Genomic DNA, 72089 nt, shown 5'->3' with positions numbered 1-72089 from the left:
TCAAAACAACTTTTAAGAAATCCTTTGTATTATATCTAAAATTCTGGATATTTTTGCAGAATCACAGTTGTGCTGTAACCAACAACATAAATCTAAGTCAGAAATATGAGTTCAGTGATCAAGTTCAAATGATGATTGTCATAATATAACCAACACCATCAGATCACATTTTTTCTTTGTTCATCTAGCAGTTATAACTCAGATACAACAACCAAACAAAATCTAAAGTTAATAATATAATGGTCAAGAGTCCAACTAAAGCAAACACTGATCACCATAACGGTGGCTTACAATTTGTGATTTTCTCCTTCAGTGATTCTGCTTGTTAACATCAGGTGTCTTTAATAATGATCAATCATCACTCAATTAATCACTTAATTATCTCATTAACTTAAACACTCTTGAGTGTTAATTTAACACTCATATTTTAACACTTTACACTCTACAAGTGTGGTCTCACATGTACTCCCAGGAGTGTTAATTTAACACTGGAGTTTTTGCTGTGGCTGTTTTAACTGTTTTTAATCTTCTATGAAATATGCTAATGAACTGACTATATAATGAACCAGATTTCAACCGATCACCAGTTACTGTGTTCTCATAACAATCTCACAAAATGATTAATAAAAGCATTTTACCACTGAATCTTATTAACAGTATATACTGAATGCGCTTTTACATGTAATGGCTGACAAAGTGTAGATGTGTAGACTAATCACAGACACGTGTGCCTTCTTAACTCAGACTGCCCAGACTTGTCACTACACACGACTTAATCAATGTTCGTACACATCTATTTGATTAGTTATCCCTCGTTTCGCACTCACATCTCGAGTATATATCTCTTTAGGCCTTTATTCCTCCTTTTTGCTCACGTTAAAAGTTACTAGTATTTCTCTTGAGTTGTTAACACTTTCGTCCGCCATTTTACGTACGACACTCTTAATCACAGTCAAATTAAACTTTTCTTAACGTCTCAGGCACGAACTACAGCTCTATAAAAATACAATACTGTTGGGCATTACTAGTGTAAAGATTATTGTCAGCTTACCTGTACAAAAGACATGAAAAACACAGGTCAAACAAGGAGCACTTTTCTTTGCATGTACACCGCACTTCATCACACGCATAGATATCATATAAAGGCTAGATGTCTTGTGCGCGCTGCTGGCCAATGGAGGTCGACGTCCGCACGTGGCGGCCATCTTTCCACAGTGTGCTCGCTCACTCGTAACATGGTGCATGTACTTTTAAATAACCATAACTTGCTAAATTTTCTACAGATTTTCAAACGGTTTGGTTTGTTATAAACGTCAGAGGTGTAGCTATGACACTACATACATATGAATAATTATAATATACATGTTCAAACATTCGGAATTATAGCCACGTTAATAACGTTTGTAAGAAACCAAACCGTTTGTAAATCCGTCAAGATTTCAGCGAGATAAGAGGATTTGTGTGCGTGCTGATCACTCACCTTAATTCACAGCTTCTCTATGTTAAGATGGCCGCCGGTGATGCCGGAAGTGACTCCGCCTTAAGACATCTAGCCATAGATATCATATATAAAGGCTAGATATCTCGTGCGCGCTGCTGGTCAATGGAGGTCGACGTCCGCACGTGGCGGCCATCTTGCCACAGTGTTCTCGCTCACTTGTTTAATTGTGCATGTACTTTTAAATAACCATAACTTGCTCAATTTTCTACCGATTTTCAAATGGTTTGGTTTGTTATAAACGTCAGAGATGTAGTTATGACACTGCATACATATACTGCATACATAAGAATAATTATAACATACATGTTCAAGCATTCAGAATTATAGCCACGTTAATAACGTTTGTAAGAAACCAAACCGTTTGTAAATCCGTCAAGATTTCAGCGAGATAAGAGGATTTGTGTGGTAATCTTTTACGGAACAGCCTTACGGACCGGCTCTATAGTTGCATTACCAATTTGACACACTACTTCACTCCCAGGTCAAAAGCAAGATGTGTGTGGCAGAAACAGACATATTTTACCTTTATCTGTAGTCTAGTTTAAGTCATATCAACCATTTATTTAATGGTGTCTAACTGAAAAATAGTTTTTAGCCTTGCCTTTAAAATAGCTTTTAGTCTTTCTTAAAATGCTGTAAAAGTTTTGGTGTTAATTCACAGCTTCACTGAGACAAGATGGCCGAACGGTGATGCCAGAAGTTACTGCGCCATAAGACTTCTAGCGTTTATATGATATCTATGCATCTAGCCTTTATATGATATCTATGATCACACGTACTGAATGCTACTTCTATACTCTTAGTCAGCTACTGATGCATAGTGTAACACTTGAGTTCCCCCTGCTGACGAACCTGAGTTTAACCAAAATGAACACAGTGCAATCCAGTAATACAAATTAATATAACAATAATGTCTTTACCAAGTTCAAAATTTAAAGGGGGTGCAATTTTTTTGTCCCTTTTGACATCCTCAGTGCTACATACATACACAGGATGGAAATGAACAGAGCCTATTACAGCAGATTAAATGATGATCATCACATTTACTCACATAGAACATCGATTAAATCAAGGATTTATTTACTTGACACACGACTGGATTCGTCATCATCAGGGCTCACTTTTCTTAAAGGGATTTAATCTCTTTCTTATAAGTTCAATTACCACCCGGCTATATTTATATGATACAACATATATATTTTTTCTATTTTCTATTTGTTTTATCTATAATATTTTGCAAGATGGAGATTTTAAGCAGATTAAATAACAGGCGTAACTTCCTGGAGTGAAAACTGTTATGTCCTACAGTTAGAACCCTTCCTAAACCCTCAGAGAAGTTCTCTAAATTAACCCTCTTTAAAACATCCTCTACAGCCCTGAAAGCTATTAAATGGCTATTCAAGCAATGCTTTGAAGACACTTAAGTTCATCTACTGTGTGAGATTATCATTTTATGTCCATTTGTGAGGACTGTGATATTTTGTGTAAAGGAGAGGTCACATCAGCAAATTTTTGATGCAAACATTGTTTATTGTAGTGATGTATGAAGCACAGCTCACAGAGAAGGCACTTTCAAATCAAGCAGCTTTGTGTTATTTTGGACAATTGGTAATGCCACTTAACTTCTCTAAAACATTTTAGTTTGGATGTTTTCTCAGAGTGACTCATTGCTGGATCTACTGGAGCTGTTGAATTTGGTGTGTGTGATCGTGGGGCTGGTGTTCTTCAGTTTGGCCCTGTTGACCTTTGCCCTTTGTCAGTGGAGTCCTGCAGTGAATAATGTGGCTCGAATCAACCTCTGCATCAGTCTGCTGTTGGCTCACCTTCTGTTCCTGCTCACACAACAGTTCCTGAGCCTCATACGCCCTCATCAGGTGAGAATGATGAAGGAGCCCTACAGCTCAGCACAGTCTCACTGAGAATCATCATAACCGTCTCTCATGATCTCCAGGTGTTGTGTACCGTGATATCAGGTGTGCTGCACTTCCTCTTTCTCTCCGGCTTTGTGTGGATGTTCATTGAAGCTGTGCTGCTCTTCATCCGTGTGAAGAACCTATCACAGATCAGCTCCAAAAAGAGGGAGGTGCTTAGCAGTGAATTCCTGTGTGTGATTGGCAGAGGCGGACAGAGTACACAGCTACATTACTTGAGTAAAAGTACAGATACCCCTTGCTAAATTTTACTCAAGTACAAGTAAAAGTACTACAGTCAGATGTCTACTTAAGTAAAAGTACTAAAGTACTTGTTTTTAAAAGTACTTGAGTATCAAGAGTACAAGAGTACATTTTCTAAATATTGCATTACTACTGCCACAGTGCTTACATTGGTAAACACAGCAAACACTTGAAGCGAAAACTATCATTAACTTGTACAGAAAATTGAAATAGTCTGGCGAGGTGGGGCCACGGCTTGGCACATTCCCGGGATGCGATATTTTTTTCCCCAGGATGGTAGGGGAAGACTCATGAATATTCATTAGGGAAGTCATCCCTGATTGGTCTGATGACCTACCCCTAACCCCACCCCTAAACCTACCCGTCACTAGGGGTCTTATGACCTCCATAACCCCGCCCCTAAACCTACCCGTCACTGGGGTTAAGACCAATCAGGGATGACTTCCCTAATGAATATTCATGAGTCTTCCCCTACCATCCTGGGAAAAAAAATATCGCTCCCGGGATGGACCTGCTGCGTCTTCATCTATTGTTTCGTCCATGGTTTCGTCTCTTATCTAAATCTGACCATGGAGTTGACTTTGGCGGAAAGCTGAAGGTGATTGCTGATAGGCTGTCCTAATCAGTGGCGCCTGCACAATCCAATCACATTTGAGAGGGTTTCCGAGATGTTTCTTTTTTCCTTTTTTAGAAGTAACGGGTACTCACAGTTATGGATAGAAATGTAGTGGAGTAAAGAGTACAATATTTGCCTCTCAAATGTACTTGAGTAAAGTCATGAGTACTCCCCAAAAATGATACTCGAGTAAAGTACAGATCCCTCAAAATTGTACTTAAGTACTGTACTCAACTAAATGTACTCAGTTACTGTCCGGCTCTGGTGATTGGATATACGATTGCTCTGGTTGTGGTGGCCGTGTCTGTTGGGCTGTTTCCTGATGGATACGGAAGTGAACAGTGAGTTTTTTTTTTTTTTTTTTAAATAACCCAGAAGATAAAAATGCATTAGTAATTTTTTACACTTTAATATCTGTATTTCAACAGTCAACACCTGAAATAGTTTATTTAGATTTATTAATTCACTTCTTATATTATGTTTCCTCTAAACAGCTGCTGGATTCAAAGGGATAAAGGTTTTATCTGGAGTTTTCTTGGTCCTGTTTGGGTCATACTAGCAGTGAGTTCTAGTTACAGACATATTTCTCATGGGCTGTTGTTGAAGTCAAGAAAAATAATGTGATAATTTCTTATTTTTCTGCAGTTGAACATGATTCTCTTCATCAGCATCGCCACCAGTCTGTGTTTAACTCTCACCAAACTGAATGCGGAAGTTTCTCAGATGAAACAAACCAAGTAATGTGCACTGTTTGTTGCTCTGCCACTATAGAATAGAAAAACATACACAACAAAGACACATTAAATCTTTCTCTCTCTTTCTCTGCAGGATTATGGTATTTAAAACACTGGCTCAGTTTGTGGTTCTTGGTTGCTCCTGGATTCTGGGATTCGTCATTAATGGCAGGAAGGAGCTGGAGATCCTCTTCCTGATCTTGAACTCCCAGCAGGGAACCTTTATCTTCCTGGTCTATTGTGTCCTCAATAATGAGGTCAGACGTCACTCAATTTACCACCATATTCCATTCAAAACTGAACATGAACTATTACAGTTGTTTTCTTATTATAGGCAGAATGTCAGAGTCTGTTGTTTAATCTGTTACTATTCTTCCATTTCCTTCCTGTGACGGAACGTTCAATTGATCCAAAACTTTTCAAACTCCAACTGTCAGAAATTCAAACTTTTAGGCCCAGCTTTCTCAAGCTTTTTTTATTTTGTCCTCAGTAACAAGTTCAGCAATTTTATGATCCCGCTCCATAGGAAAGATTTGCACTCTCTCCAGAGACAGAAAGAAAAGTAAAATATCAGTATTTACTTTTGAAAGAGCAACTATTGTCTCATAAAACATTTTCTTTCCTTTTTATTATAAAGAAATTCCATTGTGGTTGATGAGTTTCAGAGGTTAAATGGATGTCATGAAGTCACTCAGCTCCTCTCGTCTCATTCTTGTCCAGGTCAGACAGCAGTTCAGGAAGTTCTTCAGACGTCTTTGCTGTGGACTCAAACCCAACAACATCAAAAGTGTCCAGAAAAAATGCTGAGGACTACAGCATCCATATTCAAGTGATGAATGCAACTGAATCAATGCTTTCAGATATTAACGCCAGTCTCCGATCTGCCAGTAAATTAGCAATTAGCCTAACGTTATACAGGTCTGATTTTTTAGCTGTCATTAATTTTGATGTAATTCTTTTCACTTTTTTTACTATTAGTTTCGTGGTGGAGGGTTTGTTGCCTCATTCTTTTAGACCTGTGTGTGATTAATTTTACTGGAGACCCTTAAAGTGATTTGTGTTTCCTTTAGTTCACTGTAGTCCTTTAGATAACTTTAAGGATATTTAGTATGACAAAGACAGTTAATAATTGTAATTTTTTGCTTATTGATATTAATCAGTAAAAAATGTTTCCCTTTTAATATTTTTTTTCCAGCTTCATTGGTTTTCTAGTAAATATTAAGAAACTTTAGAAGAATTATTCTTTTACAACAGATCATGTATCTTCATATGCAGAGGTGGAAGTAACGAATTACAACTACTCACGTTACTGTAATTAAGTCGTTTTTTTGGGTACTTGTACTTTTTTGAGTATATTTTTAAAGCTGTAATTTTACTTGTACTCAATATTAAACTAAGTAATCTACTTCGCTACTTGTAAAATCACATTTCGTTACTGAGTACAATTTGAATTGATATTCAAATCTTTGACTGGCATTTCGGTAGCCAATAAAAATATTCGATCGTAAACGGACCAATAAAACCCCTGATATTCGGACTGAATTAAAGCCGCCGCAGTCGCAGCAGGTTTTGAAGAGCTGATCATAAGTGAAGAAGACGAGGAGCTCAGAGTGATTAATGGCTGGACTGAAAGTTTGGAGAAACAACAATCTACATAGTAGTATTGTCAAAATATCTATATTTTGATACATATCAATACTGAAATATCTGTCAATACTCATTTTGGCCAATACACCGATACGATACCAGCTGCGCGTTCTCATTCTCTCATCTCAACGACAGCGAGTTTGACACACCCGCCTCCTCTCAGTGCGGGATTGCAGGTAGGCCTATTACGCATAATTTTATTAATACCTGCAAGTTTCTATGGCATATTTTAATGGTAAATATCACAAGTGCAATATTATAACGCGAGGGCACATTCATGTTATTGCAGAAAACTGGACGCGAGCTCTCAAATATACGAGTGAACTGGACTCGGATATTGAGTGTGCGCTCTCGGACTGTGTCATATCATGTGCAATCGCGAATCTCTCCAAGTGGTTCTCACTGCAGACTCAAATGACGTCCAGCTCCAATCTCTCCATGCTCTTGAATTAAACGTTGTCAAAAGTTATGAAAAATCTGGTCTTTTTTGCAAATTAAATTCAGCTTGAAATCAAGCTTCCTTGTGCTGTGTGTGAGCTATTGCAACAGTTAACGTTACCCTATTGTAAAGACAAATAGCCTACACTGAGTGAGTAAATATTTAAGTTAGATTAGTGTAATGGTTATAGGTCAATGTTTAAATATGTAAACAAAAGCCTAAATTAAAATCTCACCATATAAAGTGGACGTGTCTCTTCAGAAGACTTGAATTAAACTTTTCCATTAAAATAGGCTACTGTTACAATGAGTGTTGTGCTTTTCGATGCTTGAAAATAATGATTGCCTTGACAAAATGGATGGACAAAAATGTAGATATTAAAATATTTAGTTTGTGGTAGTTTTCCCGATGGTATTAAAAATTATAGGCTAGGCCTACTGAATACTGACATATTTCAAGGTGTCATATTGAAGTTAGAAATTCCAGTATCATGACCACTAATGTCCTTCGACAATAAGGTAAAAACGTGTTAAAAGTAGCTATTTTCTACATAAATCTATGATTTGGTTAAATATTTATTGGTAATACATTAACTATCGCCAGTTAAAAAGTAACTAGTAACTAGTACTCTGAGTAGTTTTTGAGAAGAGTAATTTGTACTTTTACTTAAAGTAACAACATGTAACTTTTCAACCTTCATAATATATTTCCAAGACCCTTGTGATGGTACATCGACTTACAATAGGTTGAATGAGACGTCTGCCATAGCCTGACGGGGTCTGTATCGCTTTTACTGGCACTATGTAACTTCGGGGTGCGGGTAGTAACCAGCGCTCAAAAAGAACTACAAAATTCGACTGCTTTACGGCATACGTCACTTTGCCCACCACTTCCTCAAATGTGGCCAACCAGCGCGTTTGTTTTCGTACGTCTGTTTTCGTCATGGCTGAAGCAGCAGCGAAACGTAAGAAGTCCAAGGTTTTGTCGGAGTAGAGTCGGAAGAGGAAAAGGGAGAGTGATAAATTGAAAGGCAGGACGAGGATCAATATTGGTCGAGCGTTTGCTCGCTGGCGTTAGCTTATGGAGGAGGAGAGTTACCAGACCGATGCTGACTTGGCCGTCATGCTGTTGAACTAGTAAGTAACTGTAAATTGCTTGCATACTATCTTTAGTTTTTCTAATCTGTTGTCTGCCTGGCTACGTTACGGAAACTATCTGGTCCTCCATTTATTTATCTTCATGAATCAGTTAGTAGATGAGCGAATTATCAATCTGGTAGCTAGTAAACACTAACATGGTAGTTTTAGATGGTTAGGATGCTATCGCTATCATTCTCGTTCAGATTTGAGCATTGCAATCGACATGCAAATCGCAAATGTTTGAGTTAAAATGTTTAGTCTACTAAACATGTATAAATTATGAAAGGGGGAAGATTAATAATATTATCATTGCCCATATGAAAAAAACCTGCATGCTTCATATACAGTAACCGTAAATCGTTTTACGACAGCGGTAATGGACAATTCCGCTTCCAACCTGTAGGGCGACTACAGAGGAAAAGTTCCATGTTGTTGCTTTAAGTACTTTTTTGACACCAGTACTTTTACTTGTAATTGAGTATTATTTCAGCAATGTAACGGTACTTGTACTTGAGTACAAATTTTCAGTACTCTTTCCACCTCTGTTCATATGCTCTACTGGTGTAAGGCCGCGTGTCCACCAAAGCGTTTTTTCACATGGCTGGCGAATTTTTTCAATTGTTTTCAACAGGAGCGCAGCGTTATTTAAAAAGCCATGAGCATAACGAGGTGCTAAACGTTTTTTTCACGCTGAAGCGCTGAGCGTTCAGTGGTTTTTTACAGGTCGCCGAGAGTTGAAGAATGTTCAACTTTGGGTAAAACGCAGCGCTCATCACTGTCACTTTTTACCCAACCGTCCAATCACAGGGGAGGAGAGGCGGGACTAAAACCACACCGACCAACCGCCACATTCTGCTTGTACAACGTCAACAGATGACGACAACAAGCATAATAACGTAACAAAATAATTTAAAACAAGAGCCAGAGAAAATATGTTAAATTGTACCGAAATTTTAATATAGAATCAACACCGAAACACAATATGTGTGAAATGAGATACTAGTAACACTTTCGCTGATATTCTGTATCATATAAGTGTCTCAACTGAAAAAAATGCTGTGCTGCTAAAACACTCTGAAGCGCCCACAGCTAGGCGTTTTCAGCAAGGCGTTTTTGATGGACACATGTTCTAAGGGTTATGCTCTGTTTTGTTTCATTTTCATGGATTTTAGTCTATTTCTCGTCAATTACACATTTCCTTTGTTCTAGTTTCTCGTCAGTCATTAGTTGTCTTGGACATATATTAACAAGCACACCTGTATGTTGTTTTGGATATTGGATTGATATTGTGATGTACCTGTTTCAAATAAGTTATTTTGCTTGCTTTTGGGTTAATGTTATATAAAGATGCTTGAATGCTATTTGCCTGGAAAGTACCTGCAAAACATAGAATGATCTTACAATTGAACTTTCTTTCTTAAGCTGATTTAAAGTTTTATTTTTTGCATTAACTGCTTTTTATTGTAACTAATAAAATAAGTATTTTTTATTGTTTCAATCGCCTCCTGTGAGACTTTACTTATAACTACAAACTATAAGTAGTTTATACAAACACAAACAAGAACAACCACAACCCACATAGCAACACTGTGTTGGCCCAGATCCAGCCCACATCTGGCACACGTTTAAAGCCACAAGCAAGCCATAGCAATGCCAAGAGCAAAGAAACCATAACTGGACCTTATCTGAGCCACAAAACCTGTGTATATTAAATATGGAGTCATCTCAGCCTTAATAAGCCTATTAACAAGCAGAAACACTGAAGGAAAGAAGAGAACAGAAAAAGAGACGAGCAGAAACACAAGAACTACAACTGACTTCAGCCACAGTCTTAGATTAAGGCAGCAAAGCAGCTTTACAGTGATAATAGGAAATTAAAGTAATAGAGATTGTTTTGGCTTTACAGCAGCTCTAGAATAAAGTTATTGTCCAGCTAAAGTTAGTTTTGATTGATTCACTTCCATTGCAAAGATCATTAGTTATTAACTTAGGGGCCGCTAACACGACACCGTTCTAACATGAAACCCTTAACACACTCCGGCCACTCATTTGCACAAAACAGTGCCTGAGGCTCGAGAACGCAAACCTTGAAATAGGATCCAAGACACAAGCTATTGTAGAAAAATTGTATATATAAAAAAAAAAAGTAATCCTTGCGCAAACTTCAAAAGCGCAAACCTGTGAGAACGCTGACGGCGTGCACATGCGTATTACGTGTTTAGTCTATAGGGATGCGCATTGGAATATATATGTGCTCAGGCATGTAGTCCTTCTTTACAAACCAACCCTCAACAAACTACTTGTCTGGCCTTAAAAATGTATAATACAGAATTTTTTAGTGTTTCTGCATAGCCACGTGAAGCGATAAAAAGTTTCCCGCCAGTCATTAGTTGTCATGGACATTCAATAATGAGCACACCTGTCTGTATTTAGTTCATCACATGACTGAATCCGAAATCGCCCCCTAAACCCTCATTGACTATTCCCAACATTAGTCCACCAATACTGCTCACTTGAGGGAGTGAATGAAAACGAGTGAGCCAATTCGGACAGGCGTTGATCGTACATCGGTTGTACACTCGTTATTGTGGTGCAATGTGGGATCGAATAAGTGCACTCAATAACGTCCACTATGGTTTCAGACACCACTACAAATGGCTGTTCCCTCAAATAGCACTCTTTATATAGGGGGCGATTTCGGATTCAGCCCATGTGTTTTTAAGTTCCTCATTTTCTTTCATTCCTTGTCCGGTATTGTTTGTGCTTGCACACAGATAAGTTTGTGTTTCATTACTTTGTTTAATAAACTGTTTTTATTGGAATTACTTTGTTCACCTTCTTCATCCCTTGGATTCAGCGTTACAACTGGCCACTTCAGTGATTATGTTCATGATTATGATGATGATGATGATATTATCATATAATTAGAGTTTTAATCATAGACATGTTACATGTTAATTTATCCACAAGATATTATTCACATTGACCAAATTTTTCCAGAGTTTTCAGGTATTAAGATATCCATGTTTATAAACTGCTTTACATAGTTTGACAAGCATAGTTATAGAGTAGGGATGGGCAAACTCGGTCCTGGAGGGCCACTGTCCTGCAGAGTTTAACAAGCATTTGTCAGTACCACATACTATTCCTATTTCATTTTACTTTTTTTTTTTTTTTAAGGCAATCAGTTTGCATGCTTTTTTAAATTATGTCTAACTAATTAGATTTTACAGTGTATGGAAAACTTTTTAATGCAGTTCAGGCGTTCTGCATCTTCCTCCTGCAGTCTTCCAGTGGCGTTTCAGGCCAGATCGGGTCTTTTTCTGCCACAGGGTTTTTTTAACTTTTTTTTTTTTTACTACAAATACTGTCCTTTCACCTACTGAAAAACTACTGATCAATCAAAATACAAGTTTCTTTTTTCTCAAAATATATGCTCTATATATATATATATAAAAAAAAAAGTTTTCTGCCATAAATTTTTAAGTACAATCAACTTGGATGCTTAAGTATGTCATCTTAAATTACATTAAGCTGACTGAGTTGAATCTTGTATAACCAATAAAAAAATTGCTTAACTTATTTTAATGAATTAAAGCACTGTAAAAACATATGTTGTCATAACTTATTGATCAATTCTCATAAGCTACATCAGCAACAAATAAAATGAAGTTATTAAATATTAGCTCAAACGACGTCACGCATTCTTCTAATCCTTGGTGGATTTGCATCTTTGATGCAAGATATAAAGTTGATCTGTGTTTATCTTGTCACAGCAGAATGGAAATAAAGAGATAAGGTGTTTCATAAAACCAGAGGTGGGTAATCCAGGGGCCAAAGAGTAAAAGTCTTACCATATGTTTATTCCACCCATAAACTCAGTCAGCTGATTTCACTAATTAGTTCTCTCTCCTGTCTGAATTAGCAAATCCAGGTGATTGGAACAAAATACTGAGGAGGACTTTTACTTTCTGAACCTGGACTTTACACCTCTGCATAGCAATGCCACATGTCAGCCAAGAGCAAAGAAATAAACCAGAACTGGACCTTATCGTATAGCCACAAAATCTGTGTATATTAAATATGGAGTAATTTCAGCCACAGCCTCAGATGAAATCAACTGAAGAGAAAAGAAGACATTAAATCTGTGAAGATCTCAGCAGAGGAGGATTAAACAACTCCACAAACAGCATTACCAGCTTCACTTATTACTAACCAGACTGACTTTATTTCTGTCAGACGTCTACAGAAGTTTTTATTGAGAATTAACAGAGGTTTAACTCTAATGGCAGAAGAGTTACATAAATACACATAAATGGCAAGAGTCAAACTGTCCGACTAAAGCAAACACTGATCACAACAATGGTGACCAAACATTTTAAAACATTTTATTTGCAGTTGATTTCAGGCTGTGTTGCTTTAAGTCAGTTATAGTTGTGTTTCATTTTCTGAGAGTGCAAACATTGACTCAATGCCATCACCATTGATTTATGGATGATTATTATTATTTTTTTAAATGTCAACATTAATTGCTGGAGCAAAAGAGATGTTGATTCAATACAGTTAACATTGACACATTAACACTGGCACTACCAGGACAAAATATAAACAGAGGTGACAGAGCCTTTTCTCAAGCAGGCCCTAAATGGCTCAATCTATTCGATCTGCCTAATCCTTACCCATGTTCAAAGCTATGTTAAAACAACATCTTTTAAATTCAAATGGAGAGCTTCTTTAAATGGGTTATTGTCTATGTGTGTTTATGTGATGTGGATATGTTTATTGTTGCTATCTTCTTGTGTTTTTTAGCTTGTGATTGTGAAGCACTTTGGGCAACGTGCGTTGTATTAAACTATGCTATATAAACAAACAAACAAACATTAACATTGTTTTGATGGTTGCTGTCTATCTGGGACCCTAATCAAACACACCTGAACCAGCTAATCAATGTCTTCAGGATTACTAGAAAGCTACAGACAGGAGAGTTGATCAGGGTTGGAGCTAAACTCTGCAGGACAGTGGCCCTCCAGGACAGAGTTTGCCCATCCCTGAGTTAAAGCAATGTAAAAATGTATGTTGTCATAACTTATTGATCAATTCTCATAAGCTACATCAGCAACAAATAAAATGAAGTTATTAAATATTAGCTCAAACGACGTCACACATTCCTCTAATCCTTGGTGGATTTGCATCTTTGATGCAAGGTGTAAAGTAGATCTGTGTTTATCTTGTCACAGCAGAATGGAAATAAAGAGATAAGGTGTTTCTCGGATCAGAGGTGAATATAAACTGGGTTCAAAGGTTTCATGCACCAAAATGGACATTAATGTAGTGTGAAAGTAATACATACAACATACAACTATTCACTTTGAATAAGTGAAATTCAGACTCAAATCATAAACAGTTCAAATAATATCCCAACTAGGATCATAGGCGAAGAGTTAGACTCTGGGCCTTTACAAACCCTTCCTAGTATTTGCTGCAAATAATATTATTACAATATAGAAACAACAGGTTCATATGAAACTATTCACACTGGGCACAGATATTTGACATTTGACTTCTTTTTATGAAGAGCAGCTTTTGGAGAAATCTTTTAAAAGTCTAGGTCAAAGTAAATGTCCCAAGTTGTTAGACGTGACCTTTGTATTGATGTTGGTTTAAGAAGTATAAAAGCATCTTGGCATGTGTTCTGTCTTTGTGTATGTATTTGAATATAAATTTGAATGTGAGCAGGAGGAGATAACAGAATGTGTTTCTCAGGAAGATTAGCAGATCATTGTCATTTACACTTCTGACTCACAAATATTCACATGTCTTCACCCAAAGATCATTTAAAGATAAACTCATATCAGGTAAGACACTCTTGAAATAATTTATATATCAGATGAGGATAAAATGCTTAAGTGTTACTATAATCTCACAGTTGAGTCTATGCGGTTTGTGATATGTGTTTCAAGTTATTTAGGGGAAATCCTCAGCTTCAGATCATAATCTCTGATATTCATGATGATGATGAACCGTCAGCCTTTTCAAAACAACTATTCTGCATCATATACACTGAACTGTGATTTGTGTTATTTTGAGTAATTTGGTTAATATTCGTAATTTAAAAGGACTGTTTAATGTTGCAAGGATTGCAGAGAGACATGAAGTCAAAATCAAATTGATGGACAGTGGATATAACAGACATCAGTGTTCAAGTGAAAACTAAATCACTTTTTAGCACTTTAGCACAGTTTTCAGCCTGTGTTCAATATCTCTAACCGTAACACAGCTATCATGAACAGCTCTCACCATCACAGTCTTTAGTTTTGCTACACTGTTAACCCTTGCTGTAAAATTCTGACAATATAATACCATTTTCCATTAAAACAGTAATATACCGTAGAAAATAAAAATAGCCTACAAGAATATACTGTAAATTAACAGTGCTCAAAGTCGACACTCAGAGGCTGTTTTCCCAATCACACCCTATACCCTCATTCACTATTCCCTACATTAGTTCACTAATATAGTCCACTTGAATGAAAAGAAGTGAGTGAATTGAGAAACTGATGAACACCTGATAAGCAGAATCACTGAAGGACAGAGAAACAAGAACAGAAAAAAGAGAAACACAAAAACTACAACTGACTTCCAGCCACACTGAGTGTGAAACCAGTTTACAAACCAGTTTACGATTATTTCTTTCATACATGTACAAAAGTTCTTGTTGAGAATTAACAGAGATTTAGTTATTAATAAAATTTGTTGTCACCATGATGGAGATCAGTATTTGCTTTAGTTGGTCTCTTGTCCCTGGACTTCTTACCATTCATCTCTCTCTGACTGCTGTAACAGTGAGTTTATAAAACACATTTGTTATGGCAAGAAAAAGTCAAGAGGAAAATGATCAGGTGTTTTTATTTTTTTGTGATGATGTCACAATCATTCTGGACATGCCTGATTTTCAGATTTTTTCTGTATATAGTCATTGAAATTATAGTTATCTCATATTTAGCATATATCTGTGAATCTACAAAATGAAATCAATATTTCTGTAATCAGGTCTTCTGAAGAATATTGTAATCATATAGAGCATTCAATTTTATTTTACTCCTGCTTGACTCAGACCCACACAGACATCAACAATCAGCATATGAATCTCAACAATGGTGAAAAGTTTCATGTCGCAATGCATGCTGGGTTCCAGGATAATATAAAACTCCCAGCATGCACTGCTGCATGAATAATAATAATAATAAAAAATAAATATTGCCACCATTGTTGAGATTCATGTGCTAAATTGTGATATCTCGGTGTTTCTAAAACACAGTGTAGGTCTGTTTCTCTGGTTATGCATCATGTGTTAAAAAAAAAGAGTCATTGTATCTTATTGCTGCGTTTTCACAGTGGTGGTAATGTAACACTTTACTTGAGGATTAAACTCTGAATAAGTGAGAATGAATTCCTTAGTGAATGAACAGGCAATATGATGATTTTGTCATCATAATCATTATAACTGCAGTCATTCATAAACTGTGTGCGCAAGTGTGACTTGCAAAAACACAGCTCAAGCAGCAAAAGAAAAACTAATGTTTTAGCATCAGCATCCCAACTAAAGCAAGCACTGATCTCTATAACGGTAACTTCAAACAAACATTTTCAATTAAACATCTCAATAACAACTTCTGTATGACAGAAATAAAGTCATACTGGTTAATAATAAGTGTAATAATGTGTAATGGCTGGAAGTCAGTCGTAGTTATTGTGTTTCTCTATTTTCTGTTCTTGTGTTTCTCTTTTCTTCAGTGATTCTGCTTACAATCACTTACATATTCCCTTAATTATCTCACTGCATCGTTACTTTTTACTCGTAGTGTGGATTTCCCTGAGGGGTTGAAAGGGTTAACTGTGTAAGATAAAAAAGACACACCCACAAAATGTATTTTAACAGTAATAAACTGTAAGTTATAAATCAGGTATATACTGGCAACACTGTTGCCAGTAGTTTACTGTAAAATTATTTTTTTTGGGTCACCATTGTGCAGAAGAGTAGAGCCTGTGCTTCAGTCCAGGAGAAGATCTACAAACATTGATGATTTGCTGCATGTTGCTTTATTTAACAGGCGGTGACTGTGTAGTTGCTGATCCAGTGGAAATCTTTTTATGTACAATAGTTTTTTAGTGGTCTCAAATGAAAGAAGTTCACAGTAATGCTTTGCTCACATTATTAATGCATTATAAATTTTAGTTAATACATTTAAATGACAGTTGGTCAATTTAAGGCAGTCGGTTTCTGCAAGTGTAATTAGTTAACTATAATTTAGTGCATTTTTACAGAAACAAACTAGATTACAGTAAAAAACTGTACAATTAACAGTATTTTACTGGCAACAGTGTTGCCAGTATTTTACTGTAAAAAAACCCGGTAAGGTCTAACAGTGTAGGCTAGTCTCTAAATTTATTTATTTATTAAAAAAAAAAAAAAAAACCTGACGTGTATGCAATGTACATTTAGTACATAGTACATTTAGACCTCCAATGTACATTTTAAACAGCTTGATCAATGCTCGATGAATTACAACGAAAAAGCAATAAGTCCTTTGTCTGTAATTTAAAACAAATATTTTTTTTTTCAATGCAGAAATGTTCTCCATGATCACCTGCAATTACTGATAAATCACCAACTTAATGAAAGTCAAGGGTCAAGAGCCCAACTAAAGCAAACACTGATCTCCATGATGGTGACCTCAGACTAAACATTTTCAATAAGACATCAACATCTAAACCTCTATTAATTCTCAATAAGATCTTCTGTAGATGTCTGACAGAAATAAAGTCAGTCTGGTTAGTAATAAGTGAAGCTGGTAATGCTGTTTCTGGAGTTGTTTAATCAGATCTTGAGAGAGTTAATGTCTTTTATCTTCAGTTCATCTAAGGCTGGGTCTGAATAAAGTTGTAGTTTGTGTTCTTATTACTCTTTCAAAAGATGATTGAAAGAATGTTTCAGGAACATCACACTAACCTTTAAATAACATTCTAGTAACATTAAGGAAACTGGACATTTGTTAATTAATGTTAGAAATCAACGTTCCTATATTGTTGAATTTTAAATCAATATTAAGTTGAAAGAACATTTGAGGAACAATATACCTTTTAAAACACGTTCCTCTAACGTCAAGAAAACTGGACATTGTTCACATTCCCAGAACCAACACTGAATATTTGGAGAACGTTCTTATAACAAAAGTCTGTTAGCTGGGAAGGATTTATATCAGTAATATTTCACTGTATTTCCCCGTAAAAATAGTCTAGAGACGGCCCTGCAATAAACACACACACAAACCTCTTCATTCTCTTTCTTTTCACAAACAAAAGTATAGAGTAGCGTAATAATGGCGCCATCGTGTGTCTCTAAATCATTACAGACTCTCCTCATTTATGACTGTTGCAACATGTACTGTAAACTCACAAATACAGTGGGATTTCCATGTGTGTTTGACTAAAGTCATGCAACAATCTAAAGTCATGCATAAATATCTCGGGTAATTTGTTTGTTTTCTCTCTCTCTCTAAGCTGTGAAGGAAACTCATCATCTGAACTGTTTTTATATAAAGAGAAATACACCGGTGTGACCAAACTGAAAATGGCTTCCTCTCTTCATAAAGGTGAGTATATTATAAAAGTGCTTTTCACTGCTGCAAAAACATTTATGACAGATGATGAATGTACTTTTCTCAAACTCAAAATTGCAATTCAATCAAATACATTTTCATTAGTTTTTATTGTTTTTTTTTTCTTCATATTTCATGACAGGTTTTATAAGAGCACAGACTATCATCTCTGTTCTGCTGTGTAAGTCAATAAGCAGTGTTTTTTGCTCATTTATTTATTTTTGTGATAATAACACATGTAGGTCCACGTGTTTGTTTAAGAAGTATTTGGGCTAATTTTATTATGCGTTTCCAATCTGATTAAACATTTCATCATGTTTAAATCCTCCCCAAGCTCAACACAGAAGATGCTAAGACTTTATAAGATTGGGCCTTCATTGATCTAATGATGTGTGTTTGATGATCTAATGAATCCCTCTTGATATGTGACACACACTTCTTTCATTGAGACGACTGAGCTGTGACATTATTAATGTGCTGGACAGCCAAGAGTTTAATAGAGTTCACCTAGAATGTTCTGGTTAAATATTGCATCTTTTGTAACTTGTTGATTAATTTGTATTCATTTTCATTTTTATCTCAGATCTCTTGGCCTCTGTAACTGTCACACAAGAGACAACCGCCGTTGGTAATGTATTGTGCTGAAATGTCCAGTTTTTCTCTGCTCATGTCTGCTGACAATCTAGAAATTAATTTGGACCGGTATTAACATATAAATATTGGGAAATTAATGTGTTTCTGGTGATTAGTCATTTTTTTCTACATTTTTGAAGGATGTATGTGATCGGCTGCTATAATGTTCACTTGTGCTGTGATGTGTAACTCGAGCAGTTCTGCTTCCCCTTAATGAAGTAATATTATGTTAATTGGAAATTAAAATAGATGGGAATGACTAAAGCTGCACTTCTGAATAGATTTTATAACAATAACATTTTATTAACAATAACGTAATGATTTCTTAATATATTTTAATAACAGATAATCTATCAGACCCCTGCAACAACTACACTGTGCTGAACGATACATGGAGATCCATCAATAGTGGATATATCTCCATGTGTGATGACAGGTCTGTCTCCTGGAGCGGCTGGTATCGTCTCTTCATTAACAACACTAGCGCTCATATCCCAGACACATGTGTTGCTCAGTTCAGATGTGGCACTGCTATCCCACAGTGGATACGTGGTGGACACCCAACAGTAACAGATGGAGTCGTCACTCGACTTGTCTGCGGTCATTATGGTAATAACTGCTGCCATTACGGGACTTTGGCCATTAAAGTCAAAGCCTGTCCAGGCAATTATTATGTCTATGAGCTGGTTAGTCCAACTACATGCGATTCAGCATACTGTGCAGGTAATTATATTCACATGAGCTCTTTCTACACACTCATGATATTTGTGTTTCTGTTCATTAATCACTATTCATCCAAACTTTCAGACACTGGCAGCATTAACACCAGCTCTACAACTGTCACACCAGTGACCATCTCACCTGGTAATGTTACACACTGTGTCTCTATTGGCTTATTTTCTGGCCTGATGAATGTGATGATCTGTACCAGTGATTTTTATGTGTACACAATATAGGCCTACCTTATTAATAATGCATACTTTGTAGAGGCAAAAAGATTAAATCAGATTATGAACAACACCCATATAAAAACATTATAAAACGCTTATCGTGCAATAGCGCGTTGCATGTTCAATAAGATGTATAGGCTCCTGACTTTTAATATCACCTTTTTCTTTATAATAATAGGCTCTATGGGAGGAAAACTAAATAGTCTACAGACAAGAGCCTATATAAACGCACCGCACAAAGTTTCATGTTAATGGCATTTTCTTCCTGAGCCTGCAAAAATGAAATTTAATTTGGTTTTCTATGGGTGTTGTTCATAATCTGATTTCTGTTTGCCTCTATTAAGTATGCTTTATTAATAAGGTAGGCCTATATTGTTTACTAAATTTGGTGCTTCAATATCACTCACATTAAGCATCTTAAATGGGGAAGAACACTCGATTACGCTACCGATGTGTTTTAGCAACTACTGCCATCTAGTGGTAGCAGATTTTCTCACACAGTTGTGTGTGGATCGTACAAGGCGAAACCACGAAATGAAAGTCTCAAAATCCAAATGAATCAAATGAGATCGACCCAGAAAAGACGTCAATGAATGCACACGTGTCACCTGATCCACACATGCACATCTTCTTTGTTGCATGCCCAAATTATGACACACTAATACAAAAGAAAACATATGTATTCACAAAAATGTCTCTATTTGTACAAATTTCTACACATTCATTCAATTTTGAATTTCGCAAGTTGAAAGGCATTTGGTTGTGGATAGCAAAACATTTCTGCAACATTAATCAAGTTCATCAATAATTGTGCTTGCACGTGTTAATAATTTTGATACTATATTCATCCCATACCATCGCATCAGATTGATTTCTAAAAGTTTTTATTTTTCTTCTTCTCAGTAACATTTGAATATTAAAATTTTATAAAACACCACAAATTAAAGGAACTAGCTAGGTTAGCTGGTTACCTTAAAATATAATAGTGAATAATAATGTTAACACTTCACAAGTGGATGCTAGACCTGTTCTTCTGTTTGTCCATGTGACATTCGGCATAAACCCCATTAATACTTGGTGTGAACGCAGCATAAGCTCAATGTTTTAGTTCAGGAAGAACTGTAAAAATCTGTCAACTCTGCACAGCCTCACCGAACACATTTACATTTACAGTTTGGTCTAATTCTGATGAATTTATTCATTTAAATGTCTTTACCAGGTTTAGAAATCACTTTTTTTTTCTTTTCTTTTTTTTTTTGATTTATATATCAAGGTTTTTACGAATAGATCTTTAGTTGTTGCATATTATTTTAAATCTTGTTGGACGTTTGCTGAGGCCTCTGGTTAAGTTGCACTGTTTCATAGTCACTGTGAAGTAGAATTAATTTGATTTTATGAAAAAGTATTATATCATTTTTTAAGAAGTAGCCTACATTTTTTTTTATGTTTTTCGCAACAGTTTATCTCTCTGCAGACCCCTGCAACAACTACACTGTGCTGAACGATACATGGAGATCCATCAATAATACAGATGCTTCAGTCAGAAACCGTGACAGGTCTGTCTCCTGGAGCGGATGGTATCGTCTCTTCATTAACAACACTAGCGCTCATATCCCAGACACATGTGTTGCGAGGTACAGATGTGGCACTGCTGTCCCACTGTGGATACGTGGTGGACACCCAACAGTAACAGATGGAGTCGTCACTCGAGATGTCTGCGGTAACTGGAGCAGTTACGCTGGGAGTTACTGCTGCTTTTACGGGTCTTTTCCCATTAGAGTCAAAGCCTGTCCAGGCAATTATTATGTCTATGACCTGGTTAGACCGGCTGTGAGCGCTTCAGCGTACTGTGCAGGTAATTATGTGTTCATGAGCTCTTTTTATTGTGTGGTTGTTGATTCATTGGTATTAACCATTAGTCATTATTTTTTCAGCTGTTACTAACATCATCAGCACCGATACAACAGTCACACCACAGACGACCTCAGCTGGTAATGTAGTCTGATGTTTCCTCTGTTGGATTGTGTTTTGTCTGAATGTTTGTGGATCTGTAGAATTAAACAGATGTGTGAGTGTGTTTGTGTTTCAAGGTATAAACTAGGGGGAAAAGTGCAGTTACATCATTACAGATATGTTCATGAACATCTTTAGAACCTGAAGCTAAAACAGGTGTTTTTCACATATTTAGATTTTTTGACTGTACAATTCTAAAACAATGTGCTATCTTAATGTGCAAGGTGTCATCTTTTTCAGAAAAAGATTAGCTTTCAACAAATTACAGGTATTGACCATTATTGTGTGTGGTGAGTTTGTAAATAGAATTTAAATAGACAAAAATACAAAAAAAAAAAGAATACATTTTCTGATTTTTATTTAGAAAAAAAGAAGAAAAAATCCTGACCGAAAAAAAATAACAGATTAGGGCTGGGCGATATGGACCAAAAGTCATATCCCGATATATTTAGGCTGAATATCGATATACGATATATATCCCGATATTTTTTCCGCAAAGTGAGAGCAAATGTTCAGTCAAAGTCAATGCCAATACATGTCACAAGTAGTTTTATTGAAACTGGCTATTTCAGTGAACAGTTGCAAAATCAAATGAATAAATAATAAACAGGTTTCTTCACCTTAGGGCTGCACGATTATGACAAAAATCATAATTGCCGGTTATTCCCTTGGAATTGTAATTGCGATTTATTAATTATGATTATCAAAGGTTACATTGAATATATATATATATAAACTAATTTTGTGTAAACATGTTATAATTTATATATATATATATATATATATATAGGCAAATTATAACACATTTACACAAAATTTGTTAACACACACACAAACAAGTACTTTTCCCCTTAACATAAATTGTAAGAATATGACTAATAGTAAAGACTAGTACTAATAAATAAACATTAGGCCAATGCTAAGCTATTAAATAGCAGTCCCAAACTAGTTTTTGTTAATACAATGTTGGTGTGAGCCACTACAGTCATTTAAAAATATAAAAAATAACACAAAGAAAAATAAAGTGCCATTTTGGGGTTAATATGGAAACGACAGTTACCATGGTGAATACAGAATATACAATAACTGTTAATGAAACATGGAAACTGCTCCTGGTGAATAGATTGAAAATCATACCTGCATTACTTTTATTTTGTGTAATTTACAACGTAACGGCGTTGCATGCTCGTAGTTTCTTTTGCACTTTATACACGCACAATACATAGACGCATATGGTTGCAAGGGAAATGCATGATGATTGAATGATTATTTGTACATTTTGAACAGACTGAAAGGAGGTAGAGTGACAGTCACCTTTAGATTTTAGTTTCATGTTTTTCCACATTCCTTAAACAAATGACCTAGTTAGCCTATGTAACTAGCCTATGTAAATATGCTCATTTTACAACTCCCCCAGAGTTAAACAGTTGAGTTTTACCGTTCTAGAATCCATTCAGCCGAACTCCGGGTCTGACGGTACCACTTTTAGCATAGCTTAGCATTGATCATTGAATCTGACGAGTCCAGTAGCATTTCTTTCAAAATGACCAAAGAGTTTCAATATTTTTCCTATTTAAAACTTGACTCTTCTGTAGTTAAACCGTGTACTAAGATCGACGGAAAATGAAAAGTTGCGATTTTCTAGGCTGATATGGCTAGGAACTATACTTTCCTGCGTAATAATCAAGAAACTTTGCTGCCGTACCATGAGTCCAGCAGGCGTAATGATATGACGCAGCGCCCATACATGGGGTAACTTACAACGTGATCGGGACTAAGTTTGTCTAACCCATAGACATCATATAGGTAGACGCCCTATCGACCGCTACTGCCTATTGGCACGGACGAGCCGTGGGGCCGCCATCTTAAACCGGTCAACCGCTCCGCTCAGTGTAATCTGTTTGGCAGGTGTCAGCACATTTAATTAATCATATCTCACTGAATACCGAACCGATTTTCTCGCGGGTTTTTTTGCTGCAAAGGTCATACATGTAGCTATGATACAGGACACATTGCATATTTTATTCACAAAATACAACCAATAGTACGGTAATGTTAAATGTTAAATCTAACTTGTGAAAAGTAATCCCCGAGCGATGGTCCGCCGATTTGAGCAGGAATATGCTGCACAGTGCTCTGGCGTCTACGCAAATAGGAGTATGACCGGTTTAAGATGGCGGCCGCATTTCTTGCGCCCAGCGGCCAATAGGGCGTCTAGCTATATATGATGTCTATGGTCTAACCTATTAGACCTATTTTCAGGCGCTGCGTTATATCATACTTATTGTATTTCGCCACAGGGTGTCACTGTGGCCTCAACCCTTCGCCTTCGCTTACTCTGAGCTCGATTGCTATGTCTGAGGTAAACCACGCCCTCCTCATTACCCTACGCAGGAAGAAATGTAGGAAGAAATAAATGAAGAAATAAATAAATGTAGAAATAAATAAATGTAAAAATAAATAAATGTATGAATAAATAAATGTAGAAATGAATAAATGTATAAATAAATAAAAGAATAAATAAATAAATATGGAAAAAAATAAATATATACATAAATAAGGAAATAAATGTGTAAATAATTATTTATTTTCGTTTTTTTTTTGCTTTTCTATGTATATTTATTTATTTATACATTTACTTATTTATTTTTTACATTTATTTGTATATTTATTTATTTATTTATGTATTTATTTATTTTTAATATTGGCAGCTTTGGAATTCCATAACATATAGGCTAACATTACTCATTTTTTCAATATACATTAGCTGTTAAAGGGGTGGTTCAGGATTTTTGACATCGGACCTCATTTTTAAGTCAGCCTGGTTGTTATTCATCAGTGGAGACATTTTTTTTTTTAAATTATCCAGTCCTTATATTTGGATAGTTAGCCGATGCTAGGCTAGCGCGAGTCAATGGTATATGTTAGCCAGCCATTAAAAACCGTTTTACCCACTCCACAGTGCACCAAACGCAAATCAAGTATAACACTAGACTATCGATGCAAATGTCCGTTGAGAGAATAATGTTAGAAATCAAACTTACCTTTCATCTCAATGATCCCAAAGGAACTAGTTTCTCAGCAGCTGCGGAATTTTACTTTGCTCCGGTTAGTAATGCGGCAAAAAGTAAACACAGTGTGCCAGCGGCAGGTAAATACACTTGCGGCAGGTAAATACACTTGCGTCATGTGTGGACCGGCTCACTCGGTTGCCTAGGTAATCAATATCACTCCGCTGCTGCTGTAGACAAGGCTTATGATTACAGGGAACAAATTATAACTAATGCAATGTGATGAAAGGTAAGTTTGATTTCTAACATTATTCTCTCAACGGACATATACATCGATAGTCTAGTGTTATAATTGATTTGCGTTTGGTGCACTGTGGAGTGGGTAAAACGGTTTTTAATGGCTGGCTAACATATACCATTGACTCGCGCTAGCCTAGCATCGGCTAACTATCCAAATATATGGACTGGATAATTTAAAAAAAAAAAATGTCTCCACTGATGAATAACAACCAGGCTGACTTAAAAATGAGGTCCGATGTCAAAAATCCCGAACCACCCCTTTAAGCACAAAGTAGCTTTAGCTCAGTAAACCATAACTACATTTACCAAAAATGTCAATAAATTGCTTAAAACACATTATACAAATAACACCGCAAAATAGATTATTAACTGCGTATCTGTTAATTCACAATTGACATAAAATGGCGGCTACTCTCGGTACAAAGCTATTTTTCTCTGTAACTGAGCGGGGGCTCCGCTCACACACGCACATATTACACTCTGCAAACTTAACTATAACTTACTCAAAATGTTACTAAAACACACCTTCAACACTCTTGACATGTTAACACGTTATTACATTTACTTAGTTCAGTTTTATACCAATAACGTACGGTACGTACGTACCTGAAAAAGGGGAGAGAGTGATACAGTTAGGTTTCCTCACTGAAAACTTTAGTGTTATCAGAGCCCGTCTACGGAGAGCCTTGGCACTTCCTATTAGCCCCATTGTATCGATCTTGGTTGCAGTTCCATTAGAATTCCACTGGAGGTGATCGCGGGGGAGTGCAGACTGAATGGGAGTCTATGGGGCTAGACGGCTAAATGTGTCTCTTTCACCCGATTGCCGTTGAGAAATCTCAGATTTTATTGTAGGTTTTGCAAGTTCAACATGGGTTATAGGTCGAAAGTTGAATGAACGAGTACTTATTTCTTTTCGATTTCTTACAGGTTGAGTTGTTGTTGCCCATAACACGCTAGCATTCTGCTAATGACGTCAGCATTCTGACAGAGAATGTCTAATATGGCGAGAAGTTTCACTCTCAGTACACTTCCGGCTTTTGAACTGGTTGCAGTTCCTCTCTGATTCCATATGAGGGCGCTCACAGGACGAGTGCAGAATGAATGGAGGTCTATGGCGCTATACCAATAAAAATCCACTTTTCTCAGGATATAATTTTTTTTCTAGTAATTTGAATGTTGTATTCGAAAGGAGATGCAAATAAATTACACATTGCTGGGTGTTAGATTTTTTTGAGTCACTTATTTGCTTTAAAAACTCTTTTAAAGTGTCAATGACGTCATACACATCGTACGACCAGAGATACTGCTTCACGGCAATCCTTCACTCACTCTGGTGCGTTCGCGCTCTGCACTTTCTTTTCACTCGAGGCATCGACAACACAGCTGACACAGGTAAACACACGTGCTAGAAGAGTTTTTGTTTTGTTTGTTTCTGGTCCCGCTGCGGATGGCACTATGCCATCAAGCGGTATCTCTGGTCGTAATCAGTCCTTCACTGACCAATCAGCGTTCATTAGCAGAATGCTAGCGTGTTATGGGCAACAACAACTCAACCTGTAAGAAATCAGAAGGACATAAGTACTCGTTTATTCAACTTTCGACCTAAAACCCATGTTGAACTTGCAAAATCTACAATCAGATCTGAGATTTCTCAACGGCAATCGGGTAAAAGAGACAAATTTAGCCGTCTAGCCCCATTGACTCCCATTCATTTTGCACTCATGGCGATCGCCCCCAGTGGAACTCTGGTGGTACTACAACCAAAATTCGGTACAATAGAGCTTAATAGGGAGTGGGCAGGCTCTCCGTAGACGGCCTCTGATTCTGACGTCATTGACATTTTAAAATACTTTTTAAACCAAATAAGTGACTCTAAAAAATCTAACACCCAGCAATGTGTAATTTCTTTGCATCTCCTTTCAAATACAACATTCAAATTACTAGACAAAAAATTATATCCTGAGAAAAGTGGATTTTGAGGGTTTTTCGCCATAGACCTCCATTCATTCTGCACTCGCCTGCAAGCGCCCCCGCATGGACAGAGATGTGTTACTGCAGCCAGTCCAGAAACCGGAAGTAAGCAGAGAGTGCCAATTCTCTTCCTATTAGACATTCTCTGGTGTTATTCATGAGGAAAAGACCGTGATTTCCCCGGAATCTTGGGGTGGAGACAAAAACAATCGATCACAGGCGCCTAGATTAAGATCACTTTGTTGATCACAGATTAACACTTTTACCCTTAAATTAGGCACTGCAAAATGAAGTAATCAATGTAACGTTTAACGTTACACATTCCTCTTACAATTTTTACCCTTTGTACACATGACAGATTTTAACTTTTTAACACAATTATATGAATATCAATCCCTATTAACTAGTAGCCCAGCTAACAATTTTACGTTCTGGGAACGTTAGTTTTTGGTTCCCAAAACGTTCCCTATTGGTTAGCCAGGAAAGTTCTTTACGTTAATAGAACGTTCCCTATAGGTTCTCGGAACGTTCTCACGTCTACACATACTGATATGCCTGTACACAAATGATAGGTCTACAAACAACATATTCTACATTGTTTATTGTTCAAACACTTAAGAATCCTATGAATATATTATTACAATAAATTGAATTTACAGAAACTATCATTAATAAGTAAATCAACCAGTTTGTGGCCAAAATTCAAGCCCTGTAATGGCATTAATAAAAGATACGAGCGCTGCTGGTATCATGTATTTATTCAGATATTTCAGCATCAGTGTATAGAAAAATTGATATATTTGAAAACACTACATTGCATTTATTTATATTGCAGTATTTATTATTTCAGACTACAAATCAAAAAAGGAATGTTTTATATAGGGGTAAGGATACCCATTAAGCCTATGTACCCTTTAAGCCCACTTTCAACTCTGAAGTCAAATAAAAAAACAGAGAAAATAATATTCAAGTCTAGTGAACTCTGACCTGCGAATTCGCTCTACATATAACGTATAAGTCTCACCTCCAATGAAGAATTTGAAAACCTGTAACTGCTGTGTTGTTTATGAGAGAGAAAGAGAAAAAAAGTTTGAAACTGCTATCAATTTTTTTTTTTTTTTTTTATCTCTGTGACTTTACACCTACAAATTCCACTGTCACAGGTGCTCAGCTTTGCTATAATGAAACCCTCACAGAACATGGTAATAATCAGCCATCCATGCAAAAGCAAAGGTCGGTGTAGTTTACAGGTACATCTGTCCAGGCCAACATCTGATGCCTTCCGCTGGGATCCCAGAAAACCTTAAATAAAAAAAATAGTACAGTTCAAAATCTATCATACATACATCTCATCTGGTATCACAAATTATCATTCCAGGTTCACTTTAAGATATGCTCAATATTAGTGCTGCACGATATTGAAAAATGTAGAGTTTATTTAGAGATTTCAGCCGTATGGTTTAGTGCAGGCGCTAATGGCTCCAGGTTTGTATCTCGTAAATTACTCCACTAATAATGCCCAGAATTGCAAGCAGACTTTGGATAAAAAAGGAGAACTAAAACGAGAATCAATATCAGCGCGGTGTTTTCGAGATGCCTAGAGCTCCCATAGACAGTAAGTTATATTAAACGAGAGCTCCACGTCCGAGACTTCGACTGCTCCTACATGTACTTTATTAAACAGGTGAGCACATTTATATAAAACTAATCAATTTTATATAGTTCAACAATGATAAAATGTTAGAATATGATCTGTATGTTATTCTAATGTTGATCTAGTTTACTGCTAGTCTCATACAGACAGACTGTATACATTTCAACACATTCAAATGCAGTTTAGTGTGCTAGTGTAATGTTAGACCAAGTGAAACAGCGCTGCGTTACCTCACAAGTTTAATTTGTCTAATAAACTGACCTGTGAGTAGTAATTCTGCGTGTAGTTCGGTAGAATGAAATGCCCATATTCCTTTTATATCCGCGGGACTCGCGTCGCTTGTATTGTGGAGCTGATAGCTGTCTCTTAGCAATCCCGAACTGCTTCATATCACAGTCATGATAAAAACATCGATGTATTCAGTCATCCATAAACATTATTAGATCGGTCGGCTTGACGTTGACGACAAGTTCCATAATTCTTAGCAAATGTTGCGTCATCAAACTACGCCTTTGTTATTGTAAATAGGTTAGCGACCCCTAGAGGAGAAAAAATCCCATACTGTGCCTTTAAGTTAACAATACAGTGCATTCTTTTAGGTTAAATAAATTAGCTTACTTCCAATCACCCATTGACAAATTACCAGCAAAACTATAAAAAAAAAAACTTATCTACACTAAATATGTGTTTAAAAACCCAAACTTTCATAAATAAGACCTAAACCATAATAATAATAATAACCATAATAAGACCACAAAACCATTTCTTTAAAGTAAATATTCAACAGAAGCGTGTCAATTACACGTAAGAAATGTGTCAGGGACGTTTGTGTGTATTATTTGTGAGATTTTGTTGACTAAACTTACCTGAAAGCAGTGAAACCAACAGCGAGAGACGGGAGTTTTGTTGTTTGTCAGTTATTGATGACGTTTCCGGTTTCCATCTGCTCTCGCGCAGCGCACGTGCGCGCTCCAGTGTTTGATCACGCGCATGCGCATTAAAACACTTTAAAGTCACGCAGCATTTAAATAAACATATACAATTAAAATATATAACATAGTTTAAAATATCATTAATAAAAAGTTATTGCGAATAGATCTGAACGTTGTTGGTTATCTTATAACCTTAGGTGACCGTACTGATGACGTTGTCAGTTGGTAATCTGCCTGTTAATAGTAAGTGATATTAAAATAATAACCTGCAGAGAACGTTCCCAGAACGTTCTCTTTAGGTTATAAAAATAAAACCTAAAAATAACCTGCAAGGAAACGTTCTGGGAAGGTTCTCTTTAGGTTATAAAAATAAAACCTAAAAATAACCTGCAGGGAACGTTCTGTGAAGGTTCTCTTAAGGTTATTAAATAACAACCTGCAGGGAACGTTCCCAGAACGTTCTCTTTAGGTTATAAAAATTAAACCTAAAAATAACCTACAGAGAACGTTCCTAGAACGTTCTTATTTGGTTCCCAAAAAAATAACCAAATGGGAACCACATGGGAACGTTAGGGGAACGTTCTGTGTTTGCTGGGAGGCTACTGAATGCATGAACTTTTTAACTTTAGATATTTTAAGATCCTCACATCCTATTAACTTACTAAAACCTTTTAGCCCATAACAGTACAATAAGTATTTCCTTTAACCTGTCACATAAGCCCCTCCCTTCAAACGCAGATGAGCCAATGGCAGTTGAGCATCAGTTGCACAGGGAACTCAGACATCTTTAGGTTTCAGCCAGGGGGGCAGCGTTTCATATTATTTTGAAGGTACCCCCGGGAGCCGCCATTGGCTAACAAGCCTTCACCTGCTGTTAGCATCCCATTGACTCCCATTCATTTTGGCGTCACTTTGACAGCGAATAACTTTACATCTGAGGCGTTTAAAGACTCCATTTGTCCATGGTTTATTTCTAAAGAAACACGACAATGTATAAAAGGCTCCATTACCTTGTATCTTACGTTGTGGCCCCGTAGAAGCAGTTTTTGTAAAAGTAGGCTAACGATTGCGTCATAACCACGCGACTCTCTGGAAATTACCGTAGAGACAGGAAGAGAAGCTCGCAGTCAATCGGGGGGACGTGGAGGCATAAAGTCCGATAAAGTCAAGGGAGAAGGCCATAGAGAGTAATGACGTTGCTCCTGCTCCTAGCTCATGGACAGCTCCTACTCACGCTTTCCGTCTCTGCAAGATTCGGAAGGGAATGGTTCAGATTTCGTTTGGTACAGCTACTAGAAAACTTACAACTGTCAGGCAGGCTGCTCACGTCACATCCACGTCGTCAAGCTCAGTTTGAGTCTGCGCAGTACGCTCGGCAATCAGGAAATGAGGGCTTCTAATGTGCTTCACTTCTTTCCGTTGAAACCTATGGGGTCGCTGTGTCCAGTTTATATACTGTCTATGGTTTCAGCGCCTAAAGGTGGGTGTACACGGTGCGAGTTCGGACACTCGGGAGGTCGTGAGATATTGCACACGTTGCGAGTCAGTTTAACAGATAATCGCGTCAAAGCAGCTGGTACACGGCACGACTGTCCTGCACGAATTTTATCCCGAGCCGGCAGCAATCACGTGAGCTTTCGCGCTAAACACAGAGACCGTCAATGTTGCATGCAAAGAGAGAGAGAGTAAGAGAGGTGTGTGTGTGTGTGTGTGTGTGTGTGTGTGTGTGTGTGTGACAGTGTATGCGCACGCTGTATGGTTGCTGCCACTGAGGTATAGTGGTTGTGTATGATTTGGCAATAGGGGACAGCTGGTGAAAATCGGGCCGACTCCCCGAATTTTTTAAACATGTTTAAAAATTATCGGGAGGTCGGGGAGGTGCTCATAACATGCTCGGCTCGGCTCGTAATCCCTCTCACACGCTGCGAGCCGCGGCCATGCGAGCATCACCGATTCCACTCAATTTCTCCCGAGTGAAAAAAATCATCTGTGAGCTCGTAAAAACAGCAAAAATCGCACCGTGTACGCCCGCCTTTAGAGAAACATTAGAAGATCCGAAGCTCTCATCGATTTGATGGTGTTTATGCCACAAAAATGGTAAAACGCTGTGCCTGGGGCAACACTACGTGTAACACTGATTCCAGGTATCCTGAGAGGATGGGCAATGGAATTTATTTTATTTTATTCCATTTCCTAAACCCAAACAAGACTGAGCAAAATGTCTGCATGGTGTATTAATCCAATGATGTGGGCGCAGTAACCTGGTTCCCTGAGGATTCAACCCCAATCCCAATGAAAACGAAAACGTTCATTTTCTGGTTGTCAAGTTACAATTAAAGTTAGTGAGTTCATGTTAACATACAAACCTAAATAGCTAACTGTTCTCATGTCATGTTCAGTGTAGGTCAGAAACACATAAACGAAGGTCTACATTCAATGGGCATAGTTCAAATGACTCTGTACGCAATTGGATAGTCCTTCAACCAATCAGACCAATGATCCGGGTGACATACTTTGCTTCTCTATTGTCATTGTGTTAAACCCGCCAATAGCGCTACGGGATCCAGGTGGATAAGCCAGTTTCTGTTTGGTTCCCGCAAATTTGTAACGGAAGCCGGATAAAAGAATGTACAGGTTTCCAGCCTGAGCTGCAGGGCGAAATCAAATTGCAGGCAGATCAGGCTGGGTTTACCCAGTCTAGTCTTTGTGTGCACTTTGACCTCACATTGTGACTATAGCATGAGCACACAGTGAGGGCGCTGTGAGGATAAACTTTTAGCTCACTGTGAACTCAGATTGTGACCACATCATGAGTATCCTGAGAGCTCATGGTGAGATCACTGAGAGATCAAATTGTTGACTGGGAGTGCCTCTCCATATTAAACTGGTTAAATGTAAATGAATTTAAACTTACCCTGCGGTATAAATGAACAGTGTTGATCCTAGATATTGTTTATCATGACGACTGCAACATGCACTGAAAAAAATGATACTTTGGATTAACTTAAAAAAATTGATGTAATTTGGTACAGCTAATTCTTTTTAGATTTTCTCAAATTGTATTTATGATTTAGTTAAAACCATAAATTTTGATTTAATGTCAAACCAAAATTTAAATTTTTTCCAACTCAACTCAACTCAAGGGTGTTAAAGTTAATGAGATAATTAAGTGATTAATTGAGTGATGATTGACTATTATTGAAGACACCTGATGTTAACAAGCAGAATCACTGAAGGAGAAAATCACACATTGTAAGTTACCATTATGGCGATGGGTGTTTGCTTTAGTTGGGCTCTTGACCCTTATATGTTTACTTTAGATTTTGCTTGTCTGCTGTTATTGATTTCTAACAGTCAGATGAACAAAGAGACAATATGATCTGATGGTGTTGGTTATGTTTTGACGTAATCATGCTGTGATCTGAGAAATTTAACTTTTTGAGATAGTTTGGTTTAACTTGTTAGCAGCAGCTTTGTGATTCTACAGCATATGATTATCAGTATTTTTCATATAATCCAAAATATTTAATAAACGTTGTATCAATACACTTTCAAATGAATTTATTTAGAAACACAGACATCAATAATCAGCCTGTGAATCTCAACAATGGTGACAATAATAAAGCATGTTGCAGTGGCTGCCACCAATCACAACTCATTAATGGCTCCCATCATGCATTGCGGTATGAATAAATTATGATCTGAATTGTCTATGTAATTTACTTTTCCTAATTTAATATTCTGCTCCTCACCATTGTTGAGATGCATAGACTGAATCTTGACGTCTGTGTGTGCCTAAAAGAAAGTTTTTTTTTCAAAACAACTTTTAAGAAATCCTTTGTATATTATCTAAAATTCTGGATATTTATGCAGAATCACAGTTATTCTGTGGTCAACAACATAAATCTACATCAGAAATAAGGGTCTTAATGAATTCAGTGATCAAGTTCAAATGATGATAGTCATAACATAACCAACACCATCAGATCACTTTTTTTTTCTTTGTTCATCTGGCAGTTATAACTCAGATACAACAGCCAAACAAAATTTAAAGTAAACATATAAGGGTCAAGAGCCCAACTAAAGCAAACACCCATCACCATAATGGTAACTTACAATTTGTGATTTTCTCCTTCAGTGATTCTGCTTGTTAACATCAGGTGTCTTCAATAATAGTCAATCATCACTCAATTAATCACTTAATTATCTCATTAACTTTAACACTCTTGAGTGTTAATTTAACACTGGAGTTTTTGCTGTGTACTTTGGGTTAAAGTAAAATGTTGAGCTGGAAATAATTAAAATTTTTGTTTGACATTAAATCAAAATTTATGGTTTTAACTAAATCATAAATACAATTTGAGAAAATCTAAAAAAATTAGCTGTAACAAAATTACATCAATTGTTTTAAGTTAATCCAAAGTATAATTTTTTTTAGTGATAGAGGGCATAACACTTACTTTGAGGCAAAGTGAAAACAGAAGGTATAAACTGAAAATCACAATTTTCCATTGGACCAATGTAAATATATATTTTGAATGAATTGCACTGATGTTTCACTTTTTTCAGTGTGAGGCTTCTCCCACTTGATTGTGATCTGTAATCCCACGCTTCCATATTAATCTTGTTACCCACCATATTTATTTCATAATCTTTGATTCCTCCATGGCATATTTAAGTCCCACTTGAATGCTCCTAGACGAGAGGTGGTCCTTCTGCGTCCAAAATTGATCAAAAACATCTTGGGACAAGGTTTTCACACTGACAGCTGTCATTGTAAGACAGTTAGCAACTCCGTTTGTTTGTCCGAGTTAGCAACCGTAAGTAAGGGGGGTGGAGCTTACCGATGGTCATTCTGGTCATCTCTTCACATGGTCACATGGTTGATTTTCCAATATTGTACTTTTTTTGTGTGTTGGATCAATATTTCACAAATTGAATCTTTCTTTCATTTTGACTCCTACTTATCTGTTAATAAGTGATAAGTGATGTGACGTGTATAGCCAAGTATGGTGTACTCAAAATTTGTGCTTTGCATTTCATTGGGGGTTCGATGTGGTTCCCAAACTGGGGTACGCATACTCCTGGGGGTGCGTGAGGTGACAGAAGGGGGTACGTGTACAAAATGAGTCTTGGCATTCATTTAATTCTACCCTACCTTAAAATAATATTAAAACCGCATGTATTTCTAATTGGCAAAATGGCGTAAATACATAACATCCCATCAAATTACCTCATATTTGCAGTGAAAACTGACTGCATCCACACAGCAGTGAGCATATGACAGATTGCGTGCAGAGTATTGCTGCGCTACATTACTGCCGTTCTCAACAACGCACCAAATGTCACAGAGTGAGAGATTTAAGACTCAAACTTTCTTTGATGCAAAAACACCTTGTGTGAGTTCTTGTATTTAATGTTGATAACGAGCAAGAATGCAGTTGTTCCCAAGTATCCACACGATGGCAAACGTGAAATTGATTATCATACAACAGGTCAACAAACAAAACATGTATTTTACTGTCAGTACTTACTCTATTTTGCAACGAAATAATAGTTCCAACAAAGAATTGTGAGTCAATCATGCAATGATTCATTTATAAATACAGCTAGTTGCTTTGTTACTGAATGTAAGAATGACTCAATGACTCGCTCACTGAGAAGACAGTGACTAACCGGTTTTAGTTTAATATTTCAAAGTATCACTTCGTTTTTACCGTCATTGCATATTGCTCTATTGAACATTTTTCATTTAAACATTTTTTATTTCATAAAGTTATTCATAAAGGTAAAAAAAAGCACTGGGAAATAAATTTACGGGGCAAATATTGTCCCTTAATGGAAAAGGTAATACTGAAGTCAGTGGAAGAGAGGGGGTACGCAGAAGGAGGTACACCACTCGAAAAAGTTGGAACCACTGCTCTCACCATTAGTCCACAACTGCTGAAATCTTGATGAATCCACAATCTTGCTGAAATTGCTGCTTAATAAAATAGTTATTTTATTAAGTTTTGCAGTTTATTATATTATTGTCTTCATGCTGATTTCTGTCATTGCAGGTATAAATATAACGCTGCCGGAAGGATGCAACGTAAGTTGAGTTTCTGAAATTGAAGTTGTAGACTCACAGCTCCTATCAATAATAGTCCAAACTGAAGCAGTGCAATAACATGTGCATTTTAGATATGTGTGTAATTTGAAATATGAATGTGCTTTTCTAATAATTGTTGATGGTTTATGGGGGCATTCGGTCAATAAGCTGTGAATACTCTGCTTACAAAATCCAATTGAAAGAATGAGTTTGTGGACTCACTAATTAATTAACACTATAAATTACTACAAATTCCCTTGTTATTTGAGTAGTAACATTACTACTCATTACTTCTTTTACAAACTTAAACTTTTATTACAGTACTTCTGTGACAAAAGTTTGTTAGTTTGGATACAAACACTGTCCATCCTCACCATACTCGGTTAAAGTCATCGCTCACACATCGTCAAATTCTCAATTTTGATTTCAGATTCTGACTGAATGCCTACAAAATCTTCTTGAGCAGATCGAGAACATTACAGCTCAAGAGCTTCCTTTGACTGTAAGTGTTCAAGAGATTTTTTTTATATATATATAAAATAATCAAATCAAATGTAATTGTCAGTTACATGATTGTCATCGCAGGTCTGATTTATTGGGTTTCTTAATATTTACATGTTCAGTAATTGTATTTTTCTGATTAATAAATTAGACTGTGACCGATATTTTGAATATGGTCTTCAACGCTTCAGGAAAGTTTTTAGAGTCTTCATCATCACTCAGCTCAGCTGAACTAGCCTACTATGGGAACCGTGTGTTAAATGCCAGTGAGAAACTCATCTCTACATTGGTGAAGCCGACAGACACAAATGACAGTGTCAATTTTACTCTTGCTGCTGTTGGTGAGTGGAGAAACTGTTATTATTGATGATGAAACTGAGATTATATATGATATCAGGGAGTTTATATAGTCTAGAGCAGGGGTTCTCAACTCTGGACCACGACATCCACTTTCCTGGAGTTTAGCTCCAACCCTAATCAAACACACCTGAACAAGCTAATCAATGTCTTCATGATTACTACAACGTTACAGGCACACAGCAAAATCCCCAGTGTTAAATCAACACTGCTCAGAGTACATCCCAATCTAAAGAGTATTTAAAGTGTTAAAGTTAATGTCTTAATTAAGTGATTAATTAAGAGATGATTGAGCATTAGTGATGAACACCTGCTTCAGCCACAGCCTTATAGGGTCTGTTTATACGACACCGTTTTCAACTAAAAACGTAAAACTTTTGGCCGTTCGTTTCCACGATAACAAATCAGTTTGGGTGCCTGAAAATGCAAAGTTTTGAAAACTCAAAGGAAACACTTCTGATTTTTAAGCATATTGTTGTCGTGTAAACGTACCCTAAGATGAATTAACTGAAGATAAAAGAAGACATTCTGACAAGATCTCAGCAGAGGAGGATTAAACAACTCAAACAGCATTACCAGATTGACTTAATTTAACTCTGGGGATTTTGCTGTGTACAAAGTAAACTGATTAGTTCAAACTAGTAATTAGATGAAATAGTTATTTTTTTTTTAGTCTTTTTATTGTTTTGTTTTTTGCACATTTGTGCAAATTGAATCAACTTTAATAAAAACAAAAAACAAAACATAACTGCTTATTTTCTAAATCAGAGGTTGAAGTCTTCATGGTTGGACCCAATGTCACCTTAGATAAAATCCCTCGACTTGACACGACAAATTCTTCTGTGGACATCGATCTCATTGGGATCGCCAAGAACAACAATGAAACAAGTATGTGAGATGTGTTTTAATACAACATTTTTAATAAAACATTTTTAGAAGATATATCACTAAACCACATTTACCAAAGATATTTATTGTGTTAAATACAAGTTTCTTCTGTTTCTGTCACACAGGATCAGCTGCTGTGGGTTTCATGAGTTATAACACAATGGAGAATCTACTGAAGCCAGACTTCTTCAACACATCAAATGGCACGATTAAAACCATGATGTCCACTGTGATCTCAGCTACTCTTCCCAAAACCAACAACACTAAACTCACCAAACCAGTTAACTTCACCCTCAAACACATCAGAGTGAGAGACTGAAATGTGCTTTTGTCCAACCTGAGAACTGATGAACATCTGAAAACATCTAATATTCAGTGTTGTTATATTTTCTGCATGTTTTTTCTTCTTTCTGCAGGAGTTTGACCCCGACGGTTCTCTGTCCTGTGTGTACTGGAGTATCAGCGAGTGGATTGTAGATGGTTGTTCTGTTTTAGAGACCAACAGCAGCTACACTGTGTGTTCCTGTGTTCATCTGTCCACATTCGCTCTCATCATGCAAACCAGCCGCCCATCAGAGGTACGAGAACATTTATAGTGAGCATTGAGGAACAGCACAGATTTGGCACTCATGTACTCTGACATGTTTCCTCAGAGCGACTCACTGCTGGACCGAGTGAATTTGGTGTGTGTGATCGTGGGGCTGGTGTTCTTCAGTTTGGCCCTGTTGACCTTTGCCCTTTGTCAGTGGAGTCCTGGAGTGAATAATGTGGCTCGAATCAACCTCTGCATCAGTCTTCTGTTGGCTCACCTTCTGTTCCTGCTCACACAAAAGTTCCTGAGCCTCATACGCCCTCATCAGGTGAGAATGATGAAGGAGCCCTACAGCTCAGCACAGTCTCACTGAGAATCATCATAACCGTCTCTCATGATCTCCAGGTGTTGTGTACCGTGATATCAGGTGTGCTGCACTTCCTCTTTCTCTCCGGCTTTGTGTGGATGTTCATTGAAGCTGTGCTGCTCTTCATCTGTGTGAAGAACCTATCGCAGATCAGCTCCAAAAAGAGGGAGGTGCTTAGCAGTGGATTCCTGTGTGTGATTGGATATACGGCTGCTCTGGTTGTGGTGGCCGTGTCTGCTGTGGTGAAGCCCAAAGGCTACGGAAGTGAAGAGTGAGTTTAGTTTGAGCGTCTCAGAGATCAACACCTTCATCCTTCATGTTTGTTCATTGATTTTATTTTTCTTCCTCCAAACAGTTGCTGGATTAAAATGGATAAAGGTTTTATGTGGAGTTTTCTGGGACCTGTTTGTGTCATACTAGCAGTAAGCACATTTCTCATGACTTTGTATTAAAAGGAAAACAGTGATTAAAGATTAATTACTGTTGTTTCTCTTACTGTGCAGTTAAACATGATTCTCTTCATCTGCATCATCATCAGTCTGATCTCCACCTTGAAAAATCTGAACGCTGAAGTTTCACAGATCAAACGAACCAAGTAACAAACAATATGATTTGAACACTCCATGAAATGTGTTTATTGTTTTATGCTGCATATTTCTAGACACCTTTAACCTGATTTTGATTATTCTCAGGTTAGGTAAAGTGAAATGTGCACTGTTAACCCTTGACAGGGCTCTACACTTACTTTTTGAACAAGGAGCACTGGTGCGCCTAAATAAAAAAAATTAGGAGCACAGACAAATATTTGGGGGCACAGTCATTTTTGTTGTATAAGTTTATCATTATAGTTTTATTATTAGAATCATTCAACAATTAAATTTACAATGCTCACTGTACTTGTTACTTAATGATGTTAATGTTAATGATTAAAATGTACACAAATAAAATAGGAATGACCCTAAATTCAAACAATTTAAGAGGTAACAAACTTTTGAGAGCAAGACAGTTTGAAGACGCGCGCGCGACCGGGCCTCTCTCTCTGCTCGTTCTTTCAGTAATATGCGATTTTCCTCAGACATACGTTTTTCTCCCACACAAAAACAGAATTTTATTCCAAATATGTAAAATTCCGCGTTGACACTAGATTCCGCGTTAATTTTCAATTCCGCGATTCCGTGATCGCGGAAATTATAGGGCCCTAAAATAGTTTGTGTGTGGGCATTGTAGTTTTTTGTATGAGGCTACAGACTAGCTACTGAAGATTTAGGCCTAAATTGATCTCCCGGTAATATATATACACTATAGTGTCCTACTCTGCCCCTCCTCATGATGTATTTGCAGCTGTTTCTATAGAAAAATGCTGTGTCACTCGCACGAGTGCGCCCAAATATTTTTTCACGTTCGCACGCTGAAATATTTTCTCGCATGTGCGAGTGAAATGGGCGCACTGTAGAGCCCTGCTTGATGTAAAAAAAAAGGCCAAATTCTGACAATATCATACCATTTTCCACTAAAACAGTAATATACCATAGAAAATAAAACTAGCCTACAGGAATATACTGTAAATTAACATTGCTCAAAGTCGACACTCAGAGGCTGTTTTCACAATCACACCCTATACCCTCATTCACTATTCCCTACATTAGTTCACTAATATAGTCCACTTGACAGAGTGAATGAAAAGAAGTGAGTGAGTTGAGACACTGATGAACACCTGATAAGCAGAATCACTGAAGGACAGAGAAACAAGAACAGAAAAAAGAGAAACATAAGAACTACAACTGACTTCCAGCAACACTGAGTGTGAAACCAGTTTACAAACCAGTTTAACATTATTTCTTTCGTACACAAGTTATTGTTGAGAATTAAACGGACAGTATGGAATTTTTTCTCCACTAGGGGTCGCTAACCTCTTTACAATAACAAAGGCGTAGTTTGATGATGCAACATTTGCTAAGAACTACAGTATGGATCTTGTCGTCAACTAGGGTTGCCACCTTCAATACAGAAAAATAAGGGACGCCTGCCGCGCGGGGGGCGTGTATGTGTCAATTTTTTTTTATTATTGGTAAGTTAATCTATTTTACATAGTCTATTGTTAATTCTACAGTAGCCTATTGAAGGATGCAATCATTCAAATGAGTTAAGTTGTTTATTTGCTTCACATACACTGTAAAAAAGAATACATTGATTTTATTAGTATCTAATTAATAAAAATGAGGCAACAGATTACAAGCAATATTATTAATTAAATTTAACAAATTAGAATTGAGTAATAATTAATCAAATGAATTCCTTAAAAGTTAACCATTTAAAATAAGTAAAATGTACAAAATATCTTTTATTGCCAACATTGAAGACACCTGGTGTTAACAAGCAGAATCACTGAAGGAGAAAACCATAATTAAAGTCACCATTGTGGAGATCAGTGTGTGTTTTAGTTGGGCGCTTGACCCTTAAATTATTAACTTTAAGTTTTGTTCGGCTGCTGTACATGAGTTATAACAGCCAGATGAACAAAGAGAAAAGGTGATCTGATGGTGTTGGTTGTGATTTAACATAATCATTATTTCACAATCATTAGACCTGAATCACTGAACCTCATATAGAGTCCAATTTATGAGTTAAGTTAACTTTATTAATTACAGCAGTATAATATTTTTAGCCTTTTCAATGAAATCCAAATGATCAAATCAATAATAAAAAAAATTAAATTAATTAAATAAATAAATAAATAAATAAATAAATATATATTTTTTTTTTTTAGGCACAAACACACATCAAGATTTTGCGTATGAATCTCAGCAATGGTGACGAACAGATCACCTCTGAACATAAGCTCATTATTTATTCATGCAGCAATGCATGATGGGAGCCATGAATGAGTTTTGATTGGTAGCACCCAGAATGCACTGCAACATGCTTTATAAATGTCACCATTGTTGAGATTCACAGGCTGATTATTGATGTCTGTGTGTCTCCCTTTTATGTAAGAGAAACTTTTTAGAAATTATTTGCCTTACATTGTAAAAGTTAAAAAATATTATGCCGTTCAAGGCCAGTGCTGCTATAATTAATAAAGTAAACCTAACTCATAAATTGCACTCTATATGAGGTTCAGTGATTCAGGTCTAATGATTGTGAAATAATGATTATGTTAAAACACAACCAACGCCATTACATCACCTTTTCTATTTGTTCATCTGGCTGTTATAACTCATGTACAGCAGCCGAACAAAACTTAAAGTTAATAATTTAAGGTCAAGAGCCCAACTAAAACACACACTAATCTCCACAATGGTGACTTTAATTATGGTTTTCTCCTTCAGTGATTCTGCTTGTTAACACCAGGTGTCTTCAATGTTGGCAATAAAAGATATTTTGTAAATTTTACTCATTTTAAATGGTTACTTTTTAAGGAATTCATTTGATTAATTATTACTCAATTCTAATTTGTTAAATTTAATTAATAATATTGCTTGTAATCTGTTGCCTCATTTTTATTAATTAGATACTAATAAAATCAATGTATTCTTTTTTACAGTGTAGGCACTATATTTCTATTATTAAATATATATCTCTTATTAAAATAATGCTTATGTGTCTGACTGTACACCTTAACCGTAATAAAAAAATCAGTAACACTTTACAATAAGGTTCATTAGTTAACTACATTAATTAACATTAACTAATAATGAACTGCACTTATACAGCATTTGTTCATCTTTGTTAATGTTAATTTCCACATTTACTAATACTTTATTAAAATCTTGTTAATATTAGTTAATGCACTGTGAACTAACATGAACAAACAATGAACAGCTTTATTTCTATTAACTAACATTAACAAAGATGAATAAATACTGTACCAAATGTATTACTCATTGTTAGTTCATGTTAAATAAACCTTATTGTAAAGTTTTACCAACCAATCATACCATAACATGATTCATTTACATTTTTAACCTTATTTCTTAACAAATAGGCAGCATATGAAATCTAATGTAATCAATCAGAAAATTATTGAGGTGATTAAAAAACTGTCATTACACTATCTGCCTCAGGAGATGATTGAGGTATGAAGATGTATCTGTATCTGTATGGCGAGTGGATAATGCCACGGATAACTTACCGAAGTCGACAGTCGTGTACTTTTACGTGACCGAAGGGGTACGCCGCATCACAGACGCGTGACACCAACGTGTGACTCCAACGTCGCACCAAAGCACGTCTCATCATAGACGCGTGACACCAACGTCGCACCACAGCACGTCTCATCACAGACGCGTGACACCAACATGTGACTCCAACGTCGTATCACAATAAATTAATATCTATTTTCCCCCTAGCTTTTCTTATCTTTCCTTTGTTATCTTTCTAATCAATCATTCTTTTCTTGTGTTCTGATGACATTGAAAATATCTTTGATACAAATTTTGTATTGTATACAAAGTTGTGTATCTCATTAATGTCATCTCTGAATGGTTTACGGGCATATTATTATTTATTTTTTTAATAATTCAAAGTCAAAAACCCCACTGTCAGTGTTTTGTAAGGAACAGGCAAATATGTTAAATATATCAGGATACATTTTAATTGTTTACTAATAAAACAGTTCTTTTTTTTATGTCAGTGTCGGCTAGACCAACCCAGTCTCTTCGCAGCGCCAGAGAGAAATGCACATTTCATACGAATTACATAAGCAGCGCCGTCTGTTTTCTTTCGTTTTGAATTGTCCTGCTTAAAAGTAGACATTTCAAGCTATCTATATGTCTCAGGTCTGTGAGGCAATAGGCTACCTTATAGGCCTATGCTGAGTTTCGGTTCATTTATGAGACGAGCTCAGGTTCGCCAGCGCCTCCGTGTCCTGATTATCTATTTTCTAATAGCCTATATTTAGCTACTTCTTATTAAATCCAGAAAATTTGTTGATGAAACATTGATTAAAATTAAGATACAATTAATACAAAACGAAATTAAATTTAAAGACAGGCTTTGTGCTTTCAGTTTTAGGTCTCTGTGAAAGTTTTAAAACATTATTTTAGTGCCGCTTTAGAGCGCTCACGTCCGTAGCGGAGAACTGTCTGTAACTTTTTTTTTTTTTTTTGTGAAATAATTTTTTTTTAAAAAATGCAACTTATTCCAGTGCGACTTAGGCTAAATATGTTTTTTTTCTTCTTCGTGGCGCATTTTTTGACTGATATGCGTCTCCGGAGCGACTTATAAAATAGGCTACGGTAAGTTATTTATTCTTTTTGTGCAAATGTCCCATAAAGTCCCATCCTTTAAGGATTCATTTATGTCCCGTTGACCGGTCCATTGCATTACAAATAAAAGCAGAATCAATAAAGTCAAAAATGTGATGTGCAGTCAGGTGGTTTGAGTGTGTGCGCGTTTTTTGACGAGTTTTATAGTCTTGATATTGTTTCTTATTCAAAAGTGGTGACCCCCTCCCCCCCCCAAAAAAAAAAAAAAAAATCAGCACCCCCCAACCTAAAACCTCTTCCCGCTGCCCTGCCCACAACTGTATTTCTTTTTCGTTCTTCTTTGGAAAATAAAAAATACAAGACTTATGGAAGACTTTTACACGTCACTCAAAAATATGATTTTTGGGATTTCCTCAGATAAACACAATGGCTCATTTCAGAGAAATTTTACATAACAGCCTTCATATTTTCTAATGGTTTGAGCAGGGGTTATAATACCAAAAATTCAATTATAATAGATGTTTGAATTTCTAATGCTCAGGAGGAGAAAAGCCAATTCTAAACCAGGGGTTCTGAACTGATCAGGGTTGGAGCTAAACTCTGCAGGAAAGTGGACCTTGAGGACCAGAGATGACAACCCATCTTGAGCATCAGAAATTCACATCTATTATAATTGCCCTTCTTTTTGGTCATAAGTTACCATGTTTTTCCTTTTTTTGTAACAAAAAAAACCAACAACTATATTTTGACAATAAATTGATAAAACATAAGAAACTAAGCATATTTTTTCAGAATACCTTGTTCTCCACGTCATTAAATGCTGAAGAAAATGTTGAATGACTTAAAGAGAATAAAGGCGAGATCACTAGAAAACAAGGCAAAAAATGTGCATGGGCTCTAAGGGATAGTAAAAAAGAATGCCTTCGATGTTCAATATATGTTAATTTTTTTACACACTAATGTAACAGCCAATATATTTACACTACCGGTTTTTATAAGATTTTTAAATATTTTTAAAATAAGTCTCTTCTGCTCACCAAGGCTTCATTTATTTGATTCAAAATACAGAAAAACTGTGATATTGTGAAATATTTTTACAATTTAAACTGTTTCACAATTTATAATTAATACAATTTTATACAAACGCTGAGTTTTGGTTAAGTTATGAGATGCGCTCCAGTTCACGTGCAATGCAAGTGACCGCGCGGGCGCCTCCATGTCATGATTATATTGTCTGCTATTTGCTTCTTATTTAGCCTATTAAATCCAGGCAACTGGTTAATGAAAAATTGCTTAAAATTAAGGTGCAATTTATACAAAACGAAATTCACTTTAAAGAAAGGTTTCATAAAAACAAAACTTATGAAGTGGTCAAAATCATGTTTCCCGATATATTGCGCATCCAATCTTACTCATGCTGTTCACTTTTCATTATCAACATAGATTGGGGAAAAAATAACATTATAATATTGTAACAAATATGAAACCAAATGCGCCTATTTAATGGCTACAACATGTCTAAAGACTCTCTATTTGTACAAATTGCTGCATATTCAATTAATTCTGAATTTTGCACAGTTCAAACTAAGGCATTTATTTGCGCATAAAACATCTGCAACATTCATCAAGTTCACGGATAATTGTGCCTGCATTTATAAATCATTATGATATAAAATCATAATAAAGTAGGCTATACTATATGTTCAAAAAATTAATGTTTAATTACACGTTAAGAATTTTCCTCCCATAGAAAACCATTATAAGAATGCTTAATGTGGCTTAATGCAGATAGAATGTCCCATTATTATGTCTAAATAACAGATATTATATCGAAATAACAACGTATTATGTCGAAATAACGAGCTACTTATGTCGAAATGTTGAAATAAGGACTTAATGAAATTGAAACATGTTAAAAATCTTTTACACACTAACGTAACAGCCAATATAGTTAGGCTACATCGGTTTTTGAACGGTAAGATTTTTTTAAGTCTCTTCTGCTCTCCAAGCCAATGCTTCATTTATTTGATTCAAAATACAGCAAAAACAATAATATTGTGAAATATTTATTCAATTTAAACTGTTTCACATTTTAAAATTTATACAATTTAAACCTTTCTATTTTAATATATTTTAAAATGCAATTTATTTCTGTGCTGGCAAATTTCATATAGTTGCTGTTGTTTTGAACTTTCTATTAATCAAATAATCGTAAAAACAAAATTGTACACAATTGTTTTTAACATTGATAATAATCATAAATGTTTCTTGAGCATAAAATCATCATATTACAATGATTCCTGAAGGATCATGTGACATTAAAGACTGGAGTAATGATGCTGAAAATTCAGCTTTGATTGCAGGAATAAATGACATTTTAAAATATATTCAAATAGAAAACAGTTATTTTAAGTTGTATAAATAGCCTATTTCAATATTTAATATTACTGTCTAAAATATCTTACCGTTCATAAACTTTTGACTGTAGGCCTATAGCTTATCAAACATTGAATAGGCTAAACTTAGTTATTAAGCACCAGTGGCCCTTTTTGAGAAATAAGTTTACTGTAGGCTAAAAGCAATAGCCTATAACAAGTACATCTACTAAGGAAAACTCTGAAATGTTTAAAGGCGAAATACATTGGGGAAGCCGTGTTTATCATGCGTCTTATTAGGCGAGTGGCGACGTACAGAGGGACGACGTGTTTTTTTAGGCGTCTTATTAGGCGTACTGAGGGACGACGTGTGTTTCAGGCGTCTTATTAGGCGACGTACTGAGGGACGACGTGTGTTTCAGGCGTCTTATTAGGCGACGTACTGAGGGACGACGTGTGTATCAGGCGTCTTATTAGGCGACGTGCCTGGTTCAGACGTTATGATTTTTTATACATTTCTCACGTACGCCGTCGCCACGTCGCCGTAAGTATACGTTACTACTGTGACGTCGCCATGACGTCGTCGCCGGTCTGTCGTTTGACGTCTCTATCAATCCCATTCAAAAATAGACACGGACTGACGGCGACGGAAGGGTAGACTGCTCCTTCGCCTTCTTCAGGGTAGACTTAGAAAAGGCATTATCCACTCGTCATAGTATCTGTAGCAGCCTCCGCCATTCTTTCAAATCGACACTCTGAGTGCCAACCCGCCCTCCTCTGACTCTGATTGGCCGTGACCCTGAAACAAACCAATCAATCCAACGATGGCAGCAGCGGCAGCGAGTATTACCCAATCAGGGGCAGAATAGGACGAGTCTTCACAGAATGCCGGTCGGATGATTTGCATGAGAGATGCTGCATTGAAGACAACTCCGAAAAATACGGGACGCGTTATTTTATTCTCAAATACGTGACGATTCCGTATTTTAAGGGACGGGTGGCAACCCTATCGTCAACGTCAACGTCAAGCCGACCGATCTAATAATGTTTATGGATGACTGAATACATCGATGTTTTTATCGTGACTGTGATATGAAGCAGTTCGGGATTGCTAAGAGACTGCTATCAGCTCCACACGTGACGCGAGTCCCGCGGATATAAAAGGAATATGGACATTTCATTCTACCGAACTACACGCAGAATTACTACTCACAGGTCAGTTTATTAGACAAATTAAACTTGTGAGGTAACGCAGCGCTGTTTCACTTGGTCTAACATTACACTAGCACACTAAACTGCATTTGTTGAAATGTAACTTGTGTTAGTCTGTCTGTATGAGACTAGCAGTAAACTAGATCAACATTAGAATAACATACAGATCATATTCTGACATTTTATCATTGTTGAACTATAAAACATTGATTAGTTTTATGTAAATGTGCTCACCTGTTTAATAAAGTACATGTAGGAGCGGTCGAAGTCTCGGACGTGGAGCTCTCGTTTATATACTGTCTATGGGAGCTCTCGGCATCTCGAAAACACCGCGCTGATATTGATTCTCGTTTTAGTTCTCCTTTTTTATCCAAAGTCTGCTTGCCATGGTCCATGATGTTTGAACGAAACAACAACAGCGTGCAAATAGACATTGCGAACTACATTGTCCACGTCTGTCGCCTTGGTTACTATCAGACAGCTCTGGTTTATAGCTCTGGTTACCATGGCAGTACGAGCAGAAACCAGGGAGAACGCGGATATGACGCCATTGACTGTGACAAAACGGAAATAAAGAAACGTGCCGTGTCTTCGAATTAAATTAAATTTCTCCTGGTTTGAAAGTTGTTGGAAACAGTCGGGATAATGTAAGTACACAACTAAAAAAATATATATATATATTGTGCCTTTAACCGATATTTAGTTGTTGATGTTTTATTTAAAATAATAAAGTTATTATCACCATGATGGAGATCAGTATTTGTTTTAGTTGGGCTCTTGAACCATTGACTTTATTATATCAGTTTTTTCTCTGGCTGCTTTAACTATGAGTTTATAAAACACATTAGGTGTTTTTGACTGTTGTGATGATTACGTAATCATCCTGGACATGTCTGATTCTCTGATCTTAACCAGTGTATAAGCTTTGGATTTATGGGTATTTCATATTAATCATATTTGTAAATCTATAATGTGAAATACAGCTGTTCCTGTAATCAGTTATTCTGAAGAATATTGAAATAATGTAGCGATTTAAAACATTTTTATCTCCTGCTGAACTCAGACACACAGACATCAACAATCAGCACATGACTCTCAACAATGGTGACAATAAAAAGTTTAATGTCGTAGTGCATGCTGGGTTCCAGATTAGTATAAAACTCCCAGCATGCACTCCTGCATGAATAAATAAATAAAAATAAATGATTGCCACCATTGATGAGAGGCATATGCAGATATTTGATATCTCTGTGTTTCTACAAGATATTGTAGCTCTGTTTCTTTTTTAGGCTGTGTATTATGTGTTAATAAAAATTATCATCATAACTTATTACTGTAGTTTCACACTGGTGGTAATGTAACACTTTTGATACAGGATTAAATACTGAAAGAGATTTAGTGAATGAACAGGCTATACAATGATTTTTTTATTATTATTATAATCAACATAACCACAATCATTCACAAACCATAAAAACACAGTTCAATCAGCCAGTGAAAAACTAATGTTAAAAAGTCAAGGGTCACAAGCCCAACTAAAGCAAACACTGATCTCCATCATGGTAACTTCAAACCAAACATTTTCAATTAAACATCTTAATAACAACTTCTGTATGACAGAAATAAAGTCATACTGGTTAATAATAAGTGTAATAATGTGTAATGGCTGGAAGGTAGTTGTAGTTATAGTGTTTCTCTATTTTCTGTTCCACTTTCCTTCAGTGATTCTGCTTGTTAACAGCAGGCGTTCATCACTAATGCTCAATCACTTATTTCACTTATTAACTTATTATTCAACATATTCACTTAATTATCTCACTGCAACACTGCGTCAATGTACTTTTTCTCTTTGTAGTGTGGATTTTCCTGTGGGCTTGAAAGGGTTAACAGTGTAAGATTAAAAAGTCACACCCACAAAATGTATTTTAACAGTAATAAACTGTAAGTTATAAAACAGGTATATACTGGCAACACTGTTGCCAGTAGTTTACTGTAAAATGTAGTTTTTTGGGTCACCATTGTGCAGAAGAGTAGAGCCTGAGCTTCAGTCCAGGAGAAGATCTACAAACATTGATGATTTGCTGCATGTTGCTTTATTTAACAGGCAGTGACTGTGTAGTTGCTGGTCCAGTGGAATCTTTTACGTGCAATTGTTTTTTAGTGGTCTCAAATGAAAGAAGTTCACAGTAATTCTTTGTTCACATTATTTATGCATTATACATTTTAGTTAATACATTTAAATGACAGTTGGCCAATTTAAGGCAGTCGGTTTCTGCAAGTGGAATTAGTTAACTCGAGTTCTCTTACGAGAGGTTCTCTCGTATTGCGTAAGCTTGCTTGCGCTGCGGGAAAGTCGTCTTTTCTCGAGATACTGAAGCCAAAAATTATCCTTAATTTCATATTTTGTCTGAGCTAGAGCGGCATACTGCACGCTCATTGGCTGCCGCGCGGCAACTGCTTAAGCCTACCAGTGAGCCTGGCGTGACGTCACGCCCAATGCTCCCTCGCGCGTCACAGCCCGCCAGAATGGGCGGCGTCAGAGCGTATATAAGGAAGGCTCGTAGGCTATATTCTCTGATTTCTGTCTTTTCAGCGAAGCACTCGCATCGCTGAACTCTGAGAGGAAGCCGTCGCCGTTGTCCTGCAAGGAACAGCTAACGAGCCAGCTTAGGACAGCCTGAGGAAGCCGGACGAATCTTCGCCGCCTTCAGCCTGCCGTGCCAGCTCAGCTATCCGGCGATATCCTTTACAAAAGCTCTTTCTGTGTGTTTTGCTTCCGCAGCACTATCTAAAAGAGCGGAGGCGTTGTTGCAAATGCCTCGCACCACGTGCGGCTCATGCCGCTCTACACTCAGCGACAGAGACCGCCATCTTATCTGCGCTCTCTGCCTGGGCCGGGACCACGCAGCCGTCGCGCTTTCCACGGGCGGCTGCACCTTCTGTGAAGAGCTGCCGATGTCGACCCTGCGGGCTCGACTCGCCCTCTTCACAGAGCCTGCTCCAACCGTCGTTGGGCCGCGAAAGAAGAAACACCGCTCTCAACGACCACCGGAGCCCGAGACTCGAGCCAGGGCCTCGCCGGAGCCTCTCCCGCGAGCCTCGCTCTCTCCTTCTCCGCCCCCGCTTCCCGACGCGCAGCCGACGGCTCTCGCCCTCGATGCCGTCGCCTCAGGGGATGATGCGGATGACAACGCGATACTGGACACGTGCTCATTAATGGCGTCGGACAGCGAGGGATGGTCCGGTTCTGTCCGCTCCGCTTCTTCCACCAGAGCGTCCAGCAGGACTCACACCAGTGTGGACGCCGAGCTTCTCCGCCTCCTCACTTTGGCAGTCGAGCACCTGGGCCTCGAATGGTCTCCGCCAGCGGTGTCCCCGCCCAACAGGCTCGACGGATGCTTCCTGCCCGCCAGTCGACAAGCTCCAGCGTCCAGACCAGCGCCTTTTCTACCGGAGCTTCACGAGGAGCTTGCTAAATCGTGGAATGCTCCAGTTTCGGCCAGACTCCGGCCTCATCAGCTCTTTCCCGCGTGGATGGAGCCACGGAGAAGGGGTATGACCGGATCCCACCGGTCGAACAGGCGGTTGCAGCGCATCTTTGCCCCCCATCTGCTAGATGGCGTTCAAAGACTGCCCTCCCGTCTAAGGCCTGCAGGACTACTTCGGCGTTTGTCAGCCGCGCTTTCTCCGCCGCTGGGCAAGCCGCCTCAGCCCTGCACACAATGGCGGTCCTTCAAGTTCTCCAAGCCGACCTCCTCCGCCAGCTCGACGAGGGAGAACTGAATAAGTCTGCCTTGACCGACCTGCGCAGTGCGACGGATCTCTCCCTTCGCACGACGAAGACAGCGGCCCAAGCTATCGGACGTTCCATGGCTTCGCTGACCGTCATAGAGCGCCACCTCTGGCTAACGCTAGCCGACATGGGGGAACAAGAGCGGTCCGTGTTTCTCAACGCCCCGCTCTCACCCACCGGTCTCTTCGGCCCTGCGGTGAGTGGCCTCGTGGACCGCTTCTCTGAAGTACAGAAGGCGTCACAGGCCATGAACCTCTTTCTGCCCCGCCGCTCGAGCTCCGCTGCAGGCCGCTCTAACACTCAGCCTCCTGCACGCAGCTCCACGCAGCGCCCGTCTCGACCTCCAGCTTCGCAGCAGCGCCAGCGCGGCCGACCCAGGTCCCGCTCCACCAGCCAGCACAGGCCGCTACCCCCGCGGGGTCCCCGGCCTAGAGTTTCGCTGAAACCCGAGCCTGCGAAGTCCTCCTAGCACTCGTCGAGAGGAAAAGACGGTTGAGTCCCGCCGCGGCCGGACCGCCGTCAAAGCTAACTTGTATACCTCTGCCAGTCCCCTTGATAAAGGCTACTGCAGTAGTGTCCACCGCAGCCAACGAGCCAGTTTCTCAACTCTCTCGCCTGCACACAAACGCCGTTCTTACGGCGACCCAGATAAATCAAATAAAGAGTGTAAAATCTGGTCAATCGGCTCACGCCGTCAGTGTTATGAGTGTAGTAAACATGCCCACGTCCCAGTGTTCATTGCTACACACAAGCACAATCTCCCCTGTGTACCCCACAGAGCGCACTCACATAAAGCGCGCTACGGCCGCTCGAGTGTTAGTTGTAGGTCACGTGCCCACGCCCCAGTGCTCACACCTACACAGTGCTCGCTCTGTCTCACACATTCGGGGTCCAGAGCAATCCGTCACCGGCTGTGTGTTAATAAAGAGCCCTGTGCCCGCTACACAGCACGCACACTCTCATGTGAACACTCACGAGCCCGCCCCGCTTCCGCGCCGCGAGCCGTCACACACAACGCTCTCTCACAGCGTCACTCAGCCGGCTGCTGCTATCAGCGAGCCCCCGTCTCCCCTCACTGCCACTGCGCGACTCGCGCACATACCGCCACAGGCTCCTTGTCCCGCGCTGTGCGGCGGGCGGGAACCGGAGGCGATTCGACCCCTAGCTATGAGTGCGAATGCATGGAAAGCTATTCCGGGAGTGTCGAAGTGGGTACTAAACACAGTGATAAAGGGTGTGTTGCTTTCGCGCCCGGGTCGAGACTCAGGTGAAGGCGGATGCAGCTCATCTGCTTCACGCAGAAATAGCGAATTTGCTGCACAAAGGGGTGATAGAACGAGTTCACCCGCCGGTTACCGAGGCAGGCTTATACAGCCGTTATTTCCTCGTACCCAAGAAAGGCGGAGCGCTCAGACCTATATTAGATCTGAGACATTTGAACAAAGCGCTCATGAAACGACCGTTCAAAATGCTCACGACCAGTCAAATCCTCGCGCAGATTCGCCCGGGGGACTGGTTCATCTCTCTTGATCTGAAAGACGCGTATTTTCAGATTCAGATTATACCCCGTCACAGGCCATTCTTGAGATTCGCCTTCGACGGTCAGGTATATCAGTACACTGTCCTGCCGTTCGGCCTGTCCCTGGCACCCCGTACATTTACGAAGTGCATGGATGCGGCTCTCGCTCCCCTGAGATCGAAGGGAATGCGAATTCTGAACTATCTGGACGATTGGCTCATTATAGCGCACTCAACAGAGGAACTAGTTTCTCACAAGACAGCGCTTCTCGGTCATTTGGAAAGCCTGGGTCTTTCCGTGAACTGGGACAAGAGCTCTCTAACCCCCAGCCAGTCTATCACTTTTCTGGGTATAGATCTGGATTCGGCGGCGATGACGGCCAGATTGTCAACACAGCGCGCACGCTGTGTTCGACACCTCGCGCTTCCATTCAAGTGGGGAAAGTTTTTCCCCTGAAAACCTTTCAGAGGCTTTTGGGCCATATGGCGTCAGCCGCAGCGGTCCTGCAGCTGGGTTTACTTCGAATGCGCCCGCTTCAATGCTGGCTAAAGTCGGAAGTGCCCCGCAATGCATGGTTTTCGGGCCGCGCACCAGTCAGAGTGACTCAGCGCTGTGTCTCAGCCCTGCAGCCCTGGCTGGCGGCCGAATGGTATCAGCGGGGAGTGACGATGGGGGTCATCGCACACCGCAAAGTGGTCTCGACAGATGCGTCCAACATGGGTTGGGGAGCGACTCACGAGGGCAGTCCGATTTGTGGCCCATGGTCGAATACGGAGAAAAGCCTTCACATAAACTGTCTAGAGATGCTGGCGGTCGAGAAAGCGCTGAAGCACTTTCTACCGCTTCTACGGGGACACCATGTGCTAGTTCGCTCGGACAACATGTCAGTGGTGTCTTACGTGAACCGCCAGGGCGGAATCAGATCCAGAACCCTGCGCGCTCTCACAGAGCGCCTCCTATCCTGGGCTCAGGGACCGCTGCGCTCCCTAAGGGCAGCTCATGTACCCGGTCGTCTGAACGACGGCCCGGACAGACTGTCCAGGGACAACGTTCCCCCAGGGAAATGGTCTCTACACCGCCAGACGGTCCAATCGCTTTGGCGTCGTTTCGGCGAAGCGGAGATCGACCTCTTTGCCGCGAGCGAGAACGCTCAGTGCCAGAGGTTTTTCTCAAAACACGAGGACGCGCTGGCTCAGACATGGCCCAGCGTTCCGCTGTATGCGTTCCCACCGATCTCGATGCTGCCTCAAGTGCTAGCGAGGATCAGGGAGGCGGACTGCGCAGTGCTCCTCATAGCTCCGCGCTGGGAAAACCAACCGTGGTTCCCCGAGCTAATGAGGCTGGCAGACACAGCCCCATGGCCGATTCCGGTGAGGAGAGATCTTCTCTCTCAAGCCCGAGGATCGATTCTGCATCCCCATCCAGAGCACTGGTCTCTGCATGCGTGGGAAATCAACGGATATTCGTTGATCTGCCAGAAGGGGTAATTAACACGATCACGCAGTCCAGAGCCCCCTCGACGAGGCGGCTCTATGCGTCTAAATGGTCGGTGTTTAGCAAATGGTGTGTGGAAAAGGGTTCTAATGCTCAGTCCTGTGGAGTTCCACAGGTATTAAACTTCCTCCAAGAGATGTTGGACGCGGGCAGGTCCCCCTCCACGCTCAAAGTGTACGTCGCGGCCATAGCAGCGTTCGCCGATTCGGCGCGCGGCCGCTCGCTGGGCAGGAACGAACTCATTACCCGCTTTCTGCGCGGGGCCAGGAGGATGAACCCTCCTCGGCCCCCGTCAGTCCCTATTTGGGACCTGTCTCTGGTCCTAGAGTCCCTAAAAGTGCATCCCTTCGAGCCTTTGGACTCTGTGGAGTTGAAATACTTGACGCTTAAAACCGTTTTTCTGCTAGCTCTGGCTTCAGTCAAACGAGTGGGTGATTTGCATGCGCTGTCCGTCAGCGCGACGTGCCTCGAGTTTGGACCTAACGACTCGTTAGCCATTCTCAAGCCGAAGCACGGTTATGTCCCCAAAGTGTTAGGTACTCCCTTTAGGGCTCAAGTCATTACCCTATCGGCCCTGCCGTCATCCGGCAGCGAGGAGGGTGTTAACCGCCTTTGCCCGGTCAGGGCGTTAAGGGGTTATGTCATGCGCTCTGCAGCCTTCAGGCTCTCAGAGCAGCTTTTCGTCTCGTTTGGAGGGCGCGCTAAGGGTCGCGCCGCCTCGAAACAGACGCTATCCAGATGGATAGTGGATGCTATTGCAGCAGCATATGCGTCAAAAGACCTGCAATGCCCGTTGGGCATACGGGCTCATTCCACCAGAGGCATGGCCTCATCGTGGGCATGGTCCAGCGGGATTTCCATTCATGACATTTGTATGGCGGCGGGCTGGGTGTCCCCCTCTACATTTGTTAGGTTTTATAACCTGGAAGTTCCCGCCCTGCAGGCTAAACTTCTGTCAGTCTAGTCGTGTTCATGTCCTGCTCATGTGCGCAGGCTGTATTATCGATTAGCTTGTCTGTTGAGCTGCACGCTCAGGGTATCAGTATGCATAGACCGGCAGTACCGTTCTTGTGTTCCCTGGGTGTGCTTATGAACATGTGTTGGCCCGCACCGCTGGCCACCTGTCATTTCACCTCTATGCTTTTCATAAAGAGTCATATGTGATCGTTAGGCGCACACGGCGTGGACAAGGGGTTCCCGCAGCGTAAGCAAGCTTACGCAATACGAGAGAACCTCTCGTAAGAGAACGATACTTGGTTACTCACGTAACCTCGGTTCTCTCTAGAGAGGGAACGAGTATTGCGTTCCCTGCCGTGCTTAAAGCCTATAGCTCGTGTCGCTTCATTCGACAGAAAACAGAGAATATAGCCTACGAGCCTTCCTTATATACGCTCTGACGCCGCCCATTCTGGCGGGCTGTGACGCGCGAGGGCGCGACGTCACGCCAGGCTCACTGGTAGGCTTAAGCAGTTGCCGCGCGGCAGCCAATGAGCGTGCAGTATGCCGCTCTAGCTCAGCTGCCCGCAGCTGCACTGCGTTGACAAAATATGAAATTAAGGATAATTTTTGGCTTCAGTATCTCGAGAAAAGAAGACTTTCCCGCAGCGTAAGCAAGCTTACGCAATACTCGTTCCCTCTCTAGAGAGAACCGAGGTTACGTGAGTAACCAAGTATCGTTTTAATTTAGTGCATTTTTACAGTAACATACTGTAGATTACAGTAAAGAACTGTACAATTAACAGTATATACAACAGTGTTGCCAGTATTTTACTGTAAAAAAACCTGGTAAGGTCTAACAGTGTGTCCTAAATCATAAGCATCTGAATTTTCATACTCACAATCCATAGGTCAGAAGACTTCTTCTGTTCAGCTCACTTTATTAGAAATCAAAGACTTTTGGCAGGCGAGAGTAGCAAAAGAGTTTCTTAGTTTCAATTAAGAAACCTGTTTTATTAACCTGTTTTATTATCTACAGGTTAATTAGTTTACATAAAGTACTAATATAAAAAAACAAGACAAAACAACATCAAGAGTAAATCGTTTGTAAGCGTTGTAACACCGGAGAGGCCATTAAGAATCAGCGTCTGCCTTCATCTTCTCCTTTCAGCCTTTTATAGACCATCAGATTTCTTGAGGTCGTCATCTTTGGAAATCCCCTCATAAATGATCAGTCTCTTACAGACAATTTATCCAATCCTAAGTCTTGAGGTGTCTTGAGTTCTGGGAATTCCTTTCGGACCTGTCTTTATAAAGCCTTTCGCCTCTTCCTTCTTCAGACTTTTCTTTTTTGTTGCATTCTGCGCTTCGTCCGCAACACATCCGACAGTAATGCTTGCATTTTTCTTCTTTCTTTAGCAAAGCTCTTTCTAATACATGTTTTGTTCCTCTCTATGCTTTTTAATTAATGCTTAAAACATTAAAGGATTAGTTCACCCCAAATGAAAATTTCATAATAAATTACTCACCGCAATGCCATCCAAGATATCCATGTCTCATATAAAATTTTCATTTCGGGGTGAACTAATCCTTTAAGTGTGATATTTTGTACTTTCTCAAAAAAATTTTTACAATAACAATTGCAGAGTTTTTCTTCATAAACCACTTTATTAATAAACAAGTTTCAAGTGTGGTTGATTACAATACAGAAGTGTTCTACAGACAAAAAGGCATACTTATAACAGGACAGTTGCAGATTTTCCACAACAATATAATCAATAAATATATATTAATTCTCCATCTTTCTCTGAAGGATTATGGTATTTAAAACACTGGCTCAGTCTGTGATTCTTGGTTGCCCCTGGATTCTGGGTTTCTTCACTAATGTCAGTAAGGAGCTGGAGATCATCTTCCTGATCTTGAACTCTCAGCAGGGAACCTTCATCTTCCTGGTCTATTGTGTCCTCAATAATGAGGTCAGACATCAGTACAGACAGTCTACCAGAAAATCATCTCTCACCTACTTTATATTAAAGGGTTAGTTCACCCAAAAATGAAAATTAGCCCATGATTTACTCACCCTCAATTCATCCTAGGTGTATATGACATTCTTCTTTCAGACGAATACAATCAAGAGGTATATTTAAAAATGTCCTGTCTCTTCCAGTCTTTATAATGGTAGTGAATGGCCGTTTCTGTTTTGAAGTCCATCAAAGTGCATCCATCCATGATAAAAGTGCTCCACACTGCTTCTGGTAACTTTGGAAGCTCAAGTCTAATTAGTGAAATCAGCTGACTGAGTTTATGGGTGGAATAAACATATGGCAGGACTTTTACTCTTTGGCCCCTGGATTACCCACCTCTGCATCTATCCATGATAAAAGTGCTCCACACTGCTCTGGGGGGTTAATAAAGGCCTTCTGAAGTGAAGCAAAGTGTTTGTGTGAGAAAAATATATAGACTAAAATAACTAGCTTCCGGCAGACGGCCGTACACAAGTCGACTTGCGCCAAAAGAGTAATCAGTGGCGCATGTATGACGTAGATGTAGGAGTAGCATAAGCTTTGACGCCTCTCGCGGTTCAAACAAACAGGGCTGGGCAACAAATTCAAGCTCCTCCCAAATTTCTCTCAAAAAATTGTCTTTTTAGACTAATTTATGACTTGTGACTAATTTGTGAAGCATTATAAAGCTTGGAAGAGCCAGGACTTTTTTAATATGATTGAACGCTGATTGTATTCGTCTGAAAGAAGAATATACACCTAGGATGACTTGAGGGTGAGTAAATCATGGGCTAATTTTCATTTAGGGGTGAACTATCCCTTAGGTTAATTTTTCATTTCTCATCTTCTAAAATTAAATTCTTGAAAAATAACCTGGACATGTTCTGTGTTTTTGTTATTATAACCAGAGTTTAAAACTATCTCTTTTCTCATTCTTGTCCAGGTCAGGCAGCAGTACAGGAAGTTCTTCAGATGTCTTTGCTGTGGACTCAAATCAAAGACCATCAAGAAAAACTGAAGACTAAAGCATCCACATTCAGCAAAGGAAGTGCCATTATTATAAAAGTCATTCTGTCATGATTTAGATATTATATGACCGTCTCAGCTACACATTTCACTAGTTAACATGCTATATATTTACAGCGGTCAATACACTTATGTGAATTTATACATTTCTTTAAGTGCAACATTTCTTTGGTAGAGGAACTACCATGATTTTAGAGGCTTGTATACTGGGTTACACTTAATACGCTAAAAAAATAAGAATATAAAGCAATTGTTTTTCAGTTTAAAGTGTTTTATTAAAGCAGTGTGATATCTGTAACATTTGAGATCTTATTTTCTTTTAAACAATCTATTCAAAACATATTCATAACTCATAATCTCACAATCCAAAAATATCCCACAGAAGTATCCCACAGAATTTGTGAATAAACAAATTCAGTTTCACAATTAAAAACAATAACATAAATTACCTGTAATAAAACAGAAAAAAGTTCCATATGATTTTGCATAAGAAATTAACCACAATATCAATAGTTTGAATCATTTGTTTTAAATAAATTTAGTATTTGTTACAAATTTGTCCTCTAGCTGACTTTGAGCTTTTGAGTTTCTCACCATATAACTTCTGCATCCAGTGTTGTTTCGCATACTTAGAAGAGGGAGGATCCAAGCATCACTTTGAGCCACCACTATATTGGAAATGACTTTTAGTTGCATCACTAAATGGTCACATTAGACCATATTAGCAGAAAAAGTACAGGCTGCTTTCACAGAAAGACTTCCCTGAGGTGTCCAAAGGATCAGGCTGCTGATAAGAAACTATATTATTGTAGCAACATCACAGCATGCTATACTGTCCATCTCTGGAATAAGTAAACTTAGATGTGTTAGATCTGTGTGTAGTTGACAACAAAACGCTGGCCAAGAGTTCGCAGCTGGAGACTTTCTGCTGGACTTGACCCAAAGGAAACATAGGTTAAAAATGTAATGAGATAACCAATCGAATCAAAGAAGGTGGGGCTTTATGTTCACATAAGACAAGTGCAAATTCCAACCAAAGTCCCTTTTTAATATTTGCAGAGTTTAAAAGCGAAACAACAATAGACCCGAAACCATTCATTTTTTTTCTTCCCAGAAATTAATTTTAATTTCTTTAATAATAATGCCACTAACACTCCCTTCGCACAAAAAAAAATAAAATAAAAAAAAATAAAAAAATTTATCATGCTTGAGTCTCACACAGACTTCAACATTCAGCATGCAAAATACAACAATGGTAACAATTAAATTTTATTTAAAGTAAATTATCAAGTACAGTTCTTTTTTAGTTACTAGAACTCTTGTGTAAGTGATACATTTTTTTTTGCATTTGTCAGTACAACATACTATTCCTATTTCACTTTACTTGTTTTTTTAGGCAATAGGTTTGCATGCTTTTTTAAATAAAGTCTAACTAATTAGATTTTACAGTGTACGGAAAACTTTTTAATGCAGTTCAGGCGTTCTGCATCTTCCTCCTGCAGTCTTTCAGTGGAGTTTCAGGCCAGATCGGGTCTTTTTCTGCCACAGGGTTTTTTTTTTTAGTTTTTTTTTTTTACTACAAATACTTTCCTTTCACCTACTGAAAACTACTGATCAATCAAATTTTCTTAGGTTTCTTTTTTTCTCAAAATATATGCTCTGTATAAAAAAAAAGGTTTCTGCCTTAAATTTTTAAGTACAATCAACTTGGATGCTTAAGTAATGTCATCTTAAATTACATTAAGCTGACTGAGTTGAATCTTGTATAACTAATAAAAAAGTTGAAAATTGCTTAACTTATTTTAATGAATTAAAGCAATGTAAAAACGTATGTTGTCATAACTTATTGATCAATTATCATAAGCTACATCAGCAACAAATAAAATGAAGTTATTAAATATTAGCTCAAACGATGTCCTCTAATGCTTGGTGGATTTGCATCTTTGATGCAAGATGTAAAGTAGTGGGCAGATCTGTGTTTATCTTGTCACAGCAGAATGGAAATAAAGAGATAAGGTGTTTCTCGGATCCAAGGTGAATATAAACTGGGTTCAAAGGTTTCATGCACCAAAATGCACTGTTAACGCTTGCTGTAAAAAAAGCCCAAAGTCTGACAATATCATACCATTTTCCATTAAAACAGTAATATACCGTATAAAACAAAAATAGCCTACAGGAATATACTGTGAATTAACAGCGCTCAAAGTCGACACTCAGAGGCTGTTTTCCCAATCACACCCTATACCCTCATTCACTATCCCCTACATTAGTTCACTAATATAGTCCACTTGACAGAGTGAATGAAAAGAAGTGAGTGAGACACTGATGAACACCTGATAAGCAGAATCACTGAAGGACAGAGAAACAAGAACAGAAAAAAGAGAAACACAAAAACTACAATTGACTTCCAGCAACACTGAGTGTGAAACCAGTTTACGATTATTTATTTCATACATGTACAAAAGTTCTTGTTGAGAATTAACAGAGATTTAGTTAATAATAAAGTTTGTTGTCACCATGATGGAGATCAGTATTTGCTTTAGTTGGTCACTTGTCCCTTGACTTCTTACAAACCCTGTGTTACTGCAGCGTGAGGTCCAGCAATAATATAACAATCAGTTAGAAGATTTTAACGAACATGAACATGAAAAATGAATCCACGGTGACACACAGAGATATCAAAAATCAGCACATGAATCTCAACAAGGGTGACAATATATTTTTTTTTTTAGATAAACAGATTAATTCATAACATCACTGAAAAGCTACTAAATGTCACAAAAAAAAAAAAAACAGCAAAAAATAAAAGCACATATTTAGAATTAAAATAATAGGACAATTCAGCTGAATAATTTATTCATGTTGCAATGCATGCTGGGAGTTTTGTACAATGATGGTACCCAGCATGCATTGCAGCAAGGTACTTTAGATTGTCACCATTGTTGAGATTCATACGTTGATTATTGATGTCTGTGTTTGTCATCGAACAGTAATTTTTCGTGCTCATGTTTGTTCAAATTTTCTAACTGATTGTTATAATATTGCTGGACCTCACGCTGCAGTAACACAGGGTTTGTGATGAGAATATATGAATGGTACAACACAATTGTTAGATTCAAATTATCTCAGTGAAACAGTCTATTTCATGATGATTATAAAACCATCATCACCTGATCTCGTTTCACTTTAGCTTTCTTTGCTGCTGCAAATGTGTTTGACAAACACACTTACACATCGGCCAAAAAAAAAAAAAAAGATATAATACGAGTTAAGAGCCCAACTAATGGAAACACTATTCACTATTATGGTGACTTCAAATGAAACACATTAGAGTTAAACCTCTGTTAATTCTCAATAAAAACTTCTGTAGACGTCTGACAGAAATAAAGTCAGTCTGGTTAGTAATAAGTGAAGCTGGTAATGCTGTTTGTGGAGTTGTTTAATCCTCCTCTGCTGAGATCTTCACAGATTTAATGTCTTCTTTTCTCTTCAGTTGATTTCATCTAAGACTGAGGCTGAAGTCAGTTGTAGTTCTTGTGTTTCTGCTCGTCTCTTTTTTCTGTTCTCTTCTTTCTTTCAGTGATTCTTTTTGTTAACAGGCTGAGATGACTTCATATTTAATATACACAGATGTTGTGGCTCAGATAAGGTCCAGTTCTGGTTTATTTCTTTGCTCTTGGCTGAGATGTGGCATTGCTATGGCCTGCTTGTGGCCCAGATCTGGCAAACAGGAGTGGCCCACCCAAGTGCCGTAATTCCACGCTGCATGTGGGCCAGATCATCTTTCCACGTGTGCCAGATGTGGGCCGGATCTGGGCCGACACAATGTTGCTATGTGGGTGGGCGTGTCAGTAGTAATACAATCGAAGACTGCAATCTAAAATATAGAATGAATAACTAAATAATACAATCAAAGGCTGCAATCTAAAATATAGAATGAATAACTAAATAATACAAAGACTGCAATCTAACATATAGAATGAATAACAAAGTAATACAATCAAAGACTGCAATCTAACATATAGAATGAATTTACTAAATAATACAAAGACTGCAGTCTAACATATAGAATGAATGAAACGGTAATGCTAGCGGACGCTTCGTTCTCACGCATCATGTAATAAATAGTTAAGTATAGTCATGCATCACGTTTAGCTTGTACTTTGACGTAATACAATCATATTTGTCATTTTTTACACGATAATATATCATTGTCACTCACCTTCAAATTCTGAAAAGTCTTATTCCGATCTCCATCACTTGTTCGCTCTGATTGGTAGTCTACGCTCGCCGGCTCTCCGATTGGCCCAGAGTCTACGGCGAACGTAGACTCTGGGCCAATGACGGGCCGTAACTGTCTACGGTCAACGTAGACTTTGCACTGTTTATAAAACACATCTGTTATGGCAAGAAAAAGTCAAGAGGAAGATGATCAGGTGTTTTTGGCTTTTGTGATGATGTCACAATCATCCTGGACATGTCTGATTCTCTGGTCTTTTCTGTATTTATTTTTTGAATTTATGGGTATTTTATATTTAGCATATAACTGTAAATCTACAACATAAAATCAACACTTCTGTAATAAGATCTTCTGAAGAATATCATAATCATATAGTGCATTAAAAAAAACTCCTGCTTGACTCAGACACACACAGACATCAACAATCAGCACATGAATCTCAACAATGGTGACAATCAAAAGTTTCATGTCGCAATGTATGCTGGGTTCCAGGATAATATAAAACTCCCAGCATGCACTGCTGCATGAATAAAAAATATATATATATTGCCACCATTGTTGAGATTCATGTGCTAAATTGTGATATCTCTATGTTTCTAAAATACAGTGTAGCTCTGTTTCTCTGGTTATGCATGATGTGTTAAAAAAAATGAATCATTGTTATTTATTGTTGTGGTTTCACAGTGGTGCTAATGTAACACTTTTGATTGAGGATTAAACTCTGAATAAGTGAGAATGAATTCCTTAGTGAATGAACAGGCAATATGATGATTTTGTCATCATAATCACTATAACCGCAATCATTCATAAACTGTGTGTGTGCACAAGTGTGACTTGCACAAAAACAGCTCAAGCAGCAAAAGAAACACTAATGTTTTAGCATCAGCATCCCAACTAAAGCAAGCACTGATCTCTATAATGGTAACTTCAATCCAAACATTTTCAATTAAACATCTCAATAACAACTTCTGTAGATGTATGAAATAAAGCCATACTGGTTAATAATAAGTGTAATAATGTGTAATGGCTGGAAGTCAGTTGTAGTTCTTGTGTTTCTCTATTTTCTGTTCTAACAGCAGGTGTTCATCACTAATGCTCAACAATCACTTACATATTCCCTTAATTATCTCACTGCAACACTGCGTCAATGTTACTTTTTACTCTTTGTAGTGTGGATTTTCCTGTGGGGTTGAAAGGGTTAACAGTGTAAGATAAAAAAATGTATTTTAACAGTAATAAACTGTAAGTTATAAAACGTACTCGGTTACTAACGTAACCTCGGTTCTCTCTAGAAGAGGGAACGAGTACTGCGTAAGTATCTTACGCTAGGGAAAAACCTCTTTTCCACAAGATATTGAAGCCAAAAAATTATCCTATAATTTTGTATTATTGCAAAACGCGTTGCAGCAGCACACGGCCATGGGTGAGACAGCTTGCGCGCCCATTGGCTGCTCTGCGGCAACTGCATCAGCCTACCGAGCGAGGCCTGAGGTGACGTCAGGCCAATGAGGGTGCTTCACGCCCTCCGCGTCACGTCCCGCCGAAACGGGCGTGGCTTAGCCCTAAAAAGGAAGGCTCGGGACAGCTGATCCCTGGTTTTTCATCGCCGAAGCGAACCAGAGTGTGTTGCATGCACGGCAAGATACGCAGTACTCGTTCCCTCTTCTAGAGAGAACCGAGGTTACGTTAGTAACCGAGTACGTTCTCTTACGAGAGGTTAGTTCTCTACGTTCTCTTAGTTGAGCTGTATGCGCGATGGGCGGCGCCATGTTAATTTGTGCCGCAGACTCAGGTCAGAGAATCGGATCTGTTGGATTTACAACACGTGAATTCATCCACTTCTCCCGAAATACTTAAAAGTAAGTGGCTGGTGAACTGGGAGAAGAATAGAGTAAACATTAAAGTTACTTACACAATGTGTATCTGATGTGAATAAAACGTGTCAAATTATAATGGAAAGGATTATTATTACCTCTTCCATAGACATCAGAGAGAGAGGTTATAGGGCAACATATGTCACTTTGAGTGATTTATGGCCCTTAAGCCCCGCCCCCTTTTTGACCGTGGGAATATTCCCACGCTTGCCCCGCCCCTTTCTACCCCCCCTCCCTCCCACCTCCGGACAAGTCATGTGACCGTTTGAATTTTCCCACGCATGCTCCTCCCTTATGGGCGTGATCAGAACCAGGGAGATATTATAAATTAAATTATATATTAAATTATATATTTAATATATAAAACGTTGTATAAAGTTAAAATACACATATCTTTAGTGTTCTCACACATTTGTAAAACACATTAGTTGCACATTAAAAACTTTAAAATGTCAATGAAAAACATCTAAAACAACATTTTATGTTAAAACATAAACCGTGGGAAATTTTCCCACGATCCACATTAAAACATTTAAAACAAAATGTATTAAAATTATACCGAGCAAATAGTTCTATTTTCTAATACATTTGAAGAAAAGTTGTACATTCACAATTACAAGAAAAAGTTGTACTTTCACAATTACATTGTGTTTAAAGACATTGAAAATCAATATTCAGTCATTTACAGGAGAGTATAACAAGTTGAGTTTTTTCATTACAAAAAGATAATTTTTTAAAAATGTAGATCCATAATCATTTAACTTTCACACATTATTTATAAAATGTTACATTTTACATAAAATATCTTTAAAAGTGTGTATTTTCTTAAAGATATAAAAAATGCGTTAGCATTAAAACATCTAAAACAACATTTTATGTTAAAACATAAATGTTCAGTCATTTACAGAAGAGTATAACAAGTTAAGAGAGTTTTTCATTACAAAAAGATAATTTTTTAAAAATGTTGATCCATAAGCATTTAACTTTCACACATTATTGATAAAATGTTACATTTTACATAAAGTATCTTTAAAAGTGTATATTTTCTTAAAGATATAAAAAATGTGTTTGCATTAAAACATCTAAAACAGCATTTTATGTTAAAACATAAATGTTAAAACATTGAAAAATCAATGTTCAGCTCCGGACCGTGGGAATTTTCCCATGATCCCCTTCCCTACAAACACCCCCACCCCTCCCCACATTTTTTAAAAATGTTGATCCATAAGCATTTAACTTTCACACATTATTTATAAAATGTTACATTTTACATAAAGTATCTTTAAAAGTTTAAATTGCATTTTCTTAAAGATATCAAAATGTGTTAGAATTAAAACATCTAAAACAACATTAAACAAATATTAAAACATATCAAACGCGTAAACACATACGTACATTTAAAAACTGACTTACGTTTTTACAATTTCACTTGTTGAAAGAAGAACAAAAGTCTCATTATCTCCAAAGATATATCCAGTTACAATAATGTTTAAACATCATATTGTTTAACAAATAACATTATGACAATATATATTAAAACTTTTTTAAGAAATGTACAATAAAGACATGATCAGGGATGAGATCAGTGTTTTTTATTTATTAAAGAAGGCAGATGTAATTTCATTACATGAAGTGTCCATCACTTTTAAAACATTAATGAAATAAGTTAAAATTGCATTTTTCTCTAAAAGAGTTATTAAAAATGAGTTAGCGTTATTTTAAGATGTTAAAATCAATAATTTACAGAAAGGTAAATTTATCCATCCACACATTATGTGTAAAATGCTACATTTAACATAAAATATCTTTAAAAGGTGTCTCAAACACATAATATTAAAACCACCCCATGTTAAAAATCACAGTATCTAAAAAATAGCCTTACGTTTTTGTAAATCCGTTTGTTGAAAGAGAGCCAAAAGATATATCCAATGGTGTATTCCACATCAAAGGTATATCCAATGTGTATCCAAAAGGTATATCCAAAACACGAAAGAATAATCCAACACCAAAGTAATATCCTGGGAGCTCAATGAAACATGTCCGAACAGTTACACCCCAAAAGTTAGACTGACCTGTGTGACATCTGCCCAGTAGCCACAGGTAGACCACTCCCACCCTAGACACCTCCCACCCCTAGACACCTCCCACACCAAGACCCCCTCCCACATCAAGACCCCTCCCAAGCCACCTATGTATCTGGTAACAGATCAGTGAGTTGTTTTAATTAAAGAAGAGTTTTGTTTCACCTAATCATTTAAAAACTTTTTAAAAACAATGTATGTATAAAGTTAAAATACAACGGTTTAGTATTCGTACGTTTACAACGTTATCTGAAAAAGCTAGAATTAATAGCTAGATTTTAGTTAAAATTAATAGTTTAAATTATTAGTTAAGTTAGAGTTAATTCATGCTTTAGTTAAGTTATATTCACTAATTTACTGATTTATTCACTACAACCCAATGGAGAAATCTGATTATTGTTTGAGAATGTGTATTTGGAATAAAAATAACGATTCTGTTCAAAACTATGTCCTTTTAACTTTAAACCGTGAAACGTAAGTGCTAGGCAAACATTTTCCACACACATGTGACACTTTCACATACAATTTTAATAATAAAATAACTTTAACTTTAATAAAATGATACAGACCTTTAAAATACAAAGGTGTATAGGGTAGTATTTAAAACGTTAGGCCTATCAGAAAAATGTAAACAAGAATGTCTTCTTACATATACAGATTTTAAAACACTGTTAAAAACAAAAAAGTCAACGTTAAATCATTTAAAACAAGTTATAGAGTGTCTTTCACTAACAACTTTTAAAGATAGCAGAAAAATGGTAAATTATGTTTTAAACGTGAACATCATATCAGACATATCAAACAACAACAGTTAAAAAATAATACATAAAGTGAATAGTTTTTAAGCAAAACTTTTAAACATTACAATTCACTATAAACTTTTGTTTTGTTTTTAGCTAAAATATATATCTTTCACTGTCTCACAAAAGCATCCATGCGCTCGGAAAGCAAAACATGAATGAGAAATCCGGTCTGTGAAGCCAAGTCTACGTTGGTAAAAAATACTTAATCAAAACATTGTTTTAAATTTTGTACGTTTTATTTAATTTAGTTATTAATTCAGTATTAGATCTTTTTACTTATGTCTCATTGGAGGCCTCCGGATGACACAGATGTGACGTGACATCACAGTGTTTTCATTAATTACACTCATTACATATTAAACAACAGTGAAATAAGTTAAAATTGCATTTTCTCTAAAAGAGTTATAAAAAAATTAGTTAGTGTTATTTTAAGATGTTAAAACAGTAAAAATACAACGTTCAGTCATATACAGAAAAGTAAAAACAACTTAAGAGAGTTTTTTCATTTACAAAAAAAAAAAAAGATCTAACTTCCATACAGTATTTGTAAAACTTTTACATAAAACTAGTTTAAAAAGCTTTACGTTTTTACATAACCAATTGTTAAAGACTCAGAGTTTAAAAGATATAAAAGTGTTTCCTCAGAAGTCACCGTGGGAATTTCCCACGCCCCCCCTTCGAGCTCCCAAATAGAAAAAGCGACCGCGCAGCTCCTTGGCCGGACTTGAATGGCCATAGAAAACCGGTGTAGCGGCTCGAAGAGACCACACCCCCTAACACACCCCTCTCAAAGCTGAGAGGTCAATTTCGATTTAAGGACATCCCTAAAATGACATCACTCACGGGAATCCCCCTCCCACAGCGTCACAGTCACATGACATGAGGTGTTTAAAAAGGAGCGCAAACATGACACGAGATAGGCTACTTGTGGTTTTATTCAAGTAGAACACTATGGCTACGTCAGACGATGAGACAACCTATGGAGGATTCGACCTTAGCGCCGCGGAAAAAAAAGATGCACATGGACCTTGTTTAACGCGATTTCTCCTCGAGCCGGCGGAGCGCAAGTGAAATACTTTTCACTTGTCTGGAGGACGTGCGTGTAGGCTACGCATGTTTATGACTAAATCAATAGAGAAGTCAGATTGGTTAACTTGGATAACGACGAGCGATACAACACAAAATCAAGGGACGGTCCCAATTTGTTTTTTTACGGAAAGGAATTGGATTTTATTTTATACAGGAGTATGGAGAGATGACGGAATGGATATGCCTCTCTTTATTGGCGAGTGGGCTGGATTAACCACGGCCACAAGAAACCGACTTCTCGTGGATTATATATATATATAAAAAAACACCCAGAGGATTACGTTTAAATACTTTTTTGGAATGGATGTACCCGAATGTTCGTGGTCTATTTCTGAGGATGAGCACTTAAAATAGCCTACTACGATTTAAAATTCATGTTTCAATGGAAGGTTTACCTAGCTGTGTTGGAATAGATTTTTTCTAAAATCACGTAGGTTTTTTAAATGGAGCGACACATTTGGATCTGTTGATGAATATACGCACCAATAGGATTAATGGCTGCAACGAATGGATACCCACAGAAAAGCATCGATTGGCTGAATACATTTTTGTGATTATTTAATCCTTTCTATGTAAAGTACTTTGAATTGCCAGTGTATAAATTGTGTTATATAAATAAATTTGCTATGCTTTGCTTCGTCTATGTCACAGGAGAAATTATATTTAATTTACAACTCTATACACTCACACAAACACCCACCCCACTCCACCCCACTCCACCTCACTTTTGGACTGAGCCCTCCAATGTGGGAAAATTCCCACGGTCCACATTTAAAGTTGTACTTTTCACAATCACATACAAAAAAGACATTAAAACAATGTTTATCACTAAAATACAAAGGGTGGTAAACACACATTTGTAAAATGTTAAAAAAGTTTGAATTGCAAACATGTTCTAGAATTAAAACATCTAAAACAACATGTATTAAAATTATATCAAGCAAATAGTTCTATTTTCTAACATACATTTTAAGAAAAGTTGTACTTTCACAATTACATAGTGTTTAAAGGTATTAAAACGTTGTATAAATTGAAAATACATTTGTAAAATGTTAAAACGTTAAAAACGATGTGCTTTAAACTTTTTAAAAAGTGAAGCAATGTATTGGGTAACAGATCAGCGACTTGTTTTTAATTAAAGAAAAGTTTTGTTTTCCATATATATGTAAAACTTTTTTAAAAACACTGTTTAAAGTTAAAATGCAATTGTTTAGTATTCGTACATTTTACAACGTTATCTGAAAAAAGTTACAATGTGGTCCTTCACATACAGATTTAAAAACCTGTTAAAAACTAAAAAAGTCAACGTTAAATCATTTAAAACAAGTTATAGAATGTCTTTCACGAACGACTTTTAAAGATAGCCTACCAGAAAAATGGAAAATTATGTTTTTAAGCAATGTTTCAAATGTGAGCATTTAACATATCAGACAACAACAGTTAAAAAATACGTAAAACGAATAGTTTTTAAGCAAAACTTTTTAACATTACAAATCACACTAAACTTTTGGCATTAAACATATCATGCAAAAGTAGGCTAGTTAAAATATGTCTCAAACTATTTTTAAAAACATTAATACAACTCTTGCTTTACAAAAACTGGTATTACACTAAAACAAGGCACAAAATTTAATATTTCATTTACCCCTAAAGTGGGCATATAGTTATTTATTTATTTTTACAGACCTAAAATCATGATGCTTCAAAGTATGGATTGGAAGTAAATTACCAAAGACACAAACGACTTAAACATTTATACATTTGTGTGTTGCAAAAGCAGAAGTCTGTCTTCTTTAAATAAAGATTCACCTTTATTTATACTTTAATTTCTTTAAAACAATCTGGTGACCTGCATTATTTCTGTGATTACTTGATTAGTAATATTGCGAGAGGTTTCCTAACACGTATACAAACTCAGATGTGTTTGTGACAAACACATCATCTTCACTTAGAAGACTTTTTTTTTTTTTAAATGTATGACTGAACCCATTTTTCTTCTGAACAACTTACATTTCATATGAATTACCTGAGCCATTTAACAACCACAGGAAATGCATGTTGATTTCTAAGTTTCAGACATAATCCAAACATCCAATGTTCGAGAAAGCTAATATTGGTGTAATCTTTGTGAGATCTCACTCACAAACGCAAAACTTTGTGTTGGGTGATCCACACATAGCTTTACTAAAAGAAAATATTATGGAAGTCATTTTCAAACTGTGAGTGGGCTATGCTTCAACATGTAATTATACCATATTTTATATATTAATATCATGGTTCCATGTTGTTTTAATGTTTGTTTGTTTGTTTGTTTGTTTGTTTGTTTGTTTGTTATTAACTAATACCTTTTTTAACTAACACTTCAACATCCTGCACAAATTAAAGAAACGTATGAGCTAAGGATGCTAAAAGAATTTAGGTTTTACCAAAGTGTGGAACTTTGTTTAACAGCCTCGAGCTTGGATGAATATTCCTCTCTCAGTGCAATAGTCAGATGTGATTCTGTTGTAATAGTTTAAGTGTAAAACAGCATGCACTTTGTGTAATTCATAGAGGGAAAAGTTGCACTAAATGAAGTATCAATTTAGTCAAACAGAAAGACTATCACTTAAATTCTTAATTGTCATTTATTTCTATAGACAGCTCTCAATGAAAAGTCTTCACCTAAAACATACGGTCCAACATACAAAATGTAAAACAGGGTCATCATTTGCATGCTTTTGTGAATTTATAATAAACTATGTTTTTCAAGCCTCTTTTCTTAGAGGTTTGGGTCTTTTGAATCTTACATGGATGTTTTGGACACGTGTGATTCTGTATAAGATTATGTTTTAAAGTTAGTCCATAAGCACAACTATTTACACACATACGAAGTAGGAGAATATCTAACTGTATATTGTAGATTGTGAACACTCCATTACCCGTTTATTTGGGGTCAGAGAACATCCTTAGCTCATACGTTTCTTTAATTTGTGCAGGATGTTGAAGTGTTAGTTAAAAAAGGTATTAGTTAATAACAAACAAACACCGTAACGGTGCGTGTCCACTACAGCGGCAAAAGTCCGCTCATTGCCGCTGGAAACGCTATAACGCCTCCGCTTTGGGGTGTGTCTGTTGCGAGTGTGTTTAATCTAAGTTTTTTTCAACACACAGACAGTATAATCATCAGCGATGCACGCGATTACATTTAGAAATAGACAAGATTTGTTTCCAAATGCACCAAGCAAAGATCCTTTTTAATTTTATAAACTTTTATAAACCCAGCCAATATAATCACAATGAACACATCCAAAATAAAATCTTTAACATATATAACAACTGCAAAGCGTCTAATTTGTAAACAAAATGATTTACGTACTAAATCCAGCATAAACTCCAGCACAATTTGCATATTTTTAAACTCTCAAAACAGACGTCACATCCCGACCCTCGCAGCAATTGGCTGTCGACCGCGTTTTTCGCTTGATATTTGCATAAAGTTGAGAACTGCCCAACCTTTTGACGCTCTCGGTCGCTCTCAACGCTTTCTCCGGTCCGCTGTCAATCCCAAAATGCACTGCGCGAGCGTGAAGCTTGACTTCCATAGGAATGAATTGAAAACGCTCGCTCCGCTCCGCTCGCACCGCGCCAGTGGACACGCACCGTGAGGCCTGGTTCACACTGGACGCCGAAGCGACGCGAAACGGAAAATCACGCGCGGTCCGGCGCCTGCCTGTTCACACCAGACGCATATTCTCCGCGGCGGTCGACAAGCGCTTCTGCTGCTATGTTGTTTATTCAGAGCTATTTTTTACATCATGGGTAAGTAAATAACCTCATAAAATGAATACACCATGTTTCTGTAACCAAGAAGTTTGTACACTTCTTTTATTAATCCGTTGTCGAGACACACACGCAGCCAGAGAGAGAATATGGTAGACAGTAGTAGTGTAGATATACTGTTGAAATATACATCCTCTCTTCAAATTTATTAAATCTATTTTGTTGTGTTTTTTCTTTGTTTGTTTTCATCTTTCTAGTCTGTTTAGATACACAAATCGCATTTGTCACTCGCGGTATTTTAATTTTTGAAAATTGCTTATATTTTGACAATTGACCGGATTGTCTCGTGTTTCTTGGTGTGACTTCCTGCCGGAATTGACGCGGATCACTCGCGGCTCGCGCAAAAAATAGACCAGACGCCGAAACTGGTGTGAACGACACCATAGGTTAACATGGGCGCCGAAAGGAAGCGGCCTCCGTTCCGCGCCGCTTACGCGTCGCTTCGGCGTCCGGTGTGAACCAGGCCTAATGGTTGTTTGTTGCCATGCCAAAGGAGGAGGAAG

At 37.7% G+C, this 72089-nt stretch overlaps 2 protein-coding genes across 2 annotated transcripts in view; both read left to right on the top strand.

The window, feature by feature from the left end:
* The window catches only part of LOC311077977 (adhesion G protein-coupled receptor E1-like), a gene marked incomplete at both ends in the record, with an annotated part of 18563 nt that extends 12731 nt beyond the window's left edge, over nt 1-5832 (top strand). Inside the window, 7 exons of the mRNA XM_084106623.1 lie at nt 3160-3375; nt 3453-3604; nt 4540-4632; nt 4786-4852; nt 4937-5028; nt 5120-5282; nt 5746-5832. Of these exons, the coding sequence (XP_083962749.1) occupies nt 3160-3375; nt 3453-3604; nt 4540-4632; nt 4786-4852; nt 4937-5028; nt 5120-5282; nt 5746-5832 (870 nt within the window). The remainder of the gene's footprint in view (nt 1-3159; nt 3376-3452; nt 3605-4539; nt 4633-4785; nt 4853-4936; nt 5029-5119; nt 5283-5745) is intronic.
* Nucleotides 5833-17881: 12049 nt separating this feature from the next.
* On the top strand, nt 17882-57705 carry LOC311077976 (adhesion G protein-coupled receptor E2-like; the record flags this gene model as incomplete). The annotated part of the gene is made up of 18 exons (XM_084106622.1): nt 17882-17903; nt 18493-18537; nt 18888-19265; nt 19350-19406; nt 20967-21347; nt 21427-21483; nt 35436-35467; nt 35898-35969; nt 36120-36309; nt 37094-37213; nt 37345-37520; nt 37630-37791; nt 37867-38073; nt 38151-38383; nt 38468-38534; nt 38616-38707; nt 56462-56624; nt 57595-57705. 18 exons carry the CDS (start codon nt 17882-17884, stop codon nt 57667-57669), a joined length of 2529 nt encoding a protein of 842 aa, XP_083962748.1. The 3' UTR covers nt 57670-57705.
* Between the last annotated feature and the right edge of the window lie 14384 nt (nt 57706-72089).

This window comes from Abramis brama (genome assembly GCF_963993115.1).
Source record: "Abramis brama genome assembly, chromosome: 2".
NCBI lineage: Eukaryota > Metazoa > Chordata > Actinopteri > Cypriniformes > Leuciscidae > Abramis > Abramis brama.
This window is presented reverse-complemented; position numbering and strand designations above follow the sequence as displayed.